Source organism: Malania oleifera, chromosome 7, assembly GCF_029873635.1.
Source record: "Malania oleifera isolate guangnan ecotype guangnan chromosome 7, ASM2987363v1, whole genome shotgun sequence".
NCBI classification, from domain to species: Eukaryota; Viridiplantae; Streptophyta; class Magnoliopsida; order Santalales; family Ximeniaceae; genus Malania; species Malania oleifera.
The window spans coordinates 92,678,460-92,750,548 of NC_080423.1; the positions used below are offsets into that span (position 1 = coordinate 92,678,460).

At 35.8% G+C, this 72,089-nt stretch overlaps 1 protein-coding gene across 2 annotated transcripts; it reads right to left on the minus strand.

The window, feature by feature from the left end:
- Positions 1-8,353: 8,353 nt before the first annotated feature.
- Positions 8,354-37,866, minus strand: LOC131159962 (thioredoxin H9). Of its 2 annotated transcripts, XM_058115214.1 has the most exons (6): positions 37,646-37,828; positions 18,902-18,998; positions 18,684-18,759; positions 10,872-10,994; positions 9,319-9,441; positions 8,354-8,712 (listed from the first exon to the last, which is right to left on the minus strand). In XM_058115214.1, exons 3-6 carry the CDS (start codon positions 18,702-18,704, stop codon positions 8,554-8,556), a joined length of 426 nt encoding a protein of 141 aa, XP_057971197.1. In that variant the 5' UTR covers positions 18,705-18,759; positions 18,902-18,998; positions 37,646-37,828; the 3' UTR covers positions 8,354-8,553. The 2 variants fall into 2 exon arrangements, with proteins under 2 accessions (XP_057971197.1, XP_057971198.1); XM_058115215.1 differs by lacking the exon at positions 18,902-18,998 and having other exon boundaries at positions 37,646-37,866.
- Between the last annotated feature and the right edge of the window lie 34,223 nt (positions 37,867-72,089).

Below are 72,089 nucleotides of genomic sequence, written 5' to 3' on the forward strand. Positions count from 1 at the left end.
AACTCTGGCTAGCCTACCACACTAAGTCAAACTGTAAACCTTTGTAGTACGATTAGCTTCCTCAACTTGGTCCTGACTGCCAGGAGCTCTTCATCTCTCCTCTGAGGCACAATTGACTGTCATTTCACACTCTATATGAGATATGTGGTTGCACTATCTATATTGTATTAGTTATGATACTGTGCTCTGTAATCTATTATGGTCCATTAGGGATCTGATACTATATAATATTATGCCTATATATTACTGTTTTACCATGATTCTATATAATCTGAAATAACCATGATTCTATATAAGTTGAAATATCATGATACTATAGTATTTGTAATACCGTGATTCTGTAATATCTGCATTTCATGGTTCTATAATATCTAAATAATCATGGTAATGTAAAAACTGTATAATCATGGTTCTTTGAAAATTGTATCATCATGGTTCTGTAAAAGTTGTGTCAAACTCTGTACTAAACTAATACTTCTCATACCACACAATTAAATAAAACTCATATACTATAATCTGTATTTTTTCGCTGTATAAGAAATATATAAAATCTGTAGAATTTTTCCTAGAATCCAGATTTCTAAATTTTTCTGAAAATACATAATTTCATACACACAATGTCATACTTCTAAATTATCCAAAAATCATATTCTGAAAGCACATAATTATATATATATATAAATAATATTTTATTGGCAAAAATTTCTAAAACAACTGGCATAACATATTTCCTTGACCTGATTCTTGAAAATAAGCCCGCAGGGATCCTAATCTGCGCCCGCGGCGTACGCGCAAAAACCCTTGTATTTATAAACCCTAATCCAGTCACATTAACTCTAAAAATATTCTAAATTTAACATTCCTTAACCCATATTCCTTAAATAATTAGCAAAACTCAGAAAAATAGTTTCCTTACCCTAATTTTGGAGTGATGCCCAAGTACCCCAAATCAACAATCTGCTCCAATTAATTTGTAGAGAATTATCCCTAGATCCTCGTGGTGGTTCCTGATCGTCGAATCGGGCTATAATGGAGCCAAAATCGAAGAGAGAAGGGGTAAGGAGCCAAACCTAGAGAGAGAAAATGAGGGAGAGTGATTTATTCAGCTGAAAATGTGATTTTAGCCTATATATGGGCTGTTGGCCATGTGTACTCGTCAATGAAACACAAGTACTCGTTGACAAATCGAAGAAGGGTGTTCATCAATGAATACAATGGGTTCATTGATGAACCCTTAATGGTATGAAATTCCCCTTCTCGGGATCTTCTCATCGATGAGTGCAAGGCTCTCGTCAACGAGTCCCTACTATGTACTACTTCAAATTTTCTTTTCCCTTCTTTTTCTTTTCTTTATTTTTTCTTTTCCTTGTTTTCTCATAAATTAAATTTTCCAGGTCTCCACATTTTCTATAGGAAATATGTCGAATAAATCATGAGAATCAAAGCAGATTAGATGCAATGCATTGTGGTGGGTTAAGGTTATTTAGGCATCATAGAGGGGTAATTTCTATAAAACTAGCATAGTATTACATTACAAATGTTATATTTACACATAAAAAGTTGTTAATATAATGTTTGATATGATAATGTAGCATGATCTAGTCATTGGACGACCAGAGAGTAGGTCTAGTCTATATCAGAGAACATATCAAAGGAAGTCAGGGGACTGGTGCCAGGGTGCTCAAAGCAAACATGTTAGTATGTTATAGTATTTAGTTCATTATTAAATTCAACAAGCCATAATTGCATTGTTTTTTAATCATTTTCTAAATTTTTATGAATGGAAATAGGAGAGGATGGTTCATATGAGGGATACAAACATTCCTAAGGGTAGTTAGCGACTCACAGATGATGAGATTTGTGATCAGGTTCTTGGGCATGAACTAGGGGATTGTGTGAAAGGTCTTAGGGGTGGATACATAGCCCCAGCATTAGCATCGATAGATCATTCTGCATATCGTGCTGAGATTGAGGAAGTGCATCGAAAGGCCGCAAATCGTGAGTCAACTATGTGGCAACAACTGTAGGAAGTTGTCCAAAGGAACGAGGTCATGGAGCAGTGGCTTGATGCCATGATACACTGGAAAGCAAAGATTTATGAAATGCTCGGCCAACGTCAAGGAGATGATGCGGGTGGATCCTCCTTTGCTATGTATGCATGTAAGTATGTGTATGTGTATGAACATAACTGTAGGCTAGGATAGGGATGAATAGGGATGGACTCCATCAGCTCCGACACGTTCATTACATTGAGGTGGACGTGCCGGAGTTGGCGGTGTTCATCCCTATTCAAATTAACATTGGCCAAGTGATAAATTATACCCAACCTATAGGTTGGATAAACCATGCAAACGTATAGGTTGGGCATAACTTACCATTTGGCTAATGTTGATCTGAATAAGGATGGATACCATCAGCTCTGGCATATCCACCTTACTGTCACAGACGTGTCGGAGCTGACCCCACTCACTAACCATCCTAATATGCGCAAAAACCATCCAAACCAACACTAAAACCTTCAAAAGCTGGTTGATGATAAGTTATGTCATGCCTATAGGTTTGCATTGTTTATCCACATCATTCCTTGAGGGGAGGTTCAGAGGGGCACAATTTTATAAGATCTTGTCAAGTGTTTACTCTTGCAAATAAAAGTGTTGCAAGAGTAAGTTGCTAAAAGTTGATCTAAAAGTATCCCCCTTTGAACCCACCCTCAATGAATATCTGGATAAATCATGCAAACCTATAGGTTAGGCATAACTCACCATCATCCACCAGCTTTAGCAGGTTGTACTGTTGGTTTGGTTGATTATTGTGCATATTAGGATGGTTAGGCAAAATATTAAGCATGATATTAGTGAGTGGGTTCAGTTCCAACACGTCCATGACATTGAGCTGGAAGTGCCAGAGCAGATGGTGCCCAAAAACTCTTTGCTAACTAAAAATTAGGCGCTTAGAAGCAAACTTACTTTATAAGTAAGTAGATTTATACTTAGTTGATTTCAACACTCAAGTTTTCAAGTCGAGCATACGAAATCCAAACTGAGTGGGGTCAATTCCATGACATTGAGGTAAACGTGTCAAAACTAAAGGTGCCTAAAAACTCATCCTCGGCTAAAAATTTGGCGCTTAGAAAAAAAAACTTAGAATACAATCAAGTAGATATATACTTAGTTGATTTCAACACTCAAGTGTCCAAGTCAGGTATACAAGGCCCAAATTGAGTGGGGTCAGTTCTGAGACATCTAAGATATTGAGCTAGACGTTTCAAAACTGACGGTACCCAAAAACTCCTCCTTGGCTAAAAATTAGGTGCTTAGAAGCAAACTTACATTATAAACAAGTATATCTATACTTAGTTGATTTCATCACTCAGGTGTCCAAGTCGGGCATACGAGGTCCAAACAGAGTGGAGTTAGTTTTAATACATCTATGACATTGAGTTGGACATTCAGAAATTGAGGGTGCACAAAAACTTCTCCATGGCTAAAAATTAGGCGCTTAGAAACAAATTTGCATTACAAGCAAGTAGATATACTTAGTTGATTTCAACACTTAAGTGTCCAAGTTGGGCATACGAGAACCAAACGGAGTGGAGTTAGTTCTAACACATCCATGACATTGAGATAAACATGTAGGAGCTAATAGTGCCCAAAAGATCATCCCCGACTAAAAATTAGGCATTTAGAAGCAAACTTACGTTAAAAGAAAGTAGATCTATACTTAGTTAATTTAAACACTCATGTTTCCAAATCGGGCATATAAGGTCCAAACCGAGTGAGGTCAGTTCTGACACATTCATGACATTAGGGTGGATGTGTCGAAGCTAACGGTGCCCAAAAACTCCTCCCCGACTAAAAATTAGGCATTTAGAAACTAACTTAGAATATAATCAAGTAAATCTATACCAAGTTGATTTTAGCACTTAGGTTTCCAAGTCAGGCATACGAGGTTCAAATTTAGTGAGATTAGTTCTGACACGTCTGTGACAATGAGCTAAATGTGCTAAAGTAGACGGTGCCTAAACACTCCTCCCCGACTAAAAAATAGGCGCTTAGAAGAAAACTTACATTATAAACAAGTAGATCTATACTTAATTGATTTCAACACTCAAGTGTCCAAGTCAGGCATACGAAATCCAAATTAAGTGAGATCAGTTTTGATACGTTCGTGACATTGACCTGGATGTGCTGGATCTAACATTGCCTCAAAACTTCTCCCTAATTGAAAATTAAGCATTTTGAAGCAAACTTACATTATAAGCAAGTAGATCTATACTTAATTGATTTTAACACTCAGGTGTCCAAGTCGGGAATACGAGGTCCAAAATGAGTGGAGTCAATTATGATAGGTTCGTGACATTGATCTGGATGTGCCAGAACTGACAATGCCTATAAAATCCTCCCCCAGCTGAAAATTGTGCGCTTAGAAGCAAATTTACATTACAAGAAAGTATATCTATACTTAGTTGATTTCAACACTCAGGCGTCCAAGTTGGGCATACAAGGTCCAAATGAAGTGAGGTCAGTTATGACATGTCCATGACATTGAGGTGGACGTTCCAGAGCTAACGGTACCCAAAAGCTCATCCTCGGTTAAAAGTTAGGCACTTAGAAGCAAACTTAAATTACAAAAAAAGTAGATTATACTTAGTTGATTTTTGCATTCAGGTGTTCAAGTTAGGCATACGAGGTCCAAACTAAGTGGGGTCAGTTCCAACACATTCGTGACATCGAGTTGGACGTGTCGGAAATGATGGCGCCCTAAAATACCTCCTCAAATGAAAATTAGGCGCTTAAAAGCAAACTTATATTACAAACAAGTAGATCTGCACTTAATTAATTTCATCACTCAGGCGTCCAAGTCAGGCATACGAGGTCCAAACTAAGTGGAGTCAGTTCCAACACGTCTATGACATTGATCTGGATATGTTGCAGCTAACAATGCCCAAAAACTCCTCCTTGGCTGAATATTAGGTACTTAGAAGCAAACTTAGAATACAATCAAGTAGATCTATACTTAGTTGATTTCAGCACTCAGGCGTCCAAGTCAGGCATATGAGGTTCAAACTAAGTGGGGTCATTTCTGACATGTCCATGACATTGAGCTAGATGTGTCGAAGCTAACGGTGCCAAAAAACTCCCCTCCGACTAAAAATTAGGCTCTTAGAAGCAAACTTACATTACAAGAAAGTACATATATACTTAGTTGATTTCAGCACTCAGGTGTCTAAGTCAGGCATACGAGGTCCAAACCGAGTGGAGTCAAATTCGATACGTCCGTGACATTGAGGTGAACGTGTCGGAAATGATGGTGCCCAAAAACTCCTCCCTAGCTAAAAATTTGGCGCTTAGAAGTAAACTTACATTACAAACAAGTAGATCTATACTTAATTGATTTCAGCACTCAGGCATCTAGGTCGGGCATACAAGGTCCAAACTAAGTGGGATCAGTTCCGACACGTCTATGACATTGATCTGGACATGCTGGAGCTAATGGTGCCCAAAAACTCCTCCCCGTGTGAAAATTAGGTAGTTAAAAGCAAACTTAGAGTACAATTAAGTGGATCTATACTTAGTTGATTTCAGCACTCAGGCGTCCAAGTCAAGCATACGAGGTCCAAACTAAGTGGGATCAATTCCAACACGTCCGTGACATTGAGGTGGACATGTGGAAGCTAACGGTGCCCAAAAACTCCTCCCTGACTAAAAATTAGGCGCTTAGAAGCAAACTTACATTACAAGAAAGTACATATATACTTAGTTGATTTCAGCACTCAGATATCCAAGTCAGACATACAAGGTCCAAATCAAGTAGGGATAGTCCCGACACGTCCATGACATTGAGGTTGACGTGTCAAAAGTGATGTGCCTAAAAACTCTTCCCCAACTGATAATTAGGCACTTAGAAGCAAACTTAGAATACAATCAAGTAGATCTATACTTAGTTGATTTTAGCACTCAAGTGTAAAAGTCGAGCATATGAAGTCCAAATTGAGTGGGGTTAGTTTTGACACGTCCGTGACATTGAGCTGGACATGCTGGAATTGATGGTGCCCAAAAACTCCTCCCTATGTGATCAAACTTAGAAATTTAACATTGTATCATTTCTTATTTAACTATGTATAATCATTCTTGCTATCAAATCATTTGTATTTATTGTACGTACATATTCAAAAATTTAATATTAATTTTTTTTGTATAATTATGACTTTATAGGGTTTGTGGTCTGTCAAATGATGATGAGGATGACCACGAGCACGATGATCATGATGCAACTTTTTTTTTTTTTTTTTGTTATGTGAACAAACCATGTGTGTGTATACATATAATGTATACACATTGTAAAATTTTTTATGTATATATATTTTTATTTTATTAACAATTATAGGAATTGACCTACAATTATGGTTCAATATGATGTGTAATGAAAATTAATTACAAGGTTCTCACAGGAATCCATGAATTTGTGAAAAAAAAATTAATTTATTAGAAACTTTTAGTGATGATTTTACAACCGCCACTAAAAGTTGGGTAGCAGTGACCACTCTAGAACCGTCACTAAAAGTATCTAAATAGTGACGGTTACTAATCATCACTAAAAGTAGGGTCAATAGTGAGACGGCTGTAAAATCATCACTAAGAGTAGGATAATAGTGATGGTTGCGAATTGTCGCTAAAAATAAACAATGGGGACAATTTTTACCCCAAAAATAGTGTCAGTTATAGTGACGGTATTACACTTTTAGTGACGGTTTGGTTATGTCACTAATAGTCCATTATTAGTGACGATTTCCAAAATCGTCACTTAAAGTGAGTTGAGACAACCGTTATAGTCACTAATCCATAAGCATCACTACGCGGACACTAATAATTTATAGTGACAGTTCTTCTTTTTTGTAGTGAAGGATGTCTAAATTGAATATCTTATGTTATGAAAATTGATGGAAAAATAGAGTTTGATTAAATATCTTGTAGATGAGAAAATTTAGCATATTAAAATATCACTATGAATGGATTTATGGATTTGATTTGTAAGATATACTTCCTCTCCAAATTACTTTTGATATTGATAAAGGTGAGCATGTGTAAGTGAAATTATTTTTAAAAACATGAGTATGATTGTGAATAATTTGAAAATAATTGTGACTGGTTTTTCAAAAATCTTGAATGATATGATCATTTTGAAAATTGAAACTTTTAACAATGATGGTCCTTGTTGAATTACTGAGAATCTTGGTTGACTTGAAAATATTGAACATCTTTGATTCATGAATAGGTTTCAAATTTGAAATTTATGTTTGATGTATATACACATACACACATACATACACATATATGTAATTATCATTCATTGTCCATTATACTCAAAAGTCAAATGGACAATAAAACGAAAATTTTTTGTTTGATTTTGCTTTATAGTTGTCTCCCATACAACAATCAACAATGCCTACTCAGCAAGTATAACTACATTAACTGTTTGTTTAAAACTTGAAAAATATTGGGGAAAAAAAGGAAAATAAAAAAATTTTCACTTTATATGTTTGGTTATCATGTAGGAAAGAAATTTAAAAAAAAAAAATACCAACATTTAGTTTTTCTTAATTTTTAATCAAATTCGAACAATATTTCCTTTTAATTGTATTTGATATAGAGCAAAAATATATTAAAAAATAAATTTCCTTCTGAATTTTTTCCCAAATATTTTAAATTTTTTTAATTTATTAAATTCGATGAAATTTTTTTACGATTCTAAAAGAACAAATAAGTAACATTATTTATGCAGTTAGTTCCTTAATTTTAAGTTATAATTGTAGTATCAATTGAAAATAAATTTGAAAGTCAAATTGTTAACATAGTACATATATTGTTTCGATTTTTTTATTTAAACTTCTATAATATTATTTTTTATACTACACCTAGTTTGACAAAAGGGCCTAGACCTCTCATGAGAATTTTAAAGTTTTACAAACCTTTCGAACTTCTAATTTTTGAGATATTTATATTCGTTCCGTTAATTTGCCATCACTTGATATTAAAAAACACAGAAGGGTGAGTGCTTACAAGTTCCCAAGAAATTCATCAGGGGCAATAAAATTTGTTTGTGCTTCTACATCTCTGTCAATTTTTCAGTTTTAAATATTAAAATATCTAAAGAAATTTGTAAAAATATTTAAGATGGAGTTTTTGTTAAGAATGAGGTGAAGTTCACAGAATAGGTAAACATAAATAAACATGGATATCGATGTGAATCACCGAATGCCCGTAATAAAAATTCTCAAGAGGAAAAGGGCTGCTCCGAAAATTTCTTCGACATCCTTTTCTTACGAGAAAGCTTCCAACCACAAAGCCAGTCATGCAATCCATAAAAAACAGCTTTTTTACATTTCTGAATCGCAAACTTCAAGCAAATAATGGCCACTCAGGTTTATCCCTTCTAAGGCTTTCAAGAAGAGAAAGAATACACTCACGTTTTTATTGACAATTTACAAGATGATACAAACGCATATAAACAAAAGCTCACAATAAATCAAAGAAATTCTGACTACCAAAGCTGTCATTTTTGACATGGGGTTAGGGTGGATGAATCTACAATGGCAGTCATCTTCTTCTGTAGCTCTGGTTTGTTGGCCCCCACGAGCTTGTCTATTTGCTGCCCATCTCTAAGGAAGAAGAAGGTTGGAGTGGCTTTAATATCCCACGAAGTACTGAATTCCTGTCTCACATCACACATTTATTTTGTATAAATTAAAAACATATTGAGAGTTTCTGTAAATAAAATAACCAGAAATATTATAACTGAACTGAATGAATCATAGAATCTCTTCTCTCTCTCTCTCTCTCTCTCTCTCTCTCTCTCTCTCTCTCTCTCTCTCTCTCTGTGAAGAGGGGTGGTAACCCGATTAGCGCACTTTGATTTTTAGACCAGAAACTTTTTGGACCCTAAACTCCTTATTAAACCCCGGCGTACACCGATCATACCCATGACCAGCAACACTGGGTAGAGGTCTCAGTGAAAAATCAAATGTAGGACCTCTTATATTCCCTCATCCGCCCTCACCAGGCTGCACCCTGATGGGTGGCACCATGTTATGCTGGTGTAAGAGTCTATAAGCTCCAGGCCGGATGAAAATGTTTATATAGCCTGCGCGTTGAGAATGAACATGTATCTATGCAGATAAAGTTGGCATTTAAAAGAATAAATAAAGTAAATTTTGACTACCCGCATGATAAGGTTTAAAGCCTACTCAATGCGTCTTAAAACAATGACAGTACATTTTCATCTAAAAAGTTCAAAATTACCATGTAACTCCATACTTACAGGTAGTTCATCAACATCAACTGTTAAGAACATCAGAGCAGTGTATTTCTCAGATAGCTCACGGTAGAATGGTGCAATCATTCTGCAGGGACCACACCATGATGCAGTGAAATTTGCAACTACCTGTTGAATATTAAGCCCCAAGATAAGATAAAATTAAAGATAGAAAAGGAAAATTGTGCAAGATTCCAATCAAACAAATCAACTTAAAATCTCACTCGTGCTTGTGCATGTTAAAGATAGAAAGGGAAAATTGTGCAAGATTCCAATCAAACAAATCAACTTAAAATCTCACTCGTGCTTGTGCGTGTGTAAGAGAAAAATTCCTTATTTGTATCATTCGTTCATGCAGGAAATATTCAATCATAGTTGTTTTAAGGAGACCTCTGCTAGCGCCTCAAAAGTCATCAGATGCAACCTTTAAAAGGTGCAGCAAGGCAAGTCGCACTTCATAAATGGCTTTGATTGAATATTTTTTTTTGGCTGCTGCCTCATGATCTAGTTGTCTTCTTTCACAACCAATTAAACTCCACTTTTTCTCGTCTAGCAATCTGTTTTCCACCTCACTTTTCTTTTCCTCTTCGTTTTGTAACCAGGTTTTCTCTCCCGTTTCAATGCCCCCTTTTTTCTTTCTTTCTTTTTTTCTTCCTTTTTTACCTTTCACAAGGTTAAACACTGTTTTTTCCTTTAATTTTTTTCTGCCAGTGCCTCATTTCTGAATTTCGAACTCTCTGTTTTCTTTTAGCCTCTGTGCCTCAATTCTCTTCTTATTTGATGACCAGGTTGAAATCTGCTCTCTTTCTGCCTCAGTGCCTCACCACTGAGTTTTTGAATTCTTTTTTTCGAATTCTTGTATTAATGAGTCTTTACAAACTGAGAACCGGTTTTGAAAGACATTTTACATGATTTTTCAACAAATGTGCAGGTGAGGCACCTGTTGCACCTCTCGCCCTAGGCTCCAAATTCTCCATGTGCCTTACTGCACCTTGCACCTTTAATGACTACTGATGCTATTCCATGTTTGCATTCCTCTACTAGCCTACTGGGATATTAATACTGTCCTAGTAATACATGTACTTGGGTAAAAGTGTCAAGTGCAAAAACCAATATTTAGTCCCTCTCTTTTGTTCATGCCTTATCCTTAAAAAGAGGAATGTGGCCTATCCATGCACCATACTGATGATAAATATGCTCACCAGATGCTTCATAAGTTTTTCTATTGGTTTTGGTGAGTAATGATTCAGCATCAGTATACAATCATTCGTATATTTTTTGGTTCTCAAATCCAAAGCTTCTCGTAAGGCTTCACCCTCAAGTTTTTGTAAAGCCTAGATGCCTTCCATTGATTCTTAAATCAGATAAAGGTATGGCGAAACCCTTACTTTTTTGTGATAATTTTCACTTCACAAATATAGTATGGCTCATTAAAAATAAGTAAAAAATTTCATTCATAACACATAAACAGCATAGGGGACATATGACCATAAAGCCCCTAACACCATTTAGCATAGCTCATGTCTGGCATGATAATAAGGCAGTAATGAACTACTTACAATCTGGCCCTCCCTTTTTGCTTCTGAAATCTTTTCATTCCAACTTTCTGTGGTTGTAATGAGGTGCACATTTCCACCAGAAAACTCGACATTATCATCTGAACCATCTCCATCGTTCAATTTCTGCGAGTAAATTCTACCTTTTGGTTAACTGACATAACAAGCAAAAACACAGAGGTAGACAAACTAACATTTTAACACCAGGTTTTAAAACTGCTAGGGAATTGTTATAGTTGACAAAGCCATATGCTTTTGTGGGGTTCTTATTTTCTTTTTGGAGACGATCATCAGAGGGAAAATCTTGGGATGCTTCTCAAATTACAAAAGGTTACATGTTTGGAACCTCCCATGGAAATCAAATTTAGACTTTTATTTTCTTTTTGGGGCCAACCAGCAGAAAGAAAACTAAGGGGCCATTTGGTCACAGAGGTAGACAAACTAACATAAAACACCAGGTTTTAAAACTGCTAAGGGATTGTTATATTTGACAAAGCCATATGCTTTTGTGTTCTTATTTTCTTTTTTGAGCCAATCATTGGAAGGAAAATCTCAGGATGCTTCTCAAAATTACAGAAAGTTACATGTTTGGGCAGTTTTTGACCTCCCATGGAAATCAAATTTAAGACTTTATTTTCTTTTTGGGGCCAATCAGCAGAAAGAAAACTAAGGGGTCATTTTGTATCACTATCAAAAATTATGATAACGAAAAATAGAAATGAAAACTAAAAGCTAGAAAAAACAAAAAAACCAGAAACCAGCAACCTTTTTGGTTAATATTTCTAAAGCTAAAACAAACTTTAAAACTTAATTACAAAAATGATCATTTTCCTCTTTAAATCAAATAATATTTTTTTAAAATAAGATTAAAATAATAAAAGTACAAAATAATACAAATTAAAAAATACTATAATAAAAAATTATTATAACACACCCACAATGAGGAACTACTGGATAAGGGGTTTATCAGACCTAGTGTTTCATCTTGGGGAGCACCGGATTCGTTTGTGAAAAAGAAAGACAGGTCAATGAGGATGTGTATTGATTACCGAGAGATAAATAAAGTGACAATTAAGAGTAAGTATCATCTTCCCCGCATTGATGATCTATTTGACTAGCTACAAGGAACACGGGTTTATTCTAAGATTAATCTACGATCAAAGTATCATCAGGTGAAAATTAGATCAGATGATGTTTCAAAGACTGCTTTCCGAACTAGGTATGGCCACTATGAGTTCTTGGTTATGCCTTTCGGACTGACTAATGCTCCTACGACATTTATGGATCTAATGAATAGGGTTTTCCATGAATATCTAGATCAGTTCATGGTGGTTTTCATTGATGACATCTTGGTTTATTCAAAGAGTCCTGAGGAGCATGTAAATCATTTGAGGATGATGCTACAGGTGTTGAGAGAAAGGAAGCTTTATGCTAAATTCAGAAAATGTGAATTTTGACTGGAGGAAGTTACATTCCTTGGACATGTGATATTCGGGGACGGTATTTCTGTAAATCCGAGCAAGATAAAGGCAGTAGTGAATTGGGCGAGACCGAGGAATGTTTAGGAGATCAGAAGTTTCTTGGGTCTGGCAGGGTACTACCGGCGGTTTGTGGAAGGATTTTCTAGACTATCGGGTCCTCTGACACAGTTGACGAGAAATTTTTCAAGAACTAAAACAACGACTCATCACTGCTCCAGTTTTGACCATTCCATCTGGAAATGATCGTTTCACAATTTATAGTGACGCATCTCAGAAAGGGCTGGGGTGTGTTCTGATGCAATAGGGAAAAGTTGTGGCATACGCTTCTCAGCAACTTAAGGAGTATGAAAAGAACTACCCTACACATGATTTGGAGTTGGCTACAGTGATGTATGCATTGAAAATTTGGAAACACTATTTGTACGGCAGAAAATGTGAGATTTTTACGGGCCATAAGAGTTTGAAATATTTCTTCATGCAAAAGGAGTTAAATATGAGGCAGAGGAGGTGGTTGGAATTGATTAAATATTAGAACTGCAACACCAATTACCACTCAGGGAAGGCTAATGTGGTAGCTGATGCCTTGAATCGGAAATCAAGGAGTACCTCAGTATCAGCAGTGGTAGCTCAACACCATATCAGGATAGATCTAGAAAGGCTTGGTGTGGAGCTAATGGAGGGAAATCATCAGGCATTTATTGCTAATCTGGTACTTCAACCAACCTTACTAGAAAGGATTAAGACTGCTCAAATGAAAGATGTAGAATTAGAAAGATTATGGATAAAGTGCAGAGTAGACTGGGAGCAAATTTTAATATCTCAGATGATGGAACTTTGAGGTTTCATACTAGGCTATGTGTACCTAATAATGCTGAGATTAAAAGAATTATTCTGGGAGAGGCGCATCGTCCCCTATATACGATGCATCCAAGAAGCACTAAAATGTACAGAGATCTACGAGAATCCTTCTGGTGGAGTAATATGAAAAGAGAAATTGCCTGATACGTAGAGTAATGTTTGATATGTCAGCAAGTAAAGGCTGAGCATCAGAAGCTAGTAGGGCCATTGCAACCACTTCATATTCCAGAATGGAAATGAAAACATATCTCCATAGACTTTGTCACAGGATTACCACCAGCACAGCATGAGCAAAACGCCATATGGACTGTAGATCGACTGACCAAGACTCCCCATTTTCTTCCAATCAGGGCTAACTACTCCATGGATAGGTTAGTTGAGTTATATATTCAGGAAATAGTTAGACTTCATGGCGTACCAGTGTCCATCGTATCAGACCGGGACCCACAGTTCAAATCTCAGTTTTGAAAGAGCTTACAAAGAGCCTTGGGATCTCAGTTGCTTTTAGTATGGTATTTCACCCCCAAATCGATGGACAGACAGAGAGGACCACACAGATATTAGAAAATATGCTTCAAGCCTATGTGTTGGACTCTGGGGGCAGCTAGATTCAATATTTGTCACTGGTGGAGTTTGCTTATAATAATAGCTACCAGACCAGTATTAAAATAGCACCATATGAAACATTATATGGTCGGAGGTGCCGAACTCCACTATATTGGGATGAAGTGGGTGAAATGCAGATTTTGGGGCCGAAAATTGTACAACAAACTTCTAAGAAAATCAGGTTTATTCACGAAAGAATTAAAACAACTCAAGGTCGACAAAAAAGCTATGCAAATACTCGCCGGCGAGAGCTGAAGTTTGGAGTAGGGAGTCACGTATTTTTGAGAATTGCACCAATGAAAGGAGTTATGAGATTCAGGAAGAAGGGTAAGTTAAGCCCTAAGTATATTGGACCGTTTGAGATACTGGAAAGAGTTGGTCCAGTTGCTTATAGGTTAAAGCTACCCCCAGCATTATTCAGGATTCACGACGTATTTCATGTGTCTATGTTGAAGAAGCACCTCCCAGATCCGTCACATGTAATAAGTTATGAGGCGCTGGAACTTGGAAATACTCTATCATATGATGAAGTGCCGATTCAGATCTTAGACTAGAAAGAACAGGAATTGCACACCAAAAAATTTCGCTAGTAAAAGTGCTCTGGCGTAATCACGCAGTTGAGGAAGTCTCATGGGAACTAAGGGAGGAAATGCGAAAGAGGTGCCCACACTTGTTCAGCGGAGCCCAGAGTTAGATAATGTAATAGTTCAGGTAAGAATTTAATGGTATGTATGTTTTGAGTAGATTAATCAATTGAATGTATTTAATTGTAAATTTATATGTAATGTTTTTATGCTTGAGTGGGATTTTGGGAGAGTTTTTATGTAATTAATTGTAACCTCTTAGAAACCTATGATGTAATCACGATATTCCTCCATCACAAGTGAGGTTATTAATAAATTTGGGACGGGGCGGTTATGTGGGTGGCTACCGGCTCTTCCTAGAGTCAGTAATTACGTCAGTGATTTCCAAATGTGGTATAAGTGTTAGCAAATTTCAAGGACAAAATTTTTATAAGGAGGAGAGGATGTAAAGACCTAGAAAATAATAATGAATAAAAATAATAAATAAATGAGAAAATCGGTTTGGTACAAGACCAAACCGTCGACGGTTTTAGGAGTCTCAGGAAAATCGTCAACGATTTTGTGTGGGTTTGGTTTGGTGAGACAAAACCGTCAACAGTTTTAGCAAGCTCAGAAAAAACCGTCGACGATTTCAAGTTACTGAGAGCATGTAAAGGTAAAAACGTGGTAAAATGGTTTGGTTAAAGACCAAACCGTCGACGGTTTTGGCTAGGACAGCAGCCTATAAATAGGGATTTAATTCATTTTACTTAGAAAAATTAAACTCTCTCTCTCTCTTTTTCTAGGGCTGCGGTCCTCCCTCTCTCTCTCTCTTCAAATTTTACACCAAAACTCAGCCAGATTGATAAATAAACACCATTTCGGAGTCCTGACTGCTATTCTTAGCGAGTTAACCAAAGCAGATTCGTAATTTGGGGATCCCTACAAGCACATCTTCGGTAAATAGGTAAAGGGAATAGATTATGTCAGGTATTTTCATAAATTTAACAAATTAAATTATAATATGTGGTTACAGAAATTATTTATATGTTTTCTGGATATAGGGGTTCTGAAATATAATTATTATAGGAATATTTTCGTGGAAATGGGTATATTGAGTTGGTTAAACCCTAAAAGATGATTATTCATTTAATTTTCAACAAAATGTATATGTTTTCCAAGTTGTTATTAATTTATGATTTATTATTCAAATTGTGTGGCATGAGTATATATATACTGATTGTAGAAATGTTTTTAAAAGTTTTGGGAATTATGATATGAGAATAAATGGTTGTGTGCTGAGTACAGACGACTATGTGCCAATTTTATATGGTTGTGTGCCAAGTACTTATGGCTGTGTGCCGGTTATTTATTGCTGTGTGCCGAGTATTAATGGTTGTTTGCCGGTTATTTATGGCTGTGTGCCGAGATATGATATGGTTTTATACAGAATAAATTGAGAACGTGTCAAATTTTATACGGTTATATTATATGAATTGTACTATATGGTAGCAGAACCCTGATGGACTGTTTCAGATATAGAGCACGGTACCGTAGCTATGATGATAGTCACTGCAACCACACTACTTAGGGAGAGTGTTGGTAATGAAAATCGATTGGGCCTGCGAAGAGATGTTGACCACCCCTGGGTCCGGATCAGACTGCGATAGGCCAGTCGCACTGCAGACACTTTAGATCTGACTTAGCCTGGTGGTGGGCCAGCCAAGGCTAAGTCCCGCCTTTGGATCGCACAACCCGATCATGTGGGGTTATTATATGATGATGTATGAACATCCATTCAGAGGAAAATTCCTTATGTATATATATATATGATGATTTAATTATTGCAGAAAATTATGAGTTATGATACAATACGTTTTGAAAATGAAATATGTGTTTCAAATATATATATATATATATATACATAGGTGTGAATTCAGATTTATATGTTTTATCAAATAAAGTTAAATTATTAAATGGATGTGTTTCTGAAATACTAAAACTCATGTTGCCACACACTGATAATAATGTATTCCTTGTTACTGAGAGGAGTCTCACTCCTATAATCTTTAACATTTCAGGAAACCTGGTCTAGAGTTCTCCAGGGCAGGAGTGGATAGTGTTTTGTTTAGGGTAAGTAATTGTGAGATACAGTGATTATATATGAATATACTTGGTGTATCGTTGGGATGTGATGGATTTTTGTTTAGGGAATATATATGTATATTTATGGAGACATTAGAACTCTGGTATTGTATATGAGGATTGGGTATATCATGCTTCCGTTGTATTGTAGTATGTATTAATGGACAGGCGTATCCACGGTACCCCACTTTGGGTTCAGGTCGATATTGTTGATATTATTATTGGTATCAGAGCATTTTTATATTTATAGCAGTAGAATTTACAAGGTCGTTACACTAGCTTTGTGCAATGAAGACCAAACTGCCCAAGTAAAAGGAGATCAAGAAGGATTCAGTTCAAGTTGAAGCCCTCACAAAAACAAAAGAAAAAAGGATGCAAATCAAGGTGAAAATGGAATATTTGACATTTTGACAGCAGATTCTAATCAGTGATGCAGAGGTGGTTGATAAGTGGAAGAGAAAAGAACATACAGCTGGAAAATATTAAGCATTGCACAAGTCAAGATTGACAAATAATCTTAATAAACGTCAAGAAAGGTCTGTGCATTGCCAATACAAGATTATCTAACTTAAGGAAATGCCAATTTAGATATAGGTATTTATGCATAAAAATTTCCAAATACACTCTCAGCTCAGCTGAGCAAAGCCATATAAGATTTTCCGAGTATTTGTAATTATTTCACATATAGTATCTTCTAGATTTCTAGAAACCTTAAGCCATCATATCCTTTTTCCCAGCCTCAACTCGATTTTGTTTTGTCTTTCCTCCTGTAGTTGGCTCTTTGTAACATTTAAAACTTGAATTAGATGTCTTTTTTCTTTTAATGGAGCAGCTTAATCATAAATTGTCTGACTATCTCAGGACACACAGTGCAACAGCCCCTCCCACCCCCTTTTCCTGGAAAAAAAAAGAAAGAAAAAAACAGGTGTCCACTAAAATACAAGTTTGATCCTGTGAGAAATATGCTTCAGTTGATGGCTTGCCCCAATGCTTGTTTTTACCATTTGAACAAATTATATAGAGAAGTGGAAATAAAAAACTATATGCGAAACTTTAGCTTTGGTGCTTTTGCATGTTTTGATTGTTTCCACTGTAAAATGCAAAAGGGAAACATAAAAATAAAATAAAATATAATAAATAAGAGGGAAGAAAACACAAGACTCAATCATTGAGTCAAGCTAACACAGCAATGCACAAAGAGAGAGAGAGAGAGAGAGAGAGAGAGAGAGAGAGAGCCAACAACTCTATGCCATAATGCTAAGTTAAAGCCTTAAATGCAACAAATACTAAAAGGAGTGGCAGACACAAGAATCAGCAGAGGAATAAATAAGCTAAAAAAATAAGACTAAGAAATGCAAATAAAATAATATTTATCATATTCTTTATAAAACATTATATTTTAATCAGCATCTTCCCAACACACATATATAGCCGACCCCACTTAGTGGGACTAAGGCTTGGTTTTGTTGTTGTTGTTGTTTATCTTCCCAACACACATACCTTAAATTTTAAGATAGAAAAGAAGAAAAAATCAATTATGATTAATCAGAGGACATGCAGTTCTAAATCTAACACATAAAAAAAATACAATTAAAGTAACATAGCCCTCCAATCTCCCCACTCATCAACAAGCTGCATCCCAAGAAACAAAGCAGAAGTATAGCACCATAAAGAAGCCAAAACAAAAATCTACTACATACTAAATATGAAGCCATCACCCTTCCCATAAAAATCTAGAATTATGTTCCAGCCAACTACACCACACAACAGCAAAAGTAGGACACCACTAAAGCATTTTCACTTCCTTAAGACCTCCAAATCCCTTAAAGGCCCACAAAAAACACAAGGGAAAGGAAACGAAAACATGAAGAAATCCGTTTTTTCATGTTTCGTTATCAACGAAAGAGAGGGAAAAACAAAATATATAGCATATTAATGAACTAAAATTTGATTTTACACCTAATTAACATTTAATTTTTCTTAATTTTTAATCATATTAGAACAATTTTGCATTTTTAATACTATTTAATATAGGAAAAATATAATGGAAAATAAATTTCATTCTTATTTTCTTTTTCTTTCTTTTCCTCAAACAAAATCCTTGGTCCAAATAGGCCCTAAATATCTCAAGAAAAAAAAAATTCAAAGAACAATACACATACCTTAGAAAAGCAATGACCCATTTTAATATGTTCAAGGTTGAATTGGCAACTTTCACGCTAGAAATATAGCTGTACCCTGAAAATTAAAAATCCATATGACCAAATAGAACACATTATACATAAAAACAAATAAAAGAAGGGAACTTTTGAAAGCAACCTCACAAAAGTTTTTTCTATTCAATTAAGAAAATTGTATTACAATATTCAAATCCTTTTACCAAAAGAAGAACACGGTTCTATTACACAAATGCATGTGTTTCAACTTTCAACAAATCAGCACATAAAGATGTGTATTGTTTAATTCTTCACATCCAGCTACAAAAAGGCAAATTTATCAAATGAAAACATTAGCACTGCAATGCCAACTTTAAAGTAAAATTAGTTGATAGCACAACTCTATCATCGTCAAAAATAACAACAAAGACAATAATGTTGTATATATAAGACTACCCTCATGGACTATAAAGGTAGCCAAAGACCCAACAAGCAGACAGACAAACAAACAAAAAGAGCCTCCCAACGTTAAATTAAAATATGAACCATTCCACCAATTTCCATTGGACTATTCTTTTGATTATTCTCTTAATTCTGCTTAAGGAAACCCAAAAAAAAAAAAGTGACTACCCCTGCTAATAGATCCTAAACAGAAGAGGATCGAAAACAGTCCCAACCTCAAGCACTTTCAAGCGAAGCACTCACTCTTTGCACTCAAACATAATCACTTGTGCTTGACTTTTACAGTTGTACAACTTCACCAGACAACAATCCCTAACAATTTCAAGATCCGCTTCTTTCATATTTGAAAAATTCCCCCACAACCCTCCCCCCCCCCCCCCCCCAAAAAAAAAAAAGAAGGGCAATCATGAAGTCTCATTTCAAGTTGCTTAGCAACTATTGATCTACTTTCAAAATTTTCAACAAATGGATGCATACCTATTTGCCACTAGCCAAGCTTGTTAAGGGCATTATGCTTGCTTATGACCACTTGTCTTATGTGCATGGGATGGGTAACCATCACGTAAATAGTAGTATCAGTTTGATTCTTTGAATAGGATAATACATCAAAAAAGGGGAGTTGGTTAATTTGATGTTTCCTAGTACTAGAGCAAGATTGGTGTAGAAAGCTCTTTAGTGGAGGTGAGTATTCATCGATCATTGTAAAATTCACTAGCTATTGTAAGTGTGTTTAGCATACTTGCATTCCTTACTAAACATACGTTTGCTTACAAAGGTGTTAAGAATGAATTATGCACTTTACAGTTCACTGCATGACTCGTGTTTAGACACATGCTTGTTTACTACTATCGCTTATTTTGTATTCAAAAAATTTGTTCATGTGGTGAAACTCTAGTGTACTTTTGGATGACTAGTTAAGCTAGTGTGCTATAACTATTGAGCACAGCCCTTTGCAAGGAGTGAAGTGTTCGACCCATGATAGTTTGTATAAGAGCTTGGCTAATTGCTTAAAAGATTTGATTGCCTTCGGATTGTGGGATTGTGCAGTGATAAGAGAACCACGTCGTGCACTAATACCAAAAGAATTGATGTGCTAGAGGCGCAAGCTGAAACAGCCAAGAATGTGACCAAGGAGATTGCCCAACTTTAGGGATCCAAAAAACATCAACAAGTCCTATGAAGGAGTAGACGAAAGATTTCCATCATATGGTGGAAGTGTTATAACACCATATCAAACCCTGCTACTAAGAAGATATTCACTTCTTGTTATCCCATATTTGTAGGCGGGAATAGGGTAAGGGTCAAGTTTATCCTAATGGGAGTAAAAGTAAAAAAGTGGCTTATAATGCTACAACAATTCGATAATAAGCAAAACCATATGAAAACATAGAGAGCGTCATGTTCTTGTACTCAAGAGAGGGAAGGTTCCTCTCTCTTTTTTTTAGGGTCATCTAGGAACAAATCCAATGAAGACAAGATGGGGGCAACTCGATAAGGGATTGAAAAGAGGTGAGACAACATATTTAGCCTCGTTGGTGGTAGGTGGAGATGTAGCACTACAGTGAGTGCCTACTACAATCTAAAATGTGTTGCAGGGGTGTTGGATAAGCTACTACACAACTTGCTTCCACAATGAGGTGTGAGCATGAGACCAAGGGTGAAGCCTCCAGCTAAAGAGCCATACAAATGGCGCCTCCGAAGTTAATAGAGTTGAGGAAGCAACTTTATGAGTTATTGGAAGCAGGTTATATGTGTCCACCGAACAGCAAACAGCAAGCAAAAGATTTCTTTCCTTACTTCAGCCCACAATTATTTCCTTATATTTCAATTCATTATTTTGTACAATTAGCATATATTTAGTTTACATGTATAGGGCTTGACAGATTATAGTTTACTTGTATAGGGCTAGAATCATGCTAGAACTTATTTACCTTCCATGTATAGCATTCTTGTAAAGTCTATATATAATATACAGAACTCAAGGCCAATTGATTCGGCCATTCACAGGTATCAGAGCCAGCCGACTGCTAGGTTTTTTTTTTTCCCTTTTTTGTCTTCTCGGTTTCGTGACTATTGGGGTTTTGTTTTCTCTTCTGGAATTTTTTCTTTGTTCTTTCTGTACTTCTGTGGCTGTGTGGCTGTGTGGCTGTCAGAACAGTAGGATTCTGGGTTGCCATTTATTCCTCCAGTTTATGTCCTTGTGATTCTCAGCAAGCAGGCAACAGTTTTCTGTTGCTGTTTGTGACTTTCGGCAAGCAGGCACAGCAGGTTTCTAGTTTGCCACTTATTTCTCCAGTTTCTGTTGTTGTTTGTGACTCTCGGCAAGCAGGCAACAGCTTTTTATTGCTGTTTCTGGCACTTATCTTCTTAGCACAACAGGTTTTTGGTTTAAGATTTAATTTTTTAGTGCAGTTTTTTGGTTCAAGATTTAAATATTTAGTGCAGGGAGGTTGTTCTTGGCTTTTCTTTGTACCTGCGTTGTTTATTTTGGGCTTCTAGATTTTCTTGTGGTCTCTCTCTTTCGGCAGAGTCTGTTTTTTTGGGGCTTCTCGATTTTCTCCATTATTTAGCATTGACTCTGCACCTGTGTGTGCCAAGTTTACGGGCAACAATTATTCTATGTGGGCTTTTCAGTTTGAACTTTTCATGAAGGGAAAAGATCTTTGGGGTCATATTGATGGCACGGATTGTGCACCCAATCTTGATAAATCCAAGGAGTCCGCAGCTTGTCCTTCATGGGTTGTGCTTGATGCTCAGATTATGTCTTGGCTTCTTGGCTCGGTTGAGCCACATATTGTCCCCAACTTGCAACCTTATCACACCGCTCAATCCTTGTGGACTTATTTAAAAACAATATATCATAAAGATAACAATGCCAGTCGTTTTTAGTTAGAGCATGCAATTGCCATGTTTCAACATAACAATCATTCCATCCAAGATTATTATTCGGGGTTTCTAACTCTTTGGAATGAATATTCAGATCTGGTTACTACAGATGTTCCTGTGGCTTCTCTTCCCATTATTCAATGTCTTCACGAGTCTAGTCGTCGTGATCAGTTTCTTATGAAACTCCACCCCAAGTATGAATCTGTTTGCTCGTCTCTACTAAATTGCTCTCCTATTCCTTCTCTATATGTTTGTTTTGGTGAGTTACTTCATGAAGAACAACGGCTTAGTACTCAAGTTACTCTAGCACAATCTCATGGTAATTACGGGTCTGTCCCTGTGGCTTATGCTGCTCAACGACGAGGACCTCCTGCGCATTCTAGCACTTTGCAGTGTTTTTGCTGCAAAGAATTTGGACATATCGCTGCTAATTGTTCCAAGAAATTTTGCTCTTATTGCAAGAAGAGGGGTCACATTATCAAAGAATGTCGTATCCACCCGCAGAATTGTTAGGCCAAGGCATTCCAGACTTCTGTTAGTGTACCCCCTACAGTCACATTTGCAGCTCCTGTATCTTCTTCAGGTGACTTCTCTGTTCTTGCACCTCCTCCAGCAAATTACTGCACACCCAAAATGGTGCAACAGATGCTAATTTCAGCATTATCAGCAATAGGGCTCCAAGGTAACAATTCTACTAATCTCGGGTATGTGGACTCGGTTGCCTCGAATCACATGATGAATAATCTCACTACCTTGTGTCATGTTTGACCCTACACTGGTCAATCTGCTATTCAGACTGCCAATGGAAGTTCTTTTCCAATAGCTATTGTCAGAGATGCCTCTTCTAAGTTCACTAATGTGTTTCTTGCTCCTCAGCTTTGCACGAATCTTATTTCTATTGGTCAATTAGTTGATAACAATTGTGCTGTTAATTTTTCTTATGCAGGACCAGGTAACGAAGGAGCCGATTGCGAAGGAACCTAAAGTGGGGTGCTTCTTTCCACTACTTTTGCCTGTTCCAGCACATTCTCCAGTTTCTTCTATTAAGTCTTTTGCTTGAAATAATGTTTCAGATCTTAGTATGGTGTGGCATTGTCGTTTAGGCCATCCCAATACTCAGATCTTATCTCATGCATTAAACTCTAGTTCACTTGGTAATAAAGAACGTTCTTCTTTATCTCTTGAGTGTGCCTCTTGCAAACTTGGTAAAAGCAAAACTCTTCCCTTCCCTTTGCATGCTAATAGAGCTTCTCAGTGTTTTGAGCTTATCCATAGTGATGTTTGGGGATCTTCCCTGGTAGTTCACATGAAAAATTTAAATACCATATGACTTTCATTGATGATCATAGCAGATGTACTTGGGTCTACTTTCTTCGCTCTAAAATTTGAGGTTTTCATACTTTCACTGAGTTTTTGGCATATGTTGACAATCAATTTTCTACTTCTATTAAGACATTACACACAGATTCTAGTGGTGAATATGCATCTACTGAGTTTCAGGCTTTTTGGGCCTATAAAGGCATTATTCATCAACGTTCATGTCCTGCTACTCCCCAACATAATGGAGTAGCCGAACGAAAAAATCGTCATCTCCTAGATGTGGTCCGTACTCTCTCGTGGGAATCCTCTGTTCCATCCTTGTTCTGGGTTGAGGCTCTGAAAACTGCTACTTACTTGATTAATCGTTTACCTTCTCAAGTCCTACACATGGAGTCTCCCTATTTCCGTTTATTTGCCAAGCAACCTAGTTACGATAACTTCCGTACCTCTAGTTATGTATGTTTTGTTCATTTACCTCCTCATAAGCGACATAAATTATCTGCTCAATCTGTTCGATGTGCATTCTTGGGATACAATGTGTGTCAAAAGGGATTTGTTTGCTATGATCCTACATTAGATCCTACACACATTTCTAGGAATGTTATTTTCTTTGAAAATCAACATTTCTTTCTTGTGTCCTCTATACCCTCCTCTCCTACTGTGATTATCCCCTCCTTTGAGGAGCAGTTCTCGGATCCTCATCCAATCAGTTCTCATTTTACACCAAGTATTGTGTATACGCAGTGCCCCCGCCCACAATCTCTTCTGGTAGCTCATTCGATATCTAATCCTACCACGCTCCAGATTCAGTCAGGTTCAACAGCTCCAGAGCCTTTGGTACGTTGCTCTTCTCGAGTGTCTATACCCCTAGACAAGAATGGGTTTCACTGTTCAAGTTCTGGTAACTTTGTTTCAACTCTTACTACTGCATTATCCAATTTAGATATTCCCACTTCCTACTCACACGCTGCCAAGCATGATTGTTGGTGACAAGCTATGAAGGAAGAAATTGCCGCTCTAAAGGCTAATCACACCTGGGACATTGAGCCTTGTCCTCCCACCATTGTTCCTCTGGGTTGTAAATGGGTTTACTCAGTCAAGGTCTGATCTGATGGAAGTTTGGATCATTACAAAGCTCGCCTTGTTGCACTTGGGAATAATCAGGAATATAGTGTCAATTATGAAGAGACCTTTACTCCTGTGGCTAAGATGACTATTGTTCGTACGATTCTGGCTATTGCGGCTTCTAGTGAGTGACCACTACATCCAGATGGATGTCAAGAATGCTTTTCTTCACGAGGATCTTCAAGAGTGTATTTATATGAAGCCACCCCCGGGCTTGTTTCCCTCTCCGACTTCACATGTGTGTAAGCTTCGTCATTCTTTTTATGGTCTCAAGCTCTGAGGGCCTGGTTTGATAAATTCCAAACCACTTTATTACAATTTTCATTCAAGTAGAGCAAGTATGACACTTCATTGTTTCTTCAGAAATCAGACATGTGTATTGTTGTTCTTTTGGTTTATGTTGATGATATTGTGATTAATGGTTCCGATTCTGCTTTACTTGCTCATCTCAAGACTCATCCCTCAGAGTGCTTTCATATGAAAGATCTTGGGTCTCTCGCATATTTTCTTGGTCTTGAGGTGAATCATAGTCCCTCAGGTATTTCACTCAATCAACATAAGTATGCTAGTGACTTGGTGGCCACAGCTGGCTTTTAGAAGGGTACTTCTGTAGTTCTGTTGATACTCCCATGGAATTAAATGTCAAGTTTCGCAAAGAGGAGGGTGATTTTCTTGCTGATCCCAGTTTATACCGGAAGTTGGTGGGTAGTCTTGTCTATCTCACCATTACTAGACCAGACATTTCTTTTGTTGTACAGCAAGTCAGCCAATTTCTTCAGACTCCTCGCCATCTTCATTTGGCTGCTGTCCGTAGGATCATACGCGATGTTCAGGGCACTTCTGCCCATGGTTTATTCTTCCCTGCAAGCAATTCTACTCGCCTTGCTCCTTATAGCGATGCTAATTGGGCTGGTTGTGCGGATACACGTCGCTCCATCACTAGTTGGTGTGTGTTCTTAGGTGATGCATTGATCTCTTGGAAGAGTAAGAAGCAAGACAAAGTTTCTAAGTCATCGACGAAATCTGAATACCGGGTGATGTCTCTTGCTTGTTCTGAAATTATTTGGCTTCGAGGCTTGCTTGTTGAGTTAGATTTTTCTGAGACCGATCCTACACCTCTACATGCTTAAATACAAGTGCTATCCAAATCACAGCCAATCGTCATCGACATTGCTTCCTAAGTAGCAAATTTATGCTTGTTGATCAACCCGCATCAATTTGAGGGAGCTGTCAACGGAACATCAAACAGCAAGCAAAAGATTTCTTTCCTTACTTCAGCCCACATTAATTTCCTTATATTTCAATTCATTATTTTGTACAGTTAGCATATATTTAGTTTAAATGTATAGAGCTTGACATATTATAGTTTACTTGTATAGGGCTAGAATCATGCTAGACCTTATTTACTTACCATGTATAGCATTCTTGTAAAGTCTATATATAATATACAGAACTCAAGGCCAATTGATTCGGCCATTCACAAAATATTTGACAATATGTGTCCTTCCAAAGCACCATTTGGCCAAAGAAAACATGATGGGAGAATGCAAATGTGTGTGAATTACCATGCACTCACCAAAGTGATTGTGCCAAACAAGAATCCAACTAAGTCAAACCAAATACTTTACCAAAAATGACTTGTGATCAGGCGACTACCAAGCGAGGATAGTAGATGATGATCAGCCAAAGACTACTTGCATATGAGGCATATGGATTCTAGGCAACAACTACACCAATGACTATTCCCACACTCATGAATGAGGTGTTTCATAATTACCTCAACAAGTTTGTTGTTTTGCAGCTTGACAAAGTAGTTGTCCGTGACTCTACTGAAGAAAGAACATGACAAACAACTACCAAAAGGTATTTAAGGCTGAAGGTGAACAACCTTTATGTGATACAAGTAGTCTACAATTCATATGCCCCATATCATGTCATACAAGTAATCTTCAGCTCATCACCATCTACAGCAGTTCTATTCTTGGTGATGTCCTTTAAGTTGACAATTGCGCCATCAACTTTTTTTCACTCATGAATCATGTGTTTCTTGACCATCTCAAGAAATTTGTTGTGGTGTACCTTCACCTCATAGTTGTTTATAGTTCTACTCTAGAACATAAAGAGCATCTATCAAAAGGAGTTCGACAGCTGAAGCCTTTATCTGAAGAAAGAGAAGAGCTCTTTCGCTTCAAAATGGTATTAAATTCGTTGGTCCTATGGTTGAACAAGGCTATATACAGATTGATATGAAAAAGATGAGAGTGATTCAAGATTGGAATATTCTAATGACAATCAATAAGTTACTTTCCTTTATTGGACTAGCCAATTACTATCACAAGTTTATGGAGAGGTACTCGGGCAGGACAGACTCATTAACCTAATTGTTGAAAAAAGGTTAAAATTGGATCTAGACAAAGGAGTGCCAAGGAGCCATTGACATATTTCCATTATGTGGGATCTCATACTTGCTCTTCCAGACGTCATGAAGCCCTTCGAGGTACAAAGAGATAGTCTTCCCTTGGTGGAGTCTATTACAGAATGGGCACCCTATTGCACATGAAAGCCATAAGCTTAATGTAACTAAGTACATAGCTCAAAAGAAGCAAACGACAACATTACATACTTAGGCCCAAGTTTGTGGTGAAAATGTAGTTGTCAGACATTTCTTTACACAACCTAAGTTATACTTGAAAAATGTCCATTGGCAAGAATCCCTGCAGAATTCGATTCCTCTTTCAAGCTCAAGGTGAGTTGGATGAATCAAATCGCAAATGCACTGCGTAGGGAGGCCGAGACCATCAAACCCAACGAACCTTTGCCAACCTAAGATCCTCCCAAAAGCAAACCCTATAATAAAAAGTACCCTCTTTTCTACCCCTCCAACCTCCTCCCAACTAGGGGTGAGCATAATTCGGGGAAAACCGAATTAACCGACCGAAATTGGTCGGTTCGGTTCGGTTAAAAAATTCGGTTCGGTCGGTTCGGTTATTTTTTCCAATATTTCGGTTAATCGGGTTTCGGTTCGGTTAATGGAGAATATTAATTCGGTTAACCGATTAACCGATTTACGAATTAATTAAATTTTAAATATAAATTAGTAAATTAAAATCCGATTTCACTCATTCCCTCTCATACTCTCAGTCTCACACTCTCATAGTCTCACACTCTCACTGCTCTCAGTCTCACAGAAGTCAGAACATGTAAGTCCCTCACTGCCTTTCGCAGCAGTCGTCGTCGCCGTCGCCATCGCCGTCGCCGTCGTCATCGCCGTCGCCGGCCATCATCACCAACACAGTCACTGCTCTCTGAAGTCAGAAGTCATCGCCGTCGCCTTTCTCTCGCTCACCCGAGCTCCTCTGCACCACCAGGCACCATCTTCACGCGATGCCTTCATCTGTGTCCATCGCCATCGCCGTCGCCGTCGCCGGCCATCATCACCAACAGTGCAACACAGTAACTGCTCTCTGAAGTGAGAAGTCGAAAGCCCTCACTGAGTCACTGCCTCTCTCTCGCTCACCTGAGCTCACTGCTCCGCACCACGGCACCACCATCTTCACGTGATGCCATCGCCGTCGCCACTGGCCAACCATCGTCACCGAGAACCACCCCCGACTCCTCATCGTCATCGGCGTCAAGCTCACCCGAGCTCAATCATCTCCCCCGACTCCTTCTTGACTTCCCCCTTCCCTTGTTCTGGATTTACCTTCCCAATTCCCCCTTCCCCCATATTTCTCGGTTAAATTAGGTTAACCGAGTTACCCGAAAATAAATTCGGTCGGGTTCAGTTCGGTGAGGCCCAATGGTACGGTCGGTTCGGTTAACACTATTCTTTAACCGAAATTTTCGGTTAATTCGGTTAATTAACCGAATTTGGCCGAACTGACCGTTTGCTCACCCCTACTCCCAACCCTCCTAATCACAGGATCTCAAAAAGGCACAGAATAAGGATTTCCTTGAAGAGAGAGGCCAAGACAGGGAATTAGGACAGAGGCCATTCCATAATAGCACAACTTGCTATGGCCTTAAACCCCTCCAAATCGCTGCACACTTATGTGGACCCTAAAAAAAAATAAACAAAAAACCAAAACTAAACAAAACAAAAAAACAACAACAACGACGACGACAACAACACTCAATTTTTGAAATATATTTATATATATATAAAATTTTAAATTGGATCTAACGCCTTGCTGCTTTTGCTGTAGAAGCTACACTAAAATTGAATACTAACATAAAGTTACTCTCCATGATGTCTATCAGCTTAACAAAATGTAAGGAACATAAAAAGGAAAAATTAAGAGAAAGGAAGAAGGATTAAGATTTAAGGGAGTGGGTCAAGGAAAAAGATTAAGATTCAAAAGGAACTAAAGGGGGAAGATAGGAAAATAAATGACATAGCAGATCCAAGAGTAGATGAAATTAGGAAAGGGCCGAGGGCAAGAACCAGAGAAAGAGAGGAAAGTTCAAATTAAAAAAAAAAGCACTTTGATCAAAGTGAGGCTACAATTTTTTTTTTCTTTTTGGTGCTACCAAAGCTCAAGCTCGCATTTTTCTTTAAGGCATATGCTTTAACTTTTTTTAATGGAAATACACCTGGTGTTAGGCTAAATAAAAGTTTTTGTTTCCAAATGACCAAAAAAAAAATTAAATTCACTTAATTTAGATATAAAATTCTATTACAGGTGGGATCTTAGGATATAGAAATATACTAGGACTCTGCATCTCTTATCCTAATCCCAGTGGTATCACAGTTCCACCAGCAAAAGATTTATAGAAACAGACAGATTATTTTGTAATTTTTAGATTGTAGTATGGTAAGATTCTCATATTTGGTTTGGGGTTTAACAACTGAGATCTTAAAATATGGTTATAATACTTTCACAGTATAAAATATGGATAAAAGGTACAAGGAAAAATGTGAAAGGAGGTTTTACCAGTGGCCTCCTAATGGTAAAATCAGCATGGGGGCAAAGGTGTACCTGTTCCCATTGAATTTTTTTTTTTGGGGGGGGGGGGGGGGAGCGGGGGAGGCTTTGGTATATAAAATTTCAAACAAAATAAATAAATAAATATTCACATAAATGCTAAAAACATGTGGATCGTTTTGCAAATACATACTTTAACAAAATGAATGCCAAATAAACAAAGTATACAGTAGCTGCAAAAACATGAACTCAAATCAAGAAGCTCGTAAAATTTTGTCAAGATAATGCAAATGCCTCAGAAATATTATAAATACCTGCAGACTAGTTAATTATAGCCAATGAAGATCACCTGCTCAAGGGGCTTAGCATCAGAAGGAATTGCAAAAATTAGACAGTCTCCCATTTTCTTTTTGTAGATGACAATATCATTTTCTGTGAAAATGATCCAGAGCAAATTCTTAACCTTAATGCATCCTACTTGGGATTGAAGCAATAACGAGTTTAAAGGTGAATTAGGGCAAAAGTGATATCATTGTTAAGACGTTAAGGTCTTATCATAGAGAATTTGAGGAAATTAAAAGGATTGAAAATAGATAGAGAAAATAGGGTTGATCACTTCGAGGGGATCTGCCTCCAAATCAGCTAAAGGATATGAATCATGCTATTTCTTGAATTAAAAAGCTCCGTAAGGTTGCATATATATAGGGTAGAGAACCCTACCCCTATTAGAAATGTAAAATATCCCAATCCAAACCCTTAATTGACTCAATCCTAATTGATTTGGGAATCCTAACACATTAAATAAAAATATCAACATTAAATAGAATGCCAATTGATTTGGGAATCTCTTCACCAAGGATTGATAATTTTCCCAAGTTGCATCTTCAACTAGTAAGCAAGACCAGTGAACTAAAACTTCTGTGATGTCTTGACTTCTACGTTTGACCACTCGGCGATCTAGAATTTCTTATGGCTGCACTTGAAACTCTACACAGTAACTTGCTCCCCTAACTTCTTTTTGAGGCACTAGACATGAAAAACTTTACGTACCTTAAAACTTATTGGTAAGCCAAGGCGATAAGCAACAAGGCCTATACGCTCCAGGGCCTTATAAGGCCTATAAACTGAGGAGAAATCTTCTTAAAGAATGAACAGTCATAAATAACTGCCTACAGGATCATAACCTGAGAAACACCCAATCTCCCATTAAGAATTCCGCTTTACTATTAGCTCGTTGTTCCATACAAGCTCAAGTTGTAACAAGATTTTTCTTAAGGAGCTAAAGCACTTTGATCAATTCTAGATGATCTAGCTGAATACCTAGCAAGAACAGGAGGAGCTCGACAACAAACAGCCTCGAATGAGATCAACTTGATGAAGGAATGATAAATGCAGTTGTACCACCATTCAGCCCATGAAAGCCATCGCACCTAATCCTTCGGTTTGTCACCAACGAAGCAACGAAGATAAGTCTCCAAACGCCTGTTAAAAACTTCAATTTTCCCATATGATTGTGGATGATACACAATGCTCATTTTCGATTATATCCCTTGCAAATAGAAAAGCTCCTACCAAAAGTTGTTGGTAAAGACTACCACATCATTAACAATAGATTGAGGAATCCCATGCAACTTGACCATGTTCTCAACAAAAGTACAAGTAGCACTTGTAGCAATATAAGGGTGAGTTATAGCACAAAAATTAGCATATTTTGTGAGACAATCCACAATAATAAAAATAGTATGTTTACCATGAGAAGATGGTAGTCCCTCAATGAAATCCATGGAGATATCAGTACAAGATTCTTCTGGAACAGGAAGAGGCTGTAGAAGGCTTGGACTTGCCACAGTTTCCCCTTTCTGCCACTGATAAACATCATATTCTACCACAAACTTTTTGATTTCATCCTCCATTCCCTTCCAGTAAAATTCCTAAGAAATGCGCTTGTAGGTTCTAAGAAAACTAGAGTAACCTGCAGCTGGTGATGCTGTAATTCTTGTAGTATGGTTTGCTTGTGGGCTGAATTAGGCACTAACAAAATCCGCCCCTTACCCAATAAGTTTAAAAGAGTCCCAAAAGTAAGGAGGGACTGAAGTTGGCTCATCTTATAGCTTTGGATAATACCTTTAGTCTCCACATTTTGCCACCATTCCTTCCTGATTTGTTCAAGAGTAATACACAAAGGTACAGAAATAGCTACAAGCTCAACTTGTTTAGAAATTCGTGATAGTGCATCCAGCACCACATTCTTGGCCCCTTCCTTTTAAATAATTTCATATTCATAGCCCAAAAACTTAGTGACCCACTACTATTGTTCCATGGAAGAGATTCATTGCTCCAAAAAATACTTCAAGCTCTTATGATCAATTCAAATTTGGAAATCTCGGTCAATTAAATATGGTCTCCACTTTGTAACTACATGCACAATGGCTAGCATCTCTTTGTCATAAACAAACATGCTAATGTCGGATGGAGAAAGAGTCTTACTAGTAAAAGCTATGAAGCCTCATTCTTGCATTAAACTACACCAATGCCAACTCCTAATGTATTAGACTCAAGGATGAACACCTTTTTGAAATGTGGCAAGGCATGAACATGTGTTGGTGGGCATTGTGTGCATAAGCTTGACAAAGGCTTGTTTAGCTTGCTCACTTCATTTGAATGCATCCTTTTCTAGTAAAGTAGTTGGTGGAGCGCTAATCTTTCTATAATCCTTGACAAACTTGTAGTAGTAACCAGTCAACCCCCATAAAACCTCGCAGCATTTTGATTGTTTGTGGAATAGGCCAGCTTGTCATCACTTGTACTTTAGAAGGGTCAACTAAAACACCTTCTTAGGAAACAATATGCCCAACATATTCCACATTCGGTCAAGCAAAGCAACGTTTAGATTTCTTGACAAACAAATTATGCTCATGAAGAGTGATGAGTACAATTCGCAAATGACATAAATGATCTTCAAGAGATGAGCTCTATATTAGGATATCAAAAAAATATGAGAACATACTTACATAGATAAGGTCGGAAAATGTCATTCATGAGACTTTGGAAGGTTGAAGGTGCATTGGTTAATCCAAATGGCATAACAAAGAACTCATAATGGCCATCGTGAGTTCTAAACGCAATCTTCTGAATGTCATCTTCATGTACTCAAATATCGTGATAGCCTGGTCTTAAGTCGAGTTTGGTGAACTATTGGGCGCCTCCAAACTCATCTAACAATTCATCCACAACAATGATAGGAATTTATCCTTCACAGTGTTCTTGTTTAATGCTCAATAATCAACACACATTTGCCAAGAGCTATCCTTCTTCTTCACCAATAAGACAAGTGAAGAATATGGGCTAACGCTTGGTTGAATTATGCCAGCATTTAACATTTATTTCACTATCTTTTCTATTTTTTCTTTTTGAAAATAAGGATAGTGGTAAGGGTAGACATTTGTAAGGACACCACCAAGCAATAAAGGAATGCGATGACCATGTGTTCACCGAGGTGGCAACACCTATGGCTCCACAAATAAGACAGAAAATTTTAAAATAGGAGAATGCAACCCTTCATTCAGACCAGATGATGTTGTAACTCCTCTAGTGCTCAAAGTTGTACCAGGCAACCATGTCGCTCTTTTTAAGGAGCTTCTCCAAACAATGGCTTGAAATTGTAGTGATATTACCACAACGTTTGCCTTTAAAAGTCACTCTCTGGTCGTTCACTGCGAACTTCATAACTAGTTTAGAAAAATTCCAAGCTATATCACTTAAAGTCCTTAACCATTCAATACCTAAAACTACTTCAAAGTCTTCTAGTGGTAGCAAAAGAAATCAGTAAACAACCCATGATTCTACATAGTAAGTTTACCTTTGGACACTTGCTTTGACATGTCAAAGTCCTTCCATCTACAACATTCACATCAAACTTTTCACATTGCTCCACAGGATTGGCTAGCTATTTTAGCAATTCAATGTCCATGAAATTATAAGTACTATCCGTATCAAACAAGATAGTAATAGGTTGGCATTTTAGGAAGCCATTGACTTTCATGGTTTGACAATTAGCATACCTAGCTAAAGCATGAACTGAAGAAGTGATGGATTCATCATTATCATCAAATCCAATACTTTCTTGATCTAGATCAGCCCAGTCATCCTCAACCTCTTCTGGCTACTCCACCAGTTCAATCATCAAGAGTCCACCCTTTTTGCAACAGTGCCCTCTATGCCACTTCTCATCACAATGCCAACATAAACCCTTTGTCGTTTGCTTTTTTAAGTTCCTCCTAATTCAATAATTTGGCAAGAGGATTGCGAGGAGTTGGGGGTGTGATAGTTTAGAGAGAGATGCCTGGACCTCTTAAAATTGAGGCTTAAACATATTGCTAAGTTCAGCCTTTACCCTAGCTTCCATCTAGGACTCTACTAAATTTTCTAAAGCCATTGAATATGATTTGAGATCAAGAATTCCAAGATCATATTTTTATTAGCACGTTAATGACATCCACAAAAGCGCCCTGATGCCAAATAATAAAACCTTAGGATTTTATTGTAGAGAAATTTGGCAAATTGAAAGGATGGAAAATAGCATGCAAAAAATAAGGTTAATTACTTCAAAGGGATCTGTCTCCAAGCCAAAGGCTATAAATTATGTTATTGCTTGAATGAAAGCTCCAAAGGATTATATATATATATAGAGAGAGAGAGAGAGAGAGTAGGGAACCCTAGTACCCTACTCCTATTAAGAATGTAAAATATCCCAATCCAAGTCCTTAATGGACTCAATCCTAATTGATTTTGGGAATCCTAACACATTAAATAAAAATCCCAACATTAAATAGAATCCCAAATTGAATTGAGAATCATAACACATTAATTAGAAGTCGCAATTGATTTGGGAATGATAACATTATATAGGAAACCCAATTGATTTGGGAATCCTAACAATCATTCCTATGGACCTCGTGATTGTGGACCCTTACTAGCTAGCATTTTAGGCTGCAAACTTGGAGCTTTTCCTATCTCTTACCTTGCTCTCCCCATGGGAACCAAGTTTAAAAGGGAAGGGAGTTTGGGACCCTATATTTGATATATTTGAAAGGAAACCAGTTGAATGGAAAAGAAATCATCTCCAAAAGGGTGATAGACTCACGCTCATCAAAAACACCTTAGCCAACCTCCTTTTATTTCATGTCTCTATTTCCTATCCCTAGTGTCGTTGCAGAAGGGAGGTCTTGACCTCAAATCCCTTCTCACATTTACCAAGGCACTTTTGGGGAAGTAGCTTTGGAGGTTCATGTTTAAGAAAAAAAAATTCTAGAGGGAAGTTATTGCTACTAAATATGGCCTCCATGACAACAACTAAGCCTCTACACCAAAGGCTACAGTACAAGTGTTTGGAAATTCATTAGGAAAGGATGGGAAAATTTTCTTCTCTCACATTCATTTATGCATGAGGAACGTGGAGGATGTCTTTTTCTATCATGACATTTGGCATGGCAAATCCCAACTCAACTCTTTATACCCATATATATATATATATATATATATATATTTATATACGAGCTTGCCTATTATAAAGATGCCCTCATTTGACAGCACCTGGAACTTGCTAATCATAGGACCTTTTGGAATGTTCTGGTCAGAAATGTTTTTGATTGGGACATTGAAGCTTTGAAAAGTTTCTACAACAGCCTTTACAATATTTAATGCCAAGCCACCTCCAATAAGCCCAAGGTCCTTGAGCAAGAATGGGATTTTCACAATCAAGTCTTAGTATAAACATCTTAACTACCCGATGGAGTCTTAACATTTATATTCCATGGAAGCTCATTTAGAAAATAGCAGTCCCTTCAAACGTTCCTTTTTTTCACGTGGGAGGCTGCACTTGGGAAGATCCTCACTTATGATAATCTTCAAAAAAATGGGCTTGTCTCTTGTGAAGGGGTATTTTCTAAGCCTTGTGGAAGCTAAATCAATGGAACACATGTTTCTACACTGCCTTAGGAACAGGAACCTCAGAAGCTTGGCCATTCCCATGGTCAAATAGAAGTAGGTAATTGTAGCTTAGGTAGAGGGTGAGATTTGGGCTTGGAAAGGTATCCGCTCCAATAAGGTCAAAAGAAAGGCCCTTTCCCTCATCCCCCTTGCTATTTTTTGGGTGGTTTGGAAGGAAAGGAACATAAGGGGTTTTGATGGACAGTTTCTTATTTGTAGACTATCATGGACAATTGTATAGCTACGATGACTAATTGACATAGTGGGAAGCCTGGGAGAGACTTCTGTGTATTGTTTGATTTTCTTGATGTATTAATGTGATGGTTGTTTTGTTCATTGTTTTTTTTCACTTTACTTGACTGGCATCCTATAACAGTCTTGGGCCCAACTCCACTGAGGTATTGTCCGCTTTGACCCATTGGTCTCGCAAGTTTATCCTATAAAAGGCTCCTCACTTAATTAGAGCTCAAACCCTCTTTATAAGCTCGAGATCTCCCTAGTACACATCCGATGTGGGATCGTGACAGGTTCTCCCGTCCAATATCTGACATCTTTGTCATCGTGATTTCCCTAGTACACATCCGATGTGAGACCATGACAAGCTCTCTCATTCAATTTCTTACGTTCTCATCAACGTGATCTCCCTAGTACTCATCTAATGTGAGACCGTGACAGGCTCTCTCGTTCGATTTCTCACATCTTTGTTAATATGGCTTATACCTCTGTATAGGCTCCACTCACATGATAACACCCTCAAGGCATATCCACTTACATAATAGTACCCCCAAGGCAGATTCACTTGCATGATAGTACTCCCAAGGTGGCTCTGATACCGAATGTAATGGTCTTGGGCCCAACTCCGGTGAGATATTGTCCGCTTTGGCCCACTAAGCTCACAAGTTTGTCCTATAAAAGGCACCTCACTTATTTGGAGCTCAATTCTCCCTAGTACACATTCGATGCGAGACCATGACACATCCCCTTGATGCCTACTCTTTCTTAAGAATATTACATCTCTTTGCTAATTAAAAAAAAAGTCCTGTGGATTTGTTTGCAAATACATAAGTTAAATGAAATATATGGTAGCAACAAAGACATGAACTTGTATCAACAAAATTATAAAAGTAACGACCTTGTTTTGTCACAATAATGTTTTGTTCATGTGTTTAGCTTTGTTTACATATTAATATGCAGTAGAACTGTAAAAGGGGGCAAGGACATTTGGCTAACTTGTGGTATTCAGTGAGCTATAATGGGAATGGTTTGGAGGACTTTCTTATCTAGTTCTGTCAATTAGTTTTCTTTTGTTTCCCTCTAGTTGTTCTCATTTTCTCTTAAGGAATTATTGACCGATCTTTTAGTTTGTAATTTCTTCTCATATCTTAATACAATTTTTTCTCCTCAAAAAAATAAACATGTTAATATATAATATTTGCGTCTATTTGTGTACTTGCCTATTGATATTGTTCCCTTCAACAAATTTGTAGGTTCACCGCTCCTCCTACCAACCCCTCTCTTACTCATTGTGTAGCAACTTCTTGAGAAAATTCCAAAGCTCGAAACAGATTAAGAAGTGATATCAAATTATTCATCTGCGATTGTTAAAACAGCTGCAAATGCAGGGTTGTAGTGAAGCAAACAGATACAATAAAGCAATAGGAAGGGGTTATGAAAAATGTGTTTCACACGGCTATGAGAAAGGAGCATCACTGCCTCCCAATGGATGATGCATATCACCCCATTTTCAAACAAGCCACACAAAGTGCTCTGCCTTTGTTTTGTACTTTCTTGGTACACTTATATACCAAGGCCGTATAGTGCTTTTGCAGCTATCATTACGTAATCCTCTCCCATTACTTAACAAAAAAAAACAAAAACAAAAACAAAAACAAAAACTCTTAATTTTCGACAAACAAATTCGGAGCAGAAGAATTTCGACTCAACGGCACTGCTGATTAATTAATAACACAAAAAACATAAAACCGCGGAGGAGAAGACAAATAAATGCTTCACGAGGTAGTCAGGATTTCGGATGTCATTCAAAATGATTACAAGAATGCTAATCGCGAGTCAATCAACAAATATCTGAAAAATCTATCCAAAACAGGTGCAATCATTCTGCGAAATTAATAGTAAAATAGGCAAATTACAACAATTAATGGCAAGCATTGCTCCGTTAACTACGGCGAATTAATTTTAATAAATTAACAGAAAAAAGCTTCACAAAATAACTAATGGAGAAAGAAAAAGAAAAGCATTGACCTCGAATGACGAATCCAGCGTCCTGTATCGCTTCGATCTGAGTGGATTACGCGGCGGAATTTGCAGATAAAAATCGGAAGGAAAGCCGTTGAATGACAGCTTGACCCTAGAACCGAATCGGAAAGGGCTCGAGTACATCGAAGCAGGAGAGGGCACGAGGTGGTTCCGTACCAATTACACGCGATTCCATGATTGCCCTTGTCATTATCCCTATCCCCAACTGGTAAAATTATTATTACTCTCGTCCTCCTCATTTGCACCCTATTCTGTGGGAAATGTTTTTAACTTAGCATATGTTTTAAAAATACACATTTAATAAAGTATGCATTGACACCATCAATTAATTAAGATATAAAATATCATTAACGGGCTGATTTAATTATAAAATGTCTAGCATCAACTTTATATATATATATATATATATATATTCATTTGTTTTGTGAGTTAAAGTCTTCAAATTTTTGTCCCAAAAAAAAATTCTCTTTTTACATTTTACTATTTAATTGTTAATTTCTTTTGACCTTGAGTGCCTTTCACATCTGATTAAAATCATAAAAATCTTCATATTTCAATTTTGTTTTTGTATTACACATCGGGTTTCCACGTGTCCATTTTACGGTCTACGTGACTAATCCCGCGCCCCTTGAAGTCGATCCCATAACTTCAAAAGGAGGTAAATCTCAGGAATTCATGAACGGAAACGAATCCGGAAAGGTTTGAATACCTAATACTTTCATGGTTAGCCTCCCTTTCCTTTGCTATTCACTCACAAGTGGGGTCATGCCTCCCTAATTGAAAACAAAAACACAATGCAACAAAAACCCAAACCATGCCTCCCAAACTAAAGTTAACTCTTCTCTCATCACTTCTTCCTTTTTTGTAGGGTTTCAAACTTAGTCGATACTTAAGAAGTAATATGTGACATGCCTTACCCATTTATAATGAGGTAAACCCAAGTCCTACTTTTATACTTAATGGGTTTAGTAGGCTTATATTAGATACCCATCAGGTTTTCTATATTTGTATGTTGAACCCACATCCCACTTTGCACTTTGGCCACTATCCAAGCTAAGCCCAATTCATGAGAATCATGATTCAAGGTACATATTAAAATATAATTATTTTTATTTTTCTCTAATATTCTAACATATATGAATTAAAATTTTTAATGTTATTAAATGAACATTTATTTCTTCTTTTTTTCTTCAATATTTTCAATAAAAATTTGAATTAATTTTGGTAAAGAAAAAAATAACAGCACGCTCTATTTTGACTATTTATCATTTTCTATTTAATATATTATCTATTCCAACGTTCTTTGCTCTTTTATTTGGTACTTGGCACTTGAAGTCAACTTGTTTAATTCCAACCCATTCATTTGCTGACTCACTTTGTTATCATTCCTCTCTCATTCTCTCTCAATGATTACTTTTTTTTTTAATATAATTTGGGCATGACAATTCAAATGACTAAGATGAATGATGTTGTTAGATTTAAATGATGCAGTAGAGGAACAAATATAGGCTTCTATATAGCTTTATTGATGATGATTAAATTACGATAGGTTTTTAATATAAGCATGCTTTTCTTGACCCTCTTATGATGACTTATGATTCACCCAATGGTTTTTAAGATTTTTTTTTTAACACTCCAAGTTCCTTATAGCATAATTGTATAGTGTTATTTTTGTTTGAATTTAAGAGTTACAATTTTTTTTTATTACTATCATTGTTTCTTTTGAATATCATATTTGAAAACTATTTGTTTTATATATATATATATATATATATATATATATATATATATATATTTGTTTTTGTGCTTCCCAATCTCTACATTCCCCCTCCATCTTTCTCTTTACGTGTTTGGTGCTCTCTTATTTAGTGTTTAAAAGTTATCCCTTCATCTATCCTTTATTTGGTAAAGCATAGATATAATATTTCTTTATGTTTGAGGTTTAGACTAATTAGTATATTAAAATGGACATATTTTGAACTAATATTTTTAATTTCGTATGAAATATATGAGCATATGTTATATTTGTATGTGGCTCTTATACTTAGTGAGATCACAAACAAAGGAAGAAAAATATGTGAGAGAAGTCTTCTTGTGCTGACAGCAGAAGACTTGTCGACAAGTAGATACCGATAATCAGAAAATCTCAGAGTTAAAGACTCGTCAACGAAATGATAGACTTGTTGACGAGTGGATTTCTTTAACTCCTCGACGAATCTCTTTTTCTCGTCAATGAGTGCGCCTAGATTGCGAGAAGAAATTTAAATTTTGAATTTGAACGTTGGGGTGGTTGGGTGATTGGAGGGAAACCTCCGAAGAAAGTTTATTTATCCCTGTCTAAGGGTATTGTGAGAGAGATCTTTGTGAAGTGTATTGTGTATTCTCAAATTTCTTAGTGAAATTTTTGTGCCGATTGCTTCCATGGATGTAGGTTTTACCAAACCACGTATATCTTATTGTTGTGCTTATTATTTCACGTTTTTTTGGTTGAGTTTGATTTACTTGTTGCGTATTTATTCGACTGTGCATCCTACTTATCTGATCTATTATTACAACAAATTGGAATCAGAGCAATTGTTGATATCGCTTCGGGATCATCTTCTATAAGAATTGACTTCATCAAATTTGATGGAACCGGGAACTTTGGTTTATGGTAGAGGAGAGTGAAGGATATACTTGTGCAACAAGAGATGGCTAAGGCTCTACTTGGCGTTCAACCGATTGGAATGGGTGAGGCAACATGGGGAGAATTGGAAGCAAAGGTCATTTCTACAATATGCTTGTGTTTGGCCGATGAAGTTCTCTATCATGTGATAGAGGAGGATTCTCCAACAGTTGTGTGGCGGAAGTTAGAAAGTCGGTATATGTCTAAATCCTTGTCGAATAAAATTTTTCTTAAACAAAGATTGTATTGGCTTAAGATGGTTAAGGGTTCAAATTTGAACCAACATATCAACGTTTTCAATCAAATTGTGAGTGATTTGGCACATGTTGATGTAAAGTTCAAGGAAGAATACAAAGCATTGATGCTATTAAATTCCCTACCTACGTCTCAAACTTATGAGAATTTGGTTACAACTCTTACATAGGACAAGGATAGTCTGAATTTGGAAGAGGTGACAATTGCATTGCTTGGTTTCCATCAAAGAAAAATGATTAGCGATGAAACTTCACATGGTGAAGGACTTGTTGTGAAAAAGTAATCAAGAATATAGGAGACGTAAGTTCCAAAGCAATTTTCGGTTGCAGTCTGGGAAGAAGAAGAAGGACGTGAAATGTTTTAAGTGCGATAAAATTGGGCACATAAGACCAGAATGTCCGGAGTGGAAGAAAGGGAATTCTGAAAATCAGCAAGGTCCGTCAGAATCTACAAATGTAGTGGAAGATGATTCAGAGTGCAATGATGGAGATATGTTATGTATTTCATCATGTTCGGAGTGCCTCACGGATGATTCTTGAATCCTAGATACCGGATGCTCTTATCACATGACAGCAAATAGAAAATGGTTTGACACCTACAGGTCAGCCAATATTGGTTGTGTTTTGATGGGAAACAATATTTCATGAAAAATACTTGGTATTGGAAATGTCAAAATCAAAATGCATAAGGGTGTTGTAAAAACCATGTGTGATGTAAGACATGTTGAGGGTCTAGGAAAGAATGTTATTTCATTGGGTATTTTAGACTCTAATAGATTTTGTTACAAGTCTGAAAAAGGAGAAATGAAAGTGTGTGAAGGCAACTCTATAGTGATGAAAGGAGAAAAGATAGCGGGAAATATCTATGTACTGCAGGGTGTTACTGTTATAGGTGGAGCTACAAATGTTGAATTCTAAATTAGATACTTTGTGGCATATGCAGTTGAAGCATATGGATGACTACATGTATTCAGATGTTTGGGGACCAATGATGATAGCATCAAAGGATAGACAAATGTTTTTCGTGAATGTATTACAGAAGGTCTTAGTTTATCTCATGTGGCACAAGCCTGATGTTGAAGTGTTGTGGTTGAGGTGGAGTACCAGACCAGAAGAGAAATCCTTATGTCAACCATTAGTACTGAGTACGCTAGTTTTGTTCAAGGAGTTTTGTGAGCAGGGCAAATTATATGTAGGGCTTGCAGTGTACTTCTTGGTGAAGTTAGTGAGTATGAAGCATTTCTCTTGTGACCAATCGCCAAAAGTATCGCTAGATGGAAAAGTTGCAAGTGAATTGTGGGCAGGTTTTATGGTAGACTACTTAGTTATGAGTGGATGTCCACTGGTGCATTATTCTAGTGATGGAAGATCTAGACTTGGTGTTATGTCTAGATAATACATCTTTCTGGTTTATAAAAAAAGTTTGTGCAAGTTGGGTGATCCTGTGGCAAACAAAGGGGTGATCAAGGACATGACTTTTGTTAATGAAGTCATGGTGCAGCGTACTCAGGTAAAGGAAGAGAAACAAATGCCAGAAAACTGTGGCAGCAGTAATCATGTTATTCTGGTGTTGTATGAAGCGATGTATCTATTGTATGTAAATGACATGTTATTGGCTAGAAATGCTTTAACTGAGGCTAATAAGTTGGGAATTATGTTGAAAGTTTTTGACATGTATGTGTTGGGTATAACCAAGATGGGTATTGATTTACTAATTTGAATGGATAGAGCTATAAGGAGATTGGTGTTATCTCAGGGTGGCTTTGTGGACGGAACCATAGGAATACTTTGTTTGCCGTCTCAAGGGGGTTCTATGGAAAATCAAAATGGAATGTCTACCGCTCAGTACTCAAGGATGAGCTATGATATCCAAGATATGTCAAAGGTACTCCATGATTATGTAATGGTGTGTTTCAGCAAGCAACAGAGCGAACCGTCTGAGGACTATGCAGGAGGCTTTGGTGATATAAGACTTACAATAGTTTTTGTGTTTACTATTGTGGGAAGGTATTATTGGAAGCCTAGGGTGAAATCTTCAGGTGTTGAATCTAGAACTGTATCAGATTTGATGGTAGAAGCTGAAACTGTCATCGAGAAGTTCAAGCGGCATTGCTTGGACTTGGTGCATGTCTCCAAGTACTAGAAAGGAGACGATCCCAACCAAGCGTTTCAAGTTCAAGAATCAGTCATGTTTTTCCAAGTTCTCTTAAGGGGCGTATAATCGCCAAGGTGGAGATTATTATATTTGCGTGTGGCTCTTATACTTAGTGGGATCACAAACGAAGGAAAAAAAAACATGTGAGAGAAGTCTTCTTGTGCTAGCAGCAGAAGACTTGTCGACGAGTGCTCTGTGCTTGTCGACGAATAGATACCGAGAGTTAGAAAGTCTCAAAGTTAAAGACTCGTCAATGAAAGGATAGACTCGTCGACGAGTGGCTTCTTTGACTCGTCGACGAGTGGGCTTCTTTGACTCATCGATGAATCTTCTGTTCTCGTTGATGAGTGTGTCTCGGTTACGAGAAGAAATTTAAATTTTGAATTTGAATGTCGGGGTGGTTGGGTAATTGGAGGGAAACTTCCGAAGGAAGTCTATTTATCCGTGTCTAAGGGTATTGTGAGAGAGATCTTTGTAAAATGTATTGTGTATTCTCAAATTTCTTAGTGAAATTTTTGTGTCGATTGCTTCTGTGGACATAAGCTTTGCAGAACCACATATATCTTGTTATTGTGCTTGTTATTTCATGTTTTCTGGTTGAATTTAATTTACTTATTGCATATTTATTCCACTGTGCATCCTACTTATCCGATCCATTATTACAATAGCACAAGATTACAAATTTTGAGAAGTTCTCTTTTGAGCATTTGATCATCATCATTTGGCATCTAGCTGCATTAAAAGATTGTATAATTTGTAGCAAACATATAGCTTTTGAGCCTTATATTTTATGTTGTTTTAGTTTATAAGACAAATAAAAATCAACCCATAATAGATAGAATAATTAAATTATGATGACCTAAATGAGTTCATTACACTCCGTTTGATTAGTTAAAAACTTAAAATGTAATGCTTAAGAGATTTAATCTCTCTATTCTTTTTTCCTTACTTTCTTTATCAATAAAATGATTGTGCGTGATGTTACCCCTGTTCTTTATTAAGAACATATAAATTGAATATAATGTTTATCATATTGGATTTTTGTTGGTCTATATCCTATGTTGGCATGTGTTATCGCATACATGTTTATAATAACCACTAAAGTTTAAACTTATCTTTTGCTCCACATTTGTAATTTTTAACTATAAAATGAGCACTTTGTAAGCATCAAAGAGCTTCAACTTTATAATTTGTTGTACTATTTAACTTGATTTAGTCAATTCATTTAAAGTTTGGAAAGGAAAATACTGAAATACATTTATTAGTTTCACGAAAAATATTGTCCATTGCTCTATCTTTTATTTTTGGATTTATGCTTTTTTTCCCCCAAGCTATAGCGTTTTAATGATTCACCATATAACACCCTTCCTACAAACTTGAAATATGAATATTTCTGACGTAGTTAGGTATTAAAAAATTCTTGTTATTGAGTTTTGGTACGATCTGAGTATTGTTGATGTACTTTTGAACATTTGAATTATAAGGAATGGTAACGACTTAATTCATTCTCAAATTCACTATATAAAAAAGACTTAAAAAATTCAACCACTTTGATTTTCGTGTGATTCTAGGATTAGATTATATAAAATACTAGTAAGAGTACTTGTAATCCAATTGGGGTTGGTTAGAGTTATTAGATGTCTTATATATGTTTTTGCTAGTATAGCGGTTAGTAGTATTTATTACGGATCATCCAACATTTAAATGTCATAGGTAAAAAAATTATTTTTAAAATTTGTATAGACAAAATTATTCAATAGAAATGTTTCTTTCTGTTTCAGTATCTCGAAACAAATAAAAGAAAAAAAAAAGAAGCAAATAAAAGAAATATCTTCTTCATCATATTTTTTACGCACTATTTCTCCACATTCATTTTTTAAAATCAAAATACTCTTTCCAAATGTGCATTCTTTGGACATAAATTTCTTACCTACTATTAAAAATCAAACACCATTTTAGTGATGGTGTAGATTTAGAAGGGTAGATTGGTTATGAATGAAATCGTAAAAATCACAGAAAGGGAAAAAGAGGGAGGTGAAAAGACTCAAATTAGAAGAGGTAGGAAAAGATAAAGTGAGAAAAGACTAATGGATCAAAAGAAGAAAATGAGAGAGAAAGAGATCAATAGATAAGCCAGACAGCAGACATCAAGGTATGTTTAGCCTTAAACTATTGCATTATGTTTCATTGAATTGAGTTGGATATATATCCCTTACACTAATCATTACATGTATTTATATTGGTTTTGCAATTACAAATCTAAATTAAAAATATTAAAAATATTAAATTCCAATAATAAAGAACATTTCTAAGTAGTAAATTTTAATAATAAATTGGGACTAGCAGGGGACCTAGGAAGCGTGCATAGCACCAACATAATACTTTTTTTTTTTTTGTTACATAGGAACTTCAGTCACCAACGAACCACCAACACAACACTATGCTCTTTGATTTCCTCCCTTTCTCTCGTACACACCGCCACGGGCACGCTGTTAGCAGTTGCACACTCCCAAGTCATTACATGTTGTGGCTGCTGCCAATCTATGCCATGGGTATTAAAATACTATTTAATACTTTAACGCTTCAATCTATGCTAATCTATGCCATGTTATAACATTTTATAATAAAAAGTATTCTTTATTTTAGGAATGAAGCTTTAATGTCAAACTATAATATAAATTTATAGTTTATTTATTTAGGTATTTAATAATTAGAATTTTGGTTTTTGCATTTTGATTGGTTAATTTGATTGATATATAATATAATAAGTTTTATAGTTTAGGACATTTACGAGTTTACTTAATTGTTTCTATGTTAATGTATTATTATTATACATATATATTTTAATAATTGTGATTAGTAGCTAATAATTAAGGATATCATATATATTTTAATATTTGTGAATATACCAATAAGATAATATATAATATATATTGAACTTTTAGATTTGTGTCTTCTATTACGATATTATGCTTAACTTTGGTAGAAAATAAATTAATATATAACTTAGTTATTCTTTAAATTAAATTATAAATTCATCAAAAAATATTAATACTTTTTTGTGTTAATATTTACTTATGCTTATTGACTACTGCTAACTTAAATTATAATTTTATTAATATATATTTGGTCTTGAGTTTAAGCATTAATATATATATATATATATATATATATATATATATATATGTATGTATGTATGTATGTATGTATATTTGCCCCTACTACCTAGTAACCATATTACAATTTCCTTCATGTATATTTTATGACTTATATTTTATGACTTCTCTATAAATTAATAAACTAATTATTATTTAATTTTGTGATACCTATGGAAAGGCACTTCAAAAGAAAGTCCATGATGAATGAATTATCTTCTATTTTAAAATCTAATACTCTTAAAAATGCCCAAATATGAATGAAAAAAGTTCATTTCAATATTGACTTGAACAATCTTCCATCAAATCTCGGTGTGCGTCCCGAAATTTCAAATTATCATTATCAACTTGAGCTTAGAGGACCCATGTGTTGGCAACATTTGATGATCGTTTTGAAATCAAACAAGTGTAGATTATCAAACTAGTGATCCTCTAGCTTATTTATTTTAGAAAAATGGAGTCACCACTTCATTTTAATTTTTGAAAAGGTAAAATAAAGGAAACTTTTTTAAAGAGATTAATTATGGGAGTACAATTATGAATAGGAAAGGTAATACTTTAAAATTTTTTTTTTTGAGAGAATTAAAAGTGTTAGCACCTTAAAACACTTATTCCATTGAATGGTTGTTTACATTGTGTGTGTGTGTGTGTGTTCTTACTGCCCAGTTTGAAAGAATTTTTTGAAAATGAACTCTTGAATTTTTAAAAAGAGCATGAAGTAATTTTTTTGAAAACCAAACAGTTGACCGCTTGTAGAGGTCGGTTGACTGCCCTTTCAATTTCTCATCCTTTTGATTTTGTTAATTTTAGAAATATCCCACCCTTTACCCCTTTTAAGAAAACTTTCATAGGATTTATGCAGAGGATTTAACCTTATGAGGGTCTCACTATCTTAATTGCCTAATCAAAATCAAACATACAAAATACATAAAAATATAGAGGATTTAACCTTATGAGGGTCTCACTATCTTAATTGCCTAATCAAAATCAAACATACAAAATACATAAAAATATATATACATGTAACGACCTGAAATTTCATATCATTTAAAAAAAATAGATTAAAAATTACCTTACTTTAATACCCCTGTTGATTACACTCTTAAATTGCGTAATTAGGTGTTTTAGTTCATGCATTACAAATTATATTTTTAATTAAATGCCTAATTATGCTTAATATATTAATATCACGCTTCATTCATAATATTTGGGTTTCATTGAGTAATTTATGAATTTTTGGTATTTTTTTATTGCATGACAATTATAGGAAGCTAAAATCGGCACCACTTTGTAATATGTACGTAACTTTTTTATTCGAGCTTCGATCAAGAAGATTCAAAATGATGTGGAAAGTTGAGGAAATTCTACGACTTTCGGGTTTTGAACTTTGAGAGATACGGGCTTTAGGAGGGTCGAAACTGGGCTTGCTCTTTGGGAAACAGAAAAAGAAGAAAAGAGGAAACAAAAAAAAGAAAAAAAAATACAACCTACCTTGATTAGACCCGGGCATGCAGCTGAGTCCTCTCCCTTCATGCGTTGGGTAGGGCTGAACCAAGAGCCCTTAACTTGTTTTTTTTTTTCTCTCTTCTCTCCCAACAACACCCGCTTCCCTCTCCAACTCTCTTTTTCCTTTGCTCTCCCCTCTCCTCTATCGTCCTTCTCTCCCTTTCTCTTGAACTCTCTTCTCTCTTCTCTCACTCTTCTCTCTCAACTCTCCTCTCCTTTCTCCTTTCTTTTCCCCTGTCACTCTCAACTCTCCCTCTCTTCCCTTTTCTCCCTCTTCTCTTCCTCTCCCTCATTCCCCTCTCTACTTCCCCATTGATGTGTGTTGCCGTTGCTATTGCTACAGCCCTAGCCCTGCTGTCCTACTCTACTGCCCAGCCAAGAGCCACTCTGCTGCTCCTCCCCCAACCCGAGAGGTTGTTGAAGAGAAAGACCCCTACGGCCTCAGCTTCTCTGCTGCAAATGTTGCTGCTGAAGACCCAAAGGCCCTCTTGTGTGCTGACAAACCCGAATTGTTTGCTGGTGCTACTAGCTATAGTCGAAACCTCCCTACCTGTTGCTGCATCAAACCCCACAGCCAACTTTGCTCTCTCCCTCTCTTTCACTTTTTTTTTTTTCCTTTCTTTTTTGTTGCTTTAGTTCTTTTCTCTGTCATTACTTTTAGAGAATGGGAAATTGTTATTTTTTTTTCTTTGGTAAAATTTTATTTAGAGTTTTAATTTTTAAAGTTTGTTTGGGTGTTATTATTGAAGCTATTTTATTTCTTTCCCTCTTAATTGATATTAGTATTCGATTTAATTTTTGCTTGAGTTAATTTTTATTTGCTTAAGGTTCGATTTGGTTTCTTGAAAGAAGAAAGAAAAAGAATAAATACAAAAAGAAAAAATATACCTTCTTTAAAATTTAGATTAGTTGTCTTCTTTAAAATTTAAATTTTGTTGAGTTTGATTTAGTTCAAATTTAATTTTATTAAAGTCTGATTTTTTATCGTGTTTACGATTACTATTTAGTTGTTGAAGTTTTGAATTTTTGTTTAAGTTATTAATTGCATTAAAAAAATGGTTTTTGTTTAAATTTGTGATTGATTGAGTTTTTTTTTTTAATTGCATGTTTTAATTATGTATTAAAGTTATCGTCTTTAATTTTTTTCCCGAAATTTCAATGCGTGTTTCAATTCTTGTCTAGCTATTAAACATTGGATTTCTGTTTCTCATTGTTAGAATTAGTTCGTGTTAGGATTTAGAATTTAGATTGCACGTTATTTTAATTCGTTAAAGAAATCTCAACAAACTAGAAAACCCGAATCTAAACTATGTTCAGTGACCTTTTTGTTTCGTATTTCTAATTGAAATTACGTAAAATTTGAAATTAAACTGCATTCCCTGAGGAAACGATATGACCTTTGGGCTAAATATTACACGACAGAACTCTTATACTTGGGATAGCTTCCAAGCTGCTCATTTTTCTAGTGAGTCACTTGTAATAACTACTGGAAAATACCTATGCAGCGAAAAATACAAAACTGTACAACCATATACACAATACCAGAATTCAATATCTCCCCAAAATATACATACACAAAAACATAACTCTCCAGTATCATCTATCAGAACTCCTAAAATCTACCCAAAAATACTTTTCTCCTAAAACCACTTACCCTACAAACAGGGCAGTGCAACCGACCTCCCTATCTCCGAGCCTGATCTGCTCGTCTAGCTAGATCATCTTAAAAATGTTAATTTACTGGGATAAAACAACGTTCAGTAAGACGAAATATGCTATTATTAGTGTGTGACAGCCGAGTTTACATAAATAATTTACTGATAAGTAACTGAACTGAGATATCATGTAAAATATAATACTATATAACTCACACCTATATGGCTTAAAATACAACTATATTATCTAAGTTTTCTATTTATTCATACTGCTAATATTATAATATATATGTTGTTATCTTGTAAATATGTATATATATAACTATGAAAACTACCCTGAAAAACTGTATATCATGATTTAACCCCTCATGACAGGGTTGTGCGGTCCATAGGCAGGACTTAACTCTAGTTGGCCCACCAGGATAAGTCAACTGATACTCCATCAATCCTCAGACCGATCTTACTGCAATCCCTCGAAAGGATCGGTACTGGCCTCTTCCTAGTCAAACCAGCCACCTCTACCTAGAATACTGGGGCGCCTGCAATCCCTCCAAGGCACGATTGATGGAAATTCATACACTATCTGAGATATATGGTTGCACTATGATCTAAAATAGCTACTGTACTGTGCTCTGTTGACTGAATCTGATTGAAATAATTAATCTGACTAAAATAATTCATCAGGGTCTGATACTATATAATACTAATATATAATTATCTTACTATTTCATCATGATTCCAAAATAACCATAACACTGTAAATTTGATATGAAAATATTGTAATATATTACTGAAATAGCTATAATATCTGATATGTATTATCTGACTAAATAAACTGTAATATTTGAGTGTTATGAATTTGAAATTCTGAAAATCATGGTGTTGTGTAAATACTGTAAAATATCTATCTGTAAAATATATGTCTGTAAAATATCTATCTATAAAATATCTGTCTGTAAAATATCTTTTTTTATGTAATCTATGAAATATCTGTCTGAATATATATATATATACTATAAATCATGATATTCTAAATAAAACTGTATAAATTCTGAACTGTTATGATATTAATTTATGCCACACAACTAAAATAATTAAATATCCTATATCCTGAAATCTGTATTTTCTAAAATAAAGGTAATTTATGAGCTAAATAATAACCCTAAAAATCATATAATGTAATACCTGTAACCATCTGAATTTCATATACCAGAATACATATACTTTACTGATAGAAATTGTTAAAACCCAAAAAAAAAAATTAGTGGATTGATTTCATAATAAATAAATTATTATTAATTAATTAATTAATCGAATTTAAAAGAAAAAGGAAACAAAAATTTAATTAATTAAAATTTATTTTTATTTTTTAATAATATATTTTATTAATATTAATTAAATATATTATTTTATATATATATATATATATATATATATATATATATATATATATATCAAACCACCTGAAGCTAAGCTTCAGGTGGATTCTATTTTAGATTCAACCCCCCCCCCCCTTATCATCCATTTTCTTCTTCTTCTTCTTCTTCTTCTTCTTCTTTCTTTTCTTCTTCTTTTATTTTATTTTTCCTGCAACAGCGCAGGTCCTCTCTCTATCCTCACGTTCTCTCTACCTCTCTCCTCGATTTCGTGACGGATTTTCGCCCGATCGAAAATCCAAAGATACCATTGGACTCCATTCGCCGCTGCCGTCATTTCTACCGGAGCGGATCGGTGGTAGGAGCGGCGTATGCGTATTCCTTGGGGTAAGCCATTTTTCCCTTTTTCTTTAATTTCTTACAAAATATAAGCCCAATTGACGAACGGACACCACCACGAGAATCTAGAGATGATTCTCTACAAGTCTAGTAAGACGAAATTCTCGTGGGGGTGTCGGGTCAAAACTCCAAATTTGGGGTGCGGCGATTATTAAGGGGCTTATTTTTAATTAATTAGCATTAATTTAGAAATGCTAAAATATTAAGCATCTATGACTGAAATAGGATTTCTGGAATTTAGGGCCCAGGTGAGCGCCGCGGGGGTAATTTTGGGACCCGCAGGCAAAATTTGAAAAATTAATTAGGGATGTTAAATAATAGTTTAAATATTAATTTGAGATATATGGAGCCTAGGGAAGGCTAGATGAGTATTATTTTGGAGAAATAAATTAATTAATCTGGGGAAAAATGTAAATTGCAGGAGTTAAATTTCGGGCTCCAAGGGCGTGAAATTTTGGGTCCTAAGGAATTTCTCAGTAGGCAGGTAAGGGAATAAACTAAAGCAGTAATTTTTCATACAAATTATTATTGATTATGAGTAAATTTATTTTCAAAAAAAAAAAAACATATGTTATGTTGTGTATTACGAATGAAATGTACGATTGGGAAAATACTGCTATGATGATTAAAATGTATATGTATGTATGAGATGTAAGGAATTCACGATTTTAGAATATGAAGTATGACTTTTAACAGTATATGTGTGGCATGAATATTATTTTATGTGAAATGTATTATGATGTGAAAGATTTTACGAACCAAGCATTTATGAAAATATGAGTTATGTTGTGATAAATGATGTATTTTCAGTATATATATACCTGAAACAATTTTGGCGCGAGGCCATATATTTATGTTATCGGCACGAGGCCGTATTTATGTTATTGGCGCAAGGCCATGTATTTATGTTATCGGCACGAGGCCGTATTTATGCTATCGGCACGAGGCCGTATTTATATTATTGGCGCGAGGCCATATTTACTATGATTTTGGCGCGAGGCCATATGTTCGGCGCGAGGCCGTATCTATGTTTTCGGCACGAGACCGTAATGATGTTACGTGTGACCATGTATTATATGTTTTCACAACCAGGATGTTAGTTTAGTTCAGACCAGGAGCTCGGTACCGTAGCTATGGGTTAATTTTGGCACGAGGCCTTATTAGTGCTACCGTCCCACGAGGGGATGGGAGATGGATAGTCGATGTGGCTTTCAGTAGAGTGTGGACGTCCACCTGGCATTTCGGACCAGGGTGTGGCTGGCTCATCGTACTTACAGACATATTTGATTCGGCAGTGGTGGCCAGCCATTGTCGGGTCCCGCCTTCGGGCTGCACAACCCGTCATGGGGGGTAATACATGACACCAGCTAGCTATTCATCCTGGGTTTGTTTTCAGTACTACAGTTATAACAGATGATTTTATGTATGATATGATTTATTAACAGATGTGAAAATATATGTTTACTTAGTACGATATGATTATGTTTATAGAATTATGAAATGTACTGTATACGTACTAATGCATTAAATATTCATGTTGCCACACAGCTGTATTTAGTTTATTTTCCCTTACTGAGAAGTGTCTCACCCCCAAACTTAATTAATTTTTTTTCAGGAGCTCCTGAGAGACTGGCGAGTCAAGGCCGCCGTTGAGCTAGTGAGATTACCCTGTGAGAAGGGTAAGATTTTGTAAAAGGGTCAGAGTTATTTTGTGTTTGACCCTAGAGATATTTGGATGTATGTGAGGATGTATAGAATGCTCTGGTATTATGTTTTATGATTGGATGTTTGAGATTTTATGTTTACTGCTGCTAGGTTTTCCGCTGTGTTTGACAGGTGTCCCCGCTACCCACGGGTTCGGGTTGACCATTTAATTTATTATGTGATATTTTATGTTAAGAAATTGAGGGACGTTACAGAAATTCCTAATTTAACTGGCATAGCATATTTCCCTTAGTTGGCTAACTGAACCCGCCTACTGATTCTAACTCACGCCCACGGCATTCATAATTTCATATTCCTAAAATTACACATATATATTTCCCTGTCAATCAACTGAATTTTCCAGAATAGTTTCATACTCACATTTCTTGAATTATAAACTATTTATCATTTACCTGAGTCCCTGAGGAAAAACACCCACTGAAAACCTAGTCTGCCTGTCGTGTATAGACCAATCCTGAATTATACAAAATCTCAGTTTATCAATTTAATCTCAGAAATACATTCACATCTAAACTTATACCTTCAATAATGAAATAATCAACTCAAAACACTTAAATAACACCCTTACCTCAGTTTTGGGATGGTGCCCCAAAACCCAAAATTGAAATTCTACTCTACCTATGTTGTAGAGAATCTTCCCAGGAACCTCGTGGTGGTTCCTGATTGTTGAAATAAGGTTTAACGGAGAGGAATTTGTAGAGAGAAGGGAGAGAGGTTTGTGGGTTCCAGAGAGGAGAGAGAGAGAGAGAGAGTTAGATTTTGTTTCTTAAAATGAGCTCTCGACTCTTTATAAGCTTCAGCACTGGCTAGAAAATTGTCATTGGTTTTCTATGCTTCTTAGAAAACTGTCGCTGATTTTCTACTAATCGGCTCCAAAATTACTATTTTACCTTTACTCGGCCACGGTTAAAACCCAAAATCGTCGCCGGTTTTCTTGCTCCTTTAGAAAATCGTCGCCGATTTTCTCCTGCCTTAGCCAAAAATCCATTTTTCCATTTTCTTTTATTATTACAATTTTCGGGTCACTACATTCTCCCCTCCTTATAAAATTTCGTCCTCGAAATTTACTATCTGTGCTATACACCATCCCCTGAGAAGAAATTGACTACTTATTTAATTAATTACACTCACTTATGGCGGAGGAATACCGTGGTTACATATACGGTTCTAGAAGATTACAAATATATACATAAAAGAAAATTCTCCCAAAACCAAAAGCACTACCTATCCTATAACCTAATATACAACTTGTACATACATCATTCTTCTCCACATAAAATAAAACCAAACTATATAAATTAAATTTACTTTACCTGAATCGCTATTGTTCTTTCTGTCTAATACTGGTCCCCACTGAACAGATCTGTGTATCTCTGTCATATTCCCTCCTTTAACTCCCACGAGGCCTCTTCCATCGCATGATTTCTCCATAGGACTTTTACTAGTGGAATTCTCTTAGTATGCAACTCTTGTTCTTTTTTATCTAAGATCTATACTAGCGTCTCCTTATATGTTAGGGTATCCTTGAGCCCCATCTCTTCATAGCTGATCACATGGGAGGGAACCGGGACGTATTTCCTCAGCATGGAAACATAGAATACATCATGCATTCTAGATAACGTTGGTGGTAAAACTAGCCTGTAGGCAACTTGACCCACTCTTTCTAGTATCTTGAATAGGCTAATAAACCTAGGACTCAGCTTACACTTCCTCCCAAATCTCATAGCCCCTCCCAGCATGAGTATGATTTTATATGAAAATTATGTTATAATGAAATCCTACGATTTTCCAGAATAAGCATGTTATAATAAGTTTTTAGGAAAAATTATAAAACAGTACAGGAACTATGGTTTAAAAATATTATGTTAATAGAGCAGAGTCCCTCCTCGTATACAGGCCAGCATGAAATTATTCTCCTCGTTTACAAGTCAGCATGAGGATGAGTATAGAGTATAGTCCCTCCCCATATACGGGCTAGCATGAGATTATTCTCCTCGTATACGTGTCAGTATGAGGATGAGTATAGGGTATAGTCCCTCCTCGTATACGGGTTAGCATAAGATTATTCTCCTCGTATACGGGTTAGCATGAGGATGAGTATAGAGTATAGTCCCTCCTCGCATACGGGCCAGCATAAGATTATTCTCCTCGTATACGGGTCAGCATGAGGATGAGTATAAAGTACAGTCCCTCCTTGTATACGAGCTAGCATGATATTATTCTCCTCGTATACAGGTCAGCATGAGGATGAGAATAGAGTATAGTCCCTCCTCGTGTACGGGCCAACATAAGGTTATCCTTCTCGTATACGAGTCAACATGAGGATGAATATAGTAGAGTCCCTCCTCGTATACAGGCCATCATGAGGTTTTCCTCCTCATACATGGGTCAGCATAAGGATGAGTATGGCAGAGTCCCTCCTTATATACGGGCCAGCATGAGGTTGTATCCCTCTCGTATATTAATTAGCATGAGGATGTGTATAGCAAATTATTATAGAAATATGATACGACGGTTTTATATAGTATAATGATATGATAGATCTATGCAGTATTATGTTATGGAAAATTATAATAGAATTATGTTACGATAATTTTATGCAGTTTTACAATTCAACAGTGTTGTATAGAGTTATGATTATTTATATAGAAATGTGAATCTAAACTAGGTTATGTATACATACAGCAATATGATTTTATACCAAGTTACAGTTATACAGGCATGTATATAGATTCATGAGAATAAATTATTTGGTGAACTAAAATACATTTTGAAATGGAAATATGTATTTTCAGATATATGCATATAAGTGTGAGAATAGTATAAATGATATTACAGTAAAAGTGCTTTAATAAATCGTTATATCTTGCTTACTTGACAACTCACCTGCCACACACTGATAATAATTTATCTCCACTTACTGAGAGGTGTCTCACCCAATGAAAACTTTAACATTTTATAGATTCACGTTGAGGATAGAAGTAATCAGAGTAGCACAGTAAAAGCGTAGGCAGGATAGAAGGTCTTACCTAGAATTGTATTATTTTATTATGTCTTTATGATTTTTGAGTGGTAGGAATGTAATTTGTGATGTCATAGATAATATTATCATATTGAGATGATTTAGTACTCTGGTAATTGATTGTTAAGGTCTTTCGTTGTATAAAATGTTCAGGTCATTATAGGTGGTATCAGAGAAATTGAGCAAATTTTCGAGTTGTTACAACATGCACTTTAAAGATAAATAATTACACTATATGACATAAATAACATCATAGAAACATAGAGAAAACAAAGTATGTAACGCCTTGAACCCCTCGTGGGCTCGGGGTGCTACTTTAGAGTGACGCATGTGTACCTGATACCATCTCATAATATATAACATGCAGCGGAATAAATAAAACATTCTCCATAATCTATTACCAGAGTTTAACCATCAACATACATCAAGGTCTTTCCATGCTCATATTACATCTCAAACTAATAAGTCAACTAATTCGATCCATATGACCATAATACTAGCCCAGCGGCTTACAATATAAACTACGCACATTAGAGTTCTTGCAGACACTCTAAAAAAGAAACTATACAAGTCTCCACCCCCTGCTTTTGCTAAACTCGATCTCTAGGATTCCCTGAAAAGATATGTTGTATAACAGGGTGAGACACCTCTCAGTAAGGAAGATTAAGTTAATAACAGTGTGTGGTCAACATGCGTTACAGTGTATACAGAATCATACATCTCTCTTTTAACTGAAAATAGTATGTATACTTATTACTCATTTCTCACTGTATAAATCAGTACTGAAAACAATTACATCATTTACATACAGATACGCATAAAAGACTCTCCCTAGAACTAAACGCCATGTATAAACCCCCGTGGTCAGGGTTGTTTTGCCCAAAGGCTGGACTAAAACCTAGGAGATCAACCCAGACAAGTCACTCCCTGCTAACTACGTCTGCAGGCTTCCACAACTCGTTTGCGGGTCCAATTGTCTTACCGCTTCCTAGTACGTACTTCCAAGGAAAGTAACACATCTACCTGGGTTAATCGGCTGGACCACCCAACACCACTCTCGCAGTACAGTGTGGGCACACACGATCAACTGGTGAAACTCTCTCTAGCAATGGTATCATGCTCATAACAATTGGGTTGTAAAAATCAAAAAAAAAAAAAAAATAGTGGATTGATTTCCAAAAAAAAAAAATTAATTAATTAATTAATCAGATATTTAAAAAAAATAAGAAAAAAAATAATAATTAAAATTTATTTTTTATTTTTTAAAATAAAATATATTATTTTTTATATTAATTAAATATATTATTATTATTATTATTATAAATCTAACATCCTGAAAGCTTCTTTGAAGCTTTAGGATGAAACTTTTTTTAATAAAAAATTTGTTTCTTCTCCTATAGCCACCCCCCCACCTTTCTTCTTCTTCTTTATCTTCTTTTCTTTTTTCTTTTCTTTTCCTTCACTTTCCTTGCGCAGCACTGAACTCACTCTCTCTCTCCTCACGTTCTCTCTCTCTTTCTCCTCGATTTCGTGACGGATTTTTGCCCGATTGAAAATCCGAAGATACCATTAGACTCCATTCGCCGTTGCCGTCATTTCTACTGGAGCAAATTGGTGGTAGGAGCGGCGTAGGCGTATTCCCTAGGGTAAGCCATTTTCCCCTTTCTCTTTAATTTCTTGCAAAATATAAACCTAATTGACGAACGAACACCACCACGAGAATCTAGGGATGATTCTCTACAAGTCTAGTGGGACGAAATTCTCGTGGGGGTATCGGGCCAAAACCCCAAATTTGGGGTGCGGCAGTTATTAAGGGGCTTATTTTTAATTAATTAGTATTAATTTAGAAATGCTAAAATATTAAGCATCTGAAACTGAAGTAGGATTTCTGGAATTTAGGGCCTGGGTGAGCGCCCTGGGTGTAATTTTGGGACCCGCGGGCAAAATTTAGAAAATTAAGTGGGGAAGTTAAATAATAGTTTAAATATTAATTTGAGGTATATGGAGCCTAGGGAAGGCTAGATGAGTATTATTTTGGAGAAATAGATTAATTAATCTGAGGAAAATGTAAATTGCAGGAGTTAAATTTCGGGCGCCAAGGGAGTGAAATTTTGGGTCCTAACGAATTTCTCAGTAGCCAAGTAAAGAAATAAACTAAAGTAGTAATTTTCCATACAAATTATAATTGATTATGAGTAAATTTATTTTCAGAAAAACATATGTTATATTGTGTATTACGAATGAAATGTACGATTGGGAAAATACTGTTATGATGATTAAAATGTATATGTATGTATGAGATGTAAGGAATTCACGATTTTAGAATATGAAGTATGGTTTTTTTTTACAGCACATGTGTGACATGAATATTGTTTTACGTGGAATGTATTATGATTTGAAAAATTTTACGAACGAAACATGTTTTCAAGTATTATGAAAAGATGAATTATGTTGTGATGGTTTTGACGATTATATGATAAATGATGTATTTTCAGAATATATATACCTGAAACAATTTTGGCGCTAGGCCATATATTTATGTTATCGGCATGAGGCCGTATTTATGTTATTGGCGCGAGGCCATATATTTATGTTATTAGCACAAGACCGTATTTATGTTATTGGCGTGAGGCCATGTATTTATGTTATCGGCACGAGACCGTATTTATGTTATTGGCACGAGGCCGTAATTATGTTATTGGCGCGAGGCCATGTATTTATGTTTTCGGCACGAGGCCGTAATTACTATATTTTCGGTACGAGGCCGTAATGATGTTATATATATGATCATGTATTATATGTTATCACCACCAGGATGTTAGTTTAGTTCAGTTTAGGGGCTCGGTACCGTAACTATATGTGTAGATCAAATATCTACGTCAAATTAGTACTAACCATCCCACGAGGGGATGGGAGATGGATAGTCGATGTGGCTTTCAGTAGAGTGTGGACGTCCACCTGGCAATCTGGACCAGGGTGTGGCGGGCTCATCGTACTTACAGACTTATTTGATTCGACAGTGGTCGGCCAGCCATTGTCAAGTCCCGCCTTCGGGCTGCACAACCCGTCATGGGGGGTAATACATGAATACATGACACCAGCTAGTTATTCATCCTGGGTTTGTTTTCAGTACTATAGTTATAACAATTAATTTTATGTATGTTATGATTTATTAACAGATGTGAAAATATATGTTTATCTAGTACGATATGATGGATGTTTATAGAATTATGAAATGTATTGCATATGTATACGTATATATACCTTAAATATTCATGTTGCCACACAGCTGTATTTAGTTTATTTTCCCTTACTGAGAAGTGTCTCACCCCCAAACTTAATTAATTTTTCAGGAGCCCCTGAGAGATCGGCGGGTCAGGGCCGCCGTTGAGCTAGTGAGATTACCCTGTGAGAAGGGTAAGATTTTGTAATAGGGTCAGAGTTATTTTGTGTTTGACCCTAGAGATATTTTGATGTATATGAGGATGTATAGAATGCTCTGGTATTATGTTTTATGATTGGATGTTTGAGATTTTATGTTTACTGCTGCTAGGTTTTCCGCTATGTTTGACAAGTGTGCCTGCTACCCACGGGTTCAGGTTGACCATTTTATTTATTATGTGATATTTTATGTTAAGAAATTGAGGGACGTTACATAGGTCCTCAGGGTTCCTAGAGCATATTATGCAATTTGAGTAATTAAAACTGTACTTTAAACTCATTTCACATAAAGTTTGTCATTTTATAAACCCCAGCTTCGTGCTGCTTAATACAAACTTAGGCCTTAGCCCCCTATTACAACTCGGCTCTCAGCCGTTGAATAAAACTTCGGCCCTTGGCCGTCTTATAAAAATCCTTGCTTTTCTCAAACAGTTCAGTATTTTACAAACATTCTCATTTCTAGTATTTCCATAACTCTCAAAATAATATTCACCCGCCACACAATTTTCACATTTAAAACATAGCCCGTAAGTAAACAAGAAGAACACTGTACAAATGGTTTGTAAGATCAAACTGAGCTTTCCACCGTTCATTTCTACTCAAAATATCATATCATATATCCTAAGTTTGAAAAAAAAAAACTCAATTTGAATGGTCATTTTCGAAAGGATAACTGAAAACATAATTATACGTACTCAAATCATATTTCCATCGATTCCAAATCATTAAAATACTGCATTAACTTAATCTCTTTACCTATTTCTGAAAATGACCCAAGACGCTCGAAAACCAAACCTTAACTTTTTCCCGAGTTCAAGAATCCACTCCGCTAGATTTGTAAATATTCGCTCCTTGATCCTTGTGGTAACTTCTGATCGTCGAAACAGGCAATGATCGACGAAAAATCAAAAAGAGAGAGTGTGTGGGCGCAGGTTCTAAAGAGAGAGAGAGAGAGAGAGATATATATATATATATATATATATATTTACTTTTCTTAATGAAGAAGCAAACAAAATCCTATTTATAGACCCCTTGATTCGGTCAAATTCGTCGACAAAATGGCACCTCGTCGACGAACTACAGAAGGTCATTTGTCGACTAAAGAAGGGCTTTGTCGACAAACCCTAAGCTTGATATTTTTTGGTTGTTCTAGATTTCTTCGTCGACAATGCTCAGAATTTCGGTGATAAACCACAAAAGGGTCTTTGTCGACGAGACCATGGACTTCGTCAATGAAGCCTGCTGAATTCCCCTTTTTCTTTTTTCTTATTTAATTTCCTTATTTTTCTTATTTTTTGGGTTTGGGTCTCTACAAAGTAGATCATGTGCAAAACAAAATACATGTTTCTAGGGAACATGCATGTCATACTAGTGAAAATGAATGATAACCCATAGAAGGAAGGGCTAGACATTGACCTTAGAATGTGCTTTCTCTTTGTATATCAAGTAAGAGTCTCTCTTTTGCAAATTACTCTCCAAATATCACTTACAAACGTGAAGGAGTAAAGTTTTCTTTTGATTTTCTTTTTCAAACAAAATACCTTTTTTTGAAATCCTTTCTTCACAAAAATCCTTTTCAAAATTCAAATTCAAAAGTTAACCACCGATCACTACAAAAAATAAGGTTATTAGTGATGGATCAAAACCGTCACTAATAATCAAAAAACCGTCACTAATAAATTAGTTGTCATATCAGCGGTTACTAATACTATTAGTGACGAATTTATACACCATCACTAAAAGTCCAGTATTAGTGACGATTTTATATCATAACCAAAAGCATACGACCGTCATTATAAAAGTTACATGTTCTTTGTTTAAAATCGTCACTAAAACATTAGTATTAGTGACGGTTTAATAATTGTCACCAATATGAAGATATTAGTGACGGTAAACAAAACCGTCACAAATATTACGATTTTAATGACAAAATTCAAAATCATCACTAATAATGTACTATTAGTAATGGATATAAAACTGTTACTAATATATGACCTTTAATGACGGATTTGAGCTAAGAAAATGTTCATTCTATAGTGACAACATTTGACTTTTAGTGACGGTTTAGAAATCCGTCACTAATACTTTATCGAGCTATTATTATTGACGATTTTTTCAACAGTCACTAATACTTTTAAATAAATAATTTTTTTTTAAATTCCTATAAAACCTGTAATTACATTTTAGCATACATAATATTAAATTAGAAATACTAAAACATTTATAAATTATTAAAATTTAAAATACAAATTGTTCAAAAATCAAATATATACAAATATACAAATTCAAATTAAAAGATACAAATTCATTCAGTTCAGATAACAAGAAATACAAGAAAAGTCAAAAGCAAAGCGGATTCGACCAGACTATAGTGCTTGGCATCGTCGTAGTGTTCTGACAGCCGCAAACCCTATAAAATAATAATTATATACAAGAAATTAGCTAGTATACAATGTTTGAACATATATGTGTATATAGTATAATAAAAATGATTTGATAGCAAAATGATCGGACATTCGAACATCGTGTAAAAAAATTATACAATTGTAACTAACTAAATTTGATTAGTCAGAATTCACCTAATTCTGTTTGGACCTTGTATGCCTGAATTGTAAACTAAGTGCTTAAAATAAACTAAGTTTACTAAGTTTGTTTGTATTCTATATTTGCTTCTAAGTGGGGAAAAAGCTCTCGGGGAGGAATTTTTAGGCACTGTCAGCTCCGCCACATTCAAGTCAATGTCACAGACATGTTGGGATTGACCACACTCGATTTGGACCTTATATGTGCGACTTGGACACCTAGGTGCTTAAACTGAACTAAGTTTACTAAGTTTGTTTGCATTCTAAGTTTGTTTCTAAGTGGGAAAAACGCTATGAGGAAGATTTTTTAGGCACCGTCAGATTTGGCATGTTCGAGTCAACGTAACGGATGTTTCGGGGCTAACCACACTCGGTTTGGACCTCGTATGCCCAAATCAGACACTTCGGTGGTTAAATTCAACTAAGTGTACTTACTTCGCCTCTAAACGCATAATTTTTAATTGGCATGGAATTTTTAGACACCATTAGCTTCAGCATGTTCAGGTCAATATGACAGATGTGTCGGGTTGGACCACACTCAGTTTGAGCCTCGTATGTGCAACTTGGACACTTAGGTGCTTAAATTGAACTTAGTTTGCCTCTAAATGCATAATTTTCAATTTGAATGGGGGTTTTTAGGCACTGTCAGCTCCGGCACGTTTAAGTCAATGTGACAAACATTTCGGAACTGACCACACTTAGTTTGGACCTCGTATGTGCAACTTGGACACCTAGGTGTTCAAACTGAACTAAGTTTACTAAGTTTGTATTATAAGTTTGATTCTAAGTGGGGGAAAAAGCTCACGGGGAGGATTTTTTGGGCACCGTCAGATCTAGGCTATCTAGGTCAATGTGATGGATGTGTCGGGACTGACCACACTCGGTTTGGACCTTTTATGTGCGACTTGGACGCTTGGGGTGCTTAAATTGAACTAAGTTTACTAAGTTTATTTGTATTCTAAGTTTGCTTCTAAGTAAGGAAAAAGCTCCCATCCAGGGATGAGTTTTTTAGTACCGTCATATCCGGCACATCCAGGTCAATGTGACGGACGTGTCGGGACTGACCATACTTGGTTTGGACCTCGTATGCCCGAATTGGACACTTGGGTAGTTAAATTCAAATAATTGTACTTAGTTCGCCTCTAAGTGCATAATTTTCAATTAACATAGAGTTTTTAGGTACCGTCAACTCCGGCACATCTAGGTCAATGTGATGAACGTGTCGAGATTGACCACACTCGGTTTGGACCTCGTATGTGCGACTTGGACACCTAGGTGCTTAAACTTAACTAAGTTTACTAAGTTTTTTTATATTCTAAGTTTGCTTCTAAGGGGGGAAAAAGCTCTCGGGGAGGAGTTTTTAGGCACCGTTAGATCCAGCACGTTTAGGTCAATGTCACGAACGTGTCAAGACTAACCACACTCATTTTGCAAAAATGAGACCCAAAGCTTTATAACATGTATAGGAATATTGAACTTCTTGAATATATAGATAATAATATCTAGTTACATAGACCCAAGTGTGCAGAATCAACTAGTCAAGAAGGTGTTCAAGATTGAACTGTATTTCATAGCAATATTTGCTAAGAAGATAATTTTGCATGTTATAAACCTAAAATCCATGTATAACAAGTACAAAAGTATAAATAAAAATTGAGACATTGATTATTACCATAATATAGGTGTAGATAACACATCCACAAGAACTTACGGGTGAGACGGGTCCATGATTTTTCTTTCTTTCAATGCAAGCCTCTTGTGCAGTCACTTCCGATGATCTACAAACTCCACGAATGAATCCCTTCGCCGCTTAGCTATCCTATATTCTACAATTCCTAATTGATAGAGCTTTAATTCTTGGCCAATTATAGCATTTGTGCTCCGCAATTCCTGTTGCAAGATGAGAATCATAAAATCAATTATGCAATTCCACAACAGAGCTCCAACACTAGCACAAAACCTCACTTTTATACTTGATGATATTTCCTCAAAAAATAATATAAATAAAAATGAAATAACTTGCGAGGGACTTCTCTTTCAGGTTCTTATTTAATGGTTTACACAATTCATGTCTTGGTATATTTTCAGTTATCACCCACAACCTATAGAAAATGAGCATAACAATGAAAAATAATTGACCATAAAATGCTCAAAATCACAAACATCACTTGGCATTAGAAAGCAAGCAATAGGAGCACATGCAAGTTACCAAACCACCAAGGCATAACAAGAATAGATACGTTCCTGTTGAAGATGTTATGATGTGATTTGGATTCTCCAAAAATTCCCATAATTTCTCCAGGTTCTCTTTACAATGCAACACAATGGTTCCCTTTATGTATGTCTCTGAATACAAGCTTGGAAAAATGCACACTTGTGTTGATATAATAGTATGCTTATGTATGAATTCCACAACTATTCTCGGGGACAAGTCTTGCTCCAAATTGTCAATTAACACAAAATCGTCATAGCTAGTGATTCTATTCATAAGTGAAGTTTCCCCTCCCATATCTACATCTTGCTCTATAGACAGAGAGAAGGTTGACTCACTTCCAACACTAGAATCACCGCCTTCACCAGAATCTGAACCAAAAGTTAGTAGGGCGGTAGGCCAGTTCTCCATTATTAAATTGTGTCTAACCAAAATATGTCCAACTCTGAATAGAGTAAAGTACATTAGTTTATAAACTGAAAAAAGAAGCTATACTACCATACAGAACAATGAGGAGTTAATTTGTAGTTTCATTTTGACCACTAAACCCGCTTTACATGACTATGCAAAATATTAATTCGATTATTTTTGTTAACAAGATGTGCTGAAAAGATAAAAACATTAACAAAAGCAATTAATCAAATTAAGATATTAATTGATGGGATTATTATCACAAGTTTCAAGACTTCATTAACCCCTACTGAACTTCAAGCACATCCTCATCACATTTGATGAGACCATTAGTGACCTTTTAATTCCGATATTCCATCAACCAATGTAGTTTTAATGTATTTTGGATCCTTTAGTTTAAGTTACTAACATTGTGTAGTATGGGATAGGATCCGCACCCTTTAGACTAAAGATGGTTGATTTTAGGATTCAAAATGCATGACTCATAAACATTATGAGGGAATAATCAACACCATCTACTTGAACATGTTATAGGGTAATTAATGAACATGGATAATAGTTGGATGAAGGCTCGGGGTAGGTTTTTTGTAGAATAGGTTAAACGGGTATATGATTTCATAGAGTCCGCGCGTCCTCATGCAGACAAAGCCAGTAGAATAATACTTCTACCCTTTCTTTGCTTGCGCTAATTACATTTCAACAAGGTTAGTAGGAGACTAACTTCGTAGCAGTGGACAAGTAAAAACAAATGCTGATATTATCTAGGGAGCAAAACCGGATATGTATCCGGTGATGTTGTGGCTAACCTTGCCAATGTGCTTGACACCACAAATGGGAATCATTTGTGAGTTAAAGATAAAATAGAATGAGCAACCCATGTCCTTTTAAGTAGAATGCTTTATAAGTCTACTCAAGATCCCTATAAGAGTTGCATTATTAGTGTCGATTTTAAAAACCGTCACTAATATAGTGGATTATTAGGGACGGTTTTCTTTAACCATCACTAATAGTGTAAGTATTCGTGATAGTTTTTGAAAACAACCCCTAATAATGCACGTTAATAAAAGAACAATCTGTATTTGATTGGTTGAGTTTAGACGACGAGCTAGTGTCTTTCGTTAGGTGCTTAGGTGCTTGTGAGCTAGTTGGAATAGGTTGTGTAGTGAAGTATCTGCCACTTCGGGTGGCTATGCAATTTGGAATGAATTAATAACTTCTGGGCAAGGTTGACTTCTTGTCTGTCCTGCAAAGATCATTCCAAGTAGGGATTTCCATTAGGTACTACAACTTTTGGAAGAGTCATATGTTGACTCGAGCAAATTGTAATGAAGTATGTGTTTATGAAGATGAGTAATTCTAAGACTTCACCATTTGATCAAGCAAGAATACACCAAGAAGGTTGCGATTCCTCTACATCGAGGAATCCTATCAATTGTAGTGAAGAACCTTCCAAGATCAAGGTAGAGATGATAAGTGAATGGAGTAATGAGGAGGAAGATTTCCCTCCAGATACGGGGGTTCAACCCAATGATGCAAGTGAAACTAATGTCAAATCAAAAGTGACACCAATGGTTCCACATGAAAAGAGTGAAAGCAGCAATCATGACCCAGTTGCATGAAAGAGTACTCTAAAACCATCACCATGGTGTAAATACAAGCTACTTGAGAAGTAGTAGCGCCGAGAAGCACTAGACGGTTAAGGAAGAAACCATAATACAAAATATTACTTACCTCTGAAATCCTTCATAGGGCCTGGTTTGAGACTTTGATCCTTCGCTTGGCTTTGATCATCATCTTCTAATTCACATGATGATTATCAAACGGTGGGTATGAAGCTTGTTTTCTCTTGAAATTTCATATTATGATATCTTAGAGGGCTTTGTTCAATGTTTTATAGGTTGGCCACCACACAACCATGTCACTTGCTAGACGTGTAAGAAAGTTGTTGAAACTTGATCTGTCTTCATGTCACAAATTGTTGAATGAGGCCTTGGGGTTGATTGTGGACAGTTGCATGTCACTAGCTTTGTGTTGCAGATTTCATACGTGTTTTTGGATGACCACTCAAATAAGCAAGTGAAAATCATTGGATTAAAGCTAGCTCCAATTCTAGAATGTCTCTAGGAGGCTGGAACTATAATCTTGTGGTGTTAAGCCCTATGAGACCTTATCCTTTTAACGTCCGACACATAAATTGGACCCTTGATCTACTGGTGTTTTTAAATTTCAATATTGTATCGAATGCTTGATCAACAGTAGTATAGAGAATAGGGGATGGGTGCCATAAGAAACATACCTGAGTGCATCCAAATAGCTTAAGCACCTTCAGTGACATGCAACTATCCACAATCAACCCCAAGGCTTCATTCGACAATTTGCGACACCAAGACAGATCAAGTTTTAGCAAATTTCTTGCACATCTAGCAAGTGACATGGTTACGTGGTGGCCAACCTATAAAACATTGAACAAAGCCCTTTGAGATATCATAATATGACATTCCAAGAGAAAACAAGCTTCATACCCACTGTTTGATCATCATCATGTGAAATTAGAAGATAATGATCAAAGCCAAGAGAAAGATCAAAGTCTTAAACCAGGCCCCGTGAAGGATTTTAGAGGTATGCAATATTTTGCATTATGGTTTCTTCCTTAACCGACCAATGCTTCCCGGTGCTGCTGCTTCTCAAGACAGCTTGTCATTACACCATGGTGATGGTTTTAGAGTACTCCTTCATGCGACTAGGTCATGACAACTACTTTCATCCTTTTCATGTGGAACCATTGGTGCCACTTTTGATTTGACATTAGTTTCACTTGCATCACTAGGTTGAACCTCCGTATCCGGAGGGAAATCTTCCTCCTTATTGCTCCATTCACTTACCATCTCTACCTTGATCTTGGAAGGTTCTTCACTACGATTGCTAGGATTCCTCGATGCAAAGGAATCACAACCTTCCTTGTACATTCTTGCTTGATTAGATAGTGAAATCTTAGGACTACTCATCTTCATAAACATATCATTACAATTTGCTCGAATCAACATATGAATCTTCCACAAGTTGTAGTACCTGATTGAAACCCCTACTTGGAATGATCTTTGTAGGACAGGCAAGAAGTCAACCTTGCCCGGAAGTTATTGATCAATTTTGAATTGCATAGCCACCTGATGTGGCAGATACTTCACTACACAACCTATTCCCACTAGCTCACAAGCACACAAACGCCTAACGAAAGACACTGGCTCGTCATCTAAACTCAACCAATCAAACATAGATTGTTCTTTCGTTAACGTGCATTATTAGTGACGGTTTTAAAAAACCTTCACGAATACTTACACTATTATTGAAGATTAAAGAAAATTGTCCTTAATAATCCACTATATTAGTGACGGTTTTTAAAATCGACACCAATAATACAACCCTTATGGGGATCTTGAGTCTACTTATAAAGTATTCTACTTAAAAGGACATGAATTTCTCATTCTATTTTATCTTTAACTCACAAATTATTCTTATTTGTGGTGTCAAGCACACTGGCAAGGTTAGCCGCAACATCACCTGATACATATCCAATTTTGCTCCCTGGATAATATCGGCATTTGTTTTTACCTATCCACTGCTACGAAGATAGTCTCCTACTAACCCTGTTGAAATGTAATCAACGTAGGCAAAGAAAGGGTAGAAGTATTATTATACTGGCTTTGTTTGCATAAGGACGCATAGACTATGAAATCATGTACCCATTTAACCTATTTTGGAAAAAAACTGCCCCGAGCCTTCATCCAACTCTTATCCATGTTCATTAATTACACTATAACATGTTTAAGTAGATGGTGTTGATTATTCCCTCATAATGTCTATAAGGCTTGCATCGTGAATCCTAAAATCAACCATCTACAGTCTAAAGGGTACGAATCCTATCCCATACTATACAATGCTGCATTTACATTGCAGTCAATTGCTCAAATTCCTTCGTCTCTAAATTTCGGTAGCATCTCTCTATAACTCTCCAAGTACATGAGATGGGGGAAGTGAACATGTTATTAATTTTTCATCACTAATAAATTGTCACGACACCACACTATGTACTCAGATAACACAAGTGGATACGCACTCCTAATTAATTAGGTGTCCAATTCGAGCATATGAGGTCCAAACTGAGTTGGGTCAGTCCCGATACATCCATCACATCGAATTGGACTATTCTTTGGCAATGAACTTTGATGCATAAGGAGCCCATGATAAGCAAGATTCTTATGGAACTTAATTAATAATAACTTTACTTAAAAGGGAGGGAATTATTTCACTTTAATATCATTAGGAACAAATTTTCTCCTAGATAAAAAAAAAAAATAATACTACAAAGTTATTGATTTTCAAGGCACATAAAGTTTATACCTTGAAGTTTGACCTTTATGTTATTTAATTGGTTCATGTACATCTTATTCTACTAGTTTTGTTTGCTCGAGGACGCGCAAACTCTATGAAATCATGTAGCCCTTTCACGTATTCATCCAAAAACTTACCCCGCGACTTCATAATTTCTCCATCAAGCATGCAGATGCTTTGAACTCAATCAACAAGCAATATCCTAGTGATGTAGGAAATTTATACAAAGCATAAGGATGAAATTCAATTATTCATTTATTCACTCATCCTTTCAAAGAATATAAAGGACATCATAATCATTTTAGCACACATTTTAAGGATTGTAGTCATGTATGGGATTTCTAACGAAATTTCGGTAGCATGCCGTCTATAAATAAAACATTTTCCAAACCTGCAAATTAAAAAAATAATAAAAATATGATTAATTTGAATCCCTAAAATAGTTAAATTTAGGCCAGCTCACTAAGGATGGAGCTCAGCTCCCTTGTGTGTTCTTATGTGTTCAATCCAAACATACAACAACCTAAGCAACTACCAGCATGCAATTCACAAGATTCTACATCAGCCATGCAGATGGTGTTTAGTTCAAGCATGCAATTCAATATAGTTCAATAATAGTTTATATCAAAATATAAGTCGTTCATCAAATAAATTCAAGCATTCAGTACATTATGGATAGTAAGTGTAGTGCTGATCTCACAAAAACATATAAACATAAATAAGATGAGATTGCGAGTGCATTTAAGTTATAGAACTATGAAATTACAAAGGGAGTTACTCCTAGGCAAATAGTAGTTGGCTTGTAGAATGACTTGATCTTGTGATGTCGTTGAGGCAATGACAAGAAATTGGATATACTAAACTAATACAAATTCTCTAAATTAAGGTTAGTTGATTGTGTTGTTAGGGACCTGAGAGCGAAAATGTGATGTTGATTTATTTTAGATGAACCCATCATTTAGTAATTGTTTTCTTCCTTTTAAAAAACATATGAAACAGATAAGGGTGGGTGGGGATTGCCTGTGTTAAAAGTTAAGTTTTTATTATTAATAATAAGCTTTTCATAAAAATTCTTAGTGCACAATTCATCATTTCATCCCATGTTGCATGAATAAGTACTATCCTATCTGTATTATGTTAAGTTTCATTTGCTAGTTTGAGTAGAGGGGAACATTCAGTTAATACGGTTAATTAGGTTAATTAACTCAATTACTTAAAATTTTTTTATTAAAGAGTCTTATTAGCTGAACTAAATCAAAATTCCATAGTAACCAAACCCAAAACCAACAGAATTGAGTTTTGGTTAAATTGATTAACCTATTTTATATTTTAATATATAAAATATACATAATATATATATATAATTTTTTTTTTATTAGTAGAGGAAACTATATGGAAGAGGCATGATGGTTAAATGTCATCACAGAATCAAGCAACTTGAAGGGAGTCACACAAATAAAAGATTACATTGAAATCATAAATAATAATCCTACTATGCCTACTATTGACCACAACAAACCACTGTTTTTTGCTATTTTGGATTGTTGATGATGTTTTTTTGAACACCAGCCTATTTCTGTTATAGACACCCTAATTTTATCCAGACCCCTTTTCCGAGAAAACCCGACGTAATAAAGGTTGACTTTGAGTCCTAAATGATCCCGAGCTTTGAAATTGAGTCCTGAGTTTTAAATTGAGTCCTAGTGGGGGTCCTTTGATTTTAAGATTAATTTCCTTTAACTTTAAAAAATGAGTGCAAATAATGGGAGTTTGAGTGAGCTTTCACAACCTTATTAGAATTGTCTTTAGTTGCAAAATTAATCTTAGACCAAGGTTTGTGAAATAGGTCCTGAGTTTCAAAATTTAATCCTAGTATCAATCACCTTTAGTCAGGCTCTTTGTAACGACCCCAAAAATAGTTATACTTGATTAAGGTTATAATCATAAAAAAAAATAAAAAATAAAAAATAATTAATTAATTAATTAATTAAATAATAAGAATTATTATTTTAATAATATGATATAATATAATATTATCATATAATATATAAGATTAAAAAATTTATATGTAAGAATCAGGAAGGTTTTGAAATTGAAATTCAAATAGAGAGCTCTAGGCATCTCTCTCTCTCTCTCTCTCTCTCTCTCTCTCTCTCTCTCTCTCTCTCTCTCTCTCTCTCTCTCTCTCTCTTCATTTCCTCGGCAAATACTCGACCGATCAAAAAAAAGAAAATACTGCTAGGTTCCATTCTCTGCCATCGTCAATTTAACCGGAATGAATTTTTTATAGGAACGTTGTAGGCACCACTTTTGGGATAAGGTAAACTCACTCTCTCTCATCAATTTCTCTTAATCTTCAGCCTAATTGACTATAAGACGCCATTTCTTGGGCTTAGCGTCGATCCTCGTCAATTTGACCGGAGTAGAATTTTGAATTGGATTTTTCAGGCATTACTCCGAGACTAAGGTGAGGAGTACAAATTATGTGGGTTGTTTTAAAAATTTAACCGACTAAATTGTAATATTTAATTATTAAATTGTAGTATTTAATTGTATCAAATTTTTGGGAGTGTTTTGGGAATAAGTTAAATTGTAGGGAACTGATTAAATTAGATTTTTGGAAATATTCTTAAGATTAAATTTAACTACAGGATTGAATTATATTGGTATTTTTAAATATGTTAGAGATTAAATTTAAATATGGGAAGTGGATCATACCCCCGCTTTTTGGAATTTAACTGGTTAACGGGAGTGTGTGAGCCTAGGAGATATTAAAATAATTATTATTCCAAAACTTAGTTGATTATATTGAAATATGTGGTTACAAGGTTTGTACTTTAAACGCCATAGGCGTTGGTTGAGGAATCTTACAGGCACAGTCTCCATGAATAAGGTAAGGTGTGACGACCTGCTTAATTTCCTCATTTTTTTTTTTTTTATATACCATATCACAAAGTTCAGCAGATCATAATCCACCTGGATCCGTGGGTATCAGGGATACATCAAAAACATATCACAAAAGCCTATGTAGAAGGAAACATAAATCATAAACACCTCATTATACCATACATCACAATATCAGAGTTACTACAATCACTGTATATATAGATGTACACAATACACAACCCAAAAGATATCTAGGGCCATCCCACAAAATACATCCAACCCTATCAAAATACTTACCCTCCTGGAAGGGTAGACCAACCGTACTAAATCAGCGGGGCTTTACCCGCTCTCCTATCAGGGGCTCCTGAAATGTTTATAAAATTCGGGATGAGACACCTCTCAGTAAGGGAAATAACCTAATACTAGTGTGTGGAAACATGAGTATTCCGTGTTATACATATACCATACAGAACATATTTAGTAAACTGTTATGTCAAATATAGGAAAACATGTATATCATCAAAACATGGCAGAACATACTGTATTTTCATAAACATATACAATCTCATATAATAATAGTACAAAAACATTCCTAG

Bases quoted from the DNA above. Each gene is read 5' to 3' on its own strand.
- LOC131159962 (XM_058115215.1), bottom strand. From the start codon at position 18,704: ATGGGTCATTGCTTTTCTAAG. The intron at 10,995-18,683 runs GTATGTGTATTG...ATTTACTCGCAG, and splicing joins TGGGTCATTGCTTTTCTAAG to AAATTGAACGATGGAGATGG. The intron at 8,713-9,318 runs GTAAGTATGGAG...GATGTGAGACAG, and splicing joins TTGATGTTGATGAACTACCT to GAATTCAGTACTTCGTGGGA.